General features: G+C 39.0%; 1 protein-coding gene and 1 long non-coding RNA gene across 5 annotated transcripts; both read right to left on the bottom strand.

Moving 5' to 3' along the window:
- Positions 1–12,373: 12,373 nt before the first annotated feature.
- On the bottom strand, positions 12,374–26,853 carry LOC126779000 (uncharacterized). Of its 2 annotated transcripts, none has more exons than XR_007670266.1 (3): positions 26,801–26,853; positions 26,232–26,359; positions 12,374–12,433 (listed from the first exon to the last, which is right to left on the bottom strand). It is a non-coding gene; the product is annotated as an uncharacterized LOC126779000 (long non-coding RNA). The 2 variants fall into 2 exon arrangements; XR_007670265.1 differs by lacking the exon at positions 12,374–12,433 and adding an exon at positions 25,560–25,714.
- Positions 26,854–27,627: 774 nt separating this feature from the next.
- LOC126778981 (GTP-binding protein 2-like) lies at positions 27,628–56,945 on the bottom strand. Of its 3 annotated transcripts, none has more exons than XM_050502726.1 (8): positions 44,973–45,451; positions 44,159–44,262; positions 36,832–36,951; positions 29,830–29,994; positions 29,190–29,351; positions 28,761–28,870; positions 28,114–28,414; positions 27,628–28,049 (listed from the first exon to the last, which is right to left on the bottom strand). In XM_050502726.1, the coding sequence occupies exons 3-7, from the start codon at positions 36,871–36,873 to the stop codon at positions 28,255–28,257; spliced, it is 639 nt and encodes a 212-aa protein (XP_050358683.1). In that variant the 5' UTR covers positions 36,874–36,951; positions 44,159–44,262; positions 44,973–45,451; the 3' UTR covers positions 27,628–28,049; positions 28,114–28,254. The 3 variants fall into 3 exon arrangements, with proteins under 3 accessions (XP_050358683.1, XP_050358682.1, XP_050358681.1); XM_050502725.1 differs by lacking the exon at positions 44,159–44,262 and adding an exon at positions 37,124–37,228; XM_050502724.1 differs by lacking the exons at positions 36,832–36,951; positions 44,159–44,262; positions 44,973–45,451 and adding an exon at positions 56,834–56,945.
- Positions 56,946–72,089: the final 15,144 nt, after the last annotated feature.

Below are 72,089 nucleotides of genomic sequence, written 5' to 3'. Positions count from 1 at the left end.
GAGAGCCATTCCGTATAATCAGCATGGTTTTATGAAAAATCAGTCTACAGTATCTAATCTGTCAATTTTCATTAGTGATATTCACAATAATATGGACTCAGGTGCTCAAACTGACGTGGTCTACACTGACTTCGAAAAAGCGTTCGATCGTGTAGACCATGTCATCCTTCTACATAAATTACACGGATTAGGAATTCGTGGTGATCTCTTTCGTTGGTTTAAATCTTATATATCTAACAGAAGACAAGCTGTAAGAATTGGTGGCTCTTGTTCTGACTACGTTGATATTATTTCTGGTGTCCCTCAGGGGTCACACTTAGGGCCTCTTCTCTATAATACCTATTTGTTTGATATTGGTGCTTGCTTTAAATATTCAAACTTTTTAATGTTCGCCGATGATAAAAAAGTATATAGAAAAATTAACAAAATAGAAGATTGTTTATTACTTCAGAGTGATTTGGATAGATTATGTAATTATTATACAATGAATAGGATCTCCATTAACGTAAATAAATGTTCGCAAATTACTTTTACTCGAAAAATAAATACACATACTTATGGTTACACAATGAATGGCGTTCCTTTAAAGAAAACCAACCTGGTTCGTGATTTAGGCGTTCTCCTAGACTCGAAACTACTATTTAATCATCACATAGATTATATAACTAATAAGGCCTATAAACTACTAGGTTTTATAAATAGAACATGCAAACCTTTTCGCGACATTAATTGTCTAAAAATAGCCTATTTCTCTTATGTGAGAAGCATATTAGAGTATGCTAGTTGTGTTTGGAATCCTCAATATTTTAAATATATCGAAGGAGTTGAGGCCATACAAAAGAAATTTATTAAATATCTGAACTTTAAAACTTACAGTAACACAAACTACAGGGATGCTTGTAATCTTTATCGCATATCCAGCTTGACAGATCGACGTGAAACTTTAGATATGATATTTCTACATGATTTGGTCTCTGGTAAGCTAGACTCGCCTGAGTTGCGCTCGCGCGTTCTTCTTAATGTACCTAACAAGCGAACTCGTTATGCATATTCGAATCTGTTACACGTCCCTTTATCCAATTCGCGTTACGCTGCAAACTCTATATTGCCGCGCGTTTTCACACTATATAATAAAAAATACTCGCACATCGACATCTTTCATCGGTCGATTAAATCATTTAAAAAAGACATTCTCACGGCTCAAAATTCTACTTAACCATTCAAACTCATACAAAATTTACATACACCTAAACACATACATACAAACACTTAAACACATAAATACAACCTTCCCTACTACCTACCTACCGACTTATACACACACAAAACAACAGTGCAGTTAGCACTACGACACCCATCCACAACATAGTCTGTGTCGCCTAATTTATATTCATTCGTTTTTTTTATTTTATTTATTTTGTATTTTTTTATAAATATTTTGTTACTTAAAAATTTTTTTTTTTACCAAAACTGTGTGTTGCTACTTCTGTTTACTGATATTAAGTTTGCATAACTCAATGGAAAACAGTAATTGGCTCTATTTTTTGTATTTTATTTTTTATTTTTAATGCTTGTATTTTGTATAATATGCTGTTGTTTTCCTTAAATAAATAAATAAATAAATAAATAAATAGTCCACTCGTCGCAAGCTTCGGAGAAGAATCGAAAGAGCGCGAGGAGACAGAACAAGAATATCCTCCAGGACATCGCCAACGTGAAGAACAGCCTCACGAAGACATCGGACACGAAGTGCACGAACGTGTACGTGTCGGACGACGGGAGCAAGTACAGCGACGCGCACGTGTCGAGCGACACGCAGGAAAAGTGCGTGTGTGACGACCTGGTGTTCCTCGAAGACCCAAACGACCCTAGACGCTGTATATACTTTCAGGTGAGCAGAAAACTCTACTCGTTTTTAAAAGATTAGCAAACCTTAGATATGCGATTCCACGCGATTCGCTACCAGCTCTGCTGTATTGTACACCACAAACACTTCTCGATCAATATATCTCTATATATAACACGACACTGTTACACTTAACTACTTATATAGACTTTAGTTTTACTTACAAAATTCCGATAACAACTTCACAGATAACCAAAACGCTAAATTTTTCGCGAATCCATAGTCAATACCACAGAATATTAAGATTTCGACCAAATTTCAAGGTCAAAGTTGCTTATATACTCTACTTGCTATTGGAATCGACTATAGACTTGTATATGTTTGCACAGCACATTGTGTGTGTGTGTGTTTTTTTTATCCGTAACAGCACGGTACTGCTGGGCTAAAGGCCTCCTCTCCCTTTTTTGAGGAGAAGGTTTGGAGCTTATTCCACCACGCTGCTCCAGTGCGGTTTGGTAAATACACATGTGGCAGAATTTCAGTGAAATTAGACACATGCAGGTTTCCTCACGATGTTTTCCTTCATCGTAAAGTACGAGATGAATTATAATCACAAATTAAGTACATAAAAATTCAGTGGTGCCTGAACCATCTTGGCTGTTTTTTTTATATGCTAGCAATATTAGCACAGACTGTGCAATATAATATGTAATGTGGTCATGAATTAAATTTGATTGAATGTAACAGGCATCCGTGCATGTCCTGAGACACTCCACGGCCATCTACCCAGGGTTCCAGTGCTCTGTGCATGTCGGGAACGTGCGTCAGTCGGCCATTATCGAGGTAACGAATACATACATCAAACTCACTTTGCGGAATGGAATTAAATAGTTTAATTTTGGTATAATTTGTGGTGTTGCGTAAAATACTTAAGTATGATAATGATATTTATTTTTTTATGTTATATTCCTGTTTAGCGGTAGAATATCTGATGAGTGGGTGGTACCTACCCAGGTGGGTTTGCACAATGCCCTTACCACCAGTTACCACACACACTTATAATATATTCTGCCGCCAAACAGCAATAGCATTGTTGTTGGTGAGTAAAACAGTGTAACTACAGGCACGAGGGACATAACATCTTAGTTCCCAAGGTTGGTGACGCATTGGTGTCGAATATCTGATGAGTGGGTCTCACCGAACGATTAGATTAAAAGAGTCAATTAGTTTCAGTTAGGATTACAGTGTTAATGTACCAGGAGATCATAAACAGTGTGTCGGTCTCACCGAACGATTAGATTAAAAGAGTCAATTAGTTTCAGATAGGATTACAGTGTTAATGTACTAGGAGATCATAAACAGCGAGTCGGTCTTACCGAACGATTAGATTAAAAGAGTTAATTTTGACTAGACGTTTAGCGCGGTTGCCTTTTCACGCCGAAGGTTGTGGTTTCTTCTCACCCAGAACAGATATTTGTGTGCATGAACATGTCTGTTTGTCCTGAGTCTGAGTGTAATTTTCTGTATAAGTATGTATTTACAAAAGAAAAGTAGTATATGTAGTATATCAGTTGTCAGTCTTCCATAGCACGAGTTTTGTACAAGCTTAATTTGGGATCAGATGGCCGTGTGTGAAAAATGTCCCAGGTAATTATTATTATTAGTTTCAAAGATTTAGAATTAGGATTACGTTGTTAACGTACCAGGAGAACATAAACAGTGAGACGGTTTCACCGAACGATTAGATTAAAAGAGTCAATTAGTTCCAGTTAGGATTACAGTGTTAAAGTACCAGGAGATCATAAACAGTGAGACGGTTTCACCGAACGATTAGATTAAAAGAGTCAATTAGTTTCAGTTCTGATTACAGTGTTAATGTACCAGGAGTTTTACAGTTTTAATCTAACCGTTCGGTGAGACCGACACACTGTTTATGATCTCCTGTTACATTAACAAAGTAATCCTAACTGAAACTAATTGACTATTTTAATTTATAATTGAATTATAATAATAATGTCCTCCAGACCAATTTCAGCTACGGCGGCCAATCTCAAGATTGATTAGCCAAATACGCAGGAGATATTATAGTGCACAAGTGTGTGCGCAAACACAGGTGCACTCCCTATTCCCTAACTCTCATAATCCGATGGGACGGCAATCCGATACGACCGGAAAGAGTTCAGGCGCAGGACCATCAGCTTTAAGTGCTTTCCGAGGCACGGGAGTGTACATATTTCCAACTTCCAGACTCCGGGCTGCTACTCAGAATTTTCTGACAGACAAACCCAATAGCTTTTTTTATTTGCCCGACCTGGGAATTGACCCGGAGGGGGTCTGCCTTACATCAAGCCACTAGACCAACGAGGCAGTCATAATTATACGAGGACTTTGAAGAGAATAGATTAGCATCTCAACCACCCCATTTACCATTTCCCTTATAATAAATTATTTTTTATTGGACAGAGAGTGTCTGACCAGAGACAAATATTAACCATCTACTTGATACTCAAATATCAATATTTGCAAAGAAGATGCTCTGAACATAATGAAGATAGTAGAAAGCGGCACCAGCACCAAGTTGTGCTACTATAATAAAAAATCCAAAAACAGTGCAGACTGGCGACATCTAGTGTCTACTACATGTAAAATAATGCTAGACATTATGGTAAGTTCGTTTAATCATTAATTAAATCATATAATCGACTAAATGGGTACAATGATATTTATGATTATATACTAATGTATGGAATTCGATTAACGCTACAAGATTTACTATTGAGTTTCTTTCTTCGGTTCAGTTCTTCTTGGTAGAATCTGCATATATCCACAACTAGTAGCTTTAAACCTTTGTGAAATAATTCTAATGTACTAATAAGTCTACTTGATTAATTATCACCAACTCAGCAAGCGCGCATTGTCGTGAAACTTTCTTATGAACGCGGGTTGACACAATAATTGCCAATTTATTTTTTACAAAGTGTAGCTTAAATTATAAAGATTTTAAATAAAAATCCAACATACTTTAATTATTTTTATTATAGTCTAATGATGTGCTAAAAAATGTTTTAATTTTTTTTTAATATTGAATGACTGATTTAAATTTTTTTTTAAATCTTTGCTAATATATAACATTTTTTCTAAGTCAGTAAAAAACTTTGTTTTATTTTTTAAGTCACAATCACACGTTTTATTCAAAGCATAATTAAATAAAAAGATTAATTTAGTCTATTAACACCCTAAAATTTTCATAAATCGATGACACGAAGCTAACTTTTATTAAAACTGGCCGTTTACTCTGACAAAATAAAAAAATTAAAGAAACACACGTTTCAAATTAATATTCTAAGCGAACTGCCACAGATAATACACAATTAATTATTTAACACCATCATTTCATCGCTTACCATTACTTTATCAAATTAAATTAATTCGGATTAATTGATACTTTGAGGCAAAGAGATCTAATAAAATACGTACTTAAAATTTATGCAATAAGGACTATTATTGTATAAACAATAAGATATGTAAGAAAATTTTAAAGTCGTTAAGAAGAAGATAAAAGTTAAAATGAATCTTAGTGGAATATATATAAAATACAAATTTGATGATAAATATAGAGTAAATGTAAAAAATACACTTATAAATATACATTTTTTTAGTAGGATTACTTTTTAGGTATTTTTAGTTCATACAAATTATAAATTAAAATATTTACTTACAATTGTTTTTACAGATGAAAAACGAAACAGCCAATTATTTAATTAATTTTGTTCCCATAAATATTTCTGAATTTCAAAATGGTGTCACTTAAAAATGTCTTACGTTTGTGTTACATAAATACGTATATTTAACTTAAAATAGCAAGTTATATCAGTTAACAGGAACTAGAAAAATCATTTAGATTTAATGTACAAAATTTAAATACTTCGACAAAAGATATGTATACAACAATACAATAATATGAATCGCGCCAAAATTTAAATTTAAAATGGCGTCATGATTATGTGTAAAAATATATAATATTTTAATAAATTTAAATAACACAATACGAATTTGAAAATGGGGTCTTTTCAAAATAACAGAATATGACATAACAGAGCATTTTTTAATATTCTTGAGGATGGTTATCACTCAAATGCTATTTCTGATGTTAGGTCTGCTATTCTTTTAATAATTATTGTTATTTAGCTTAGCGGTATTTTTTTCCATTCATGTTGCCACAGAGTCTTAAACACAGGCCTCTTGCTTCACGGTGAAGGAAAACATCGTGAGGAAATCTGCATGTGTCTGATTACACTGAAATTCTGCCACATGTGTATTCCACCAACCGGCATCGGAGCAGCGTTGTGGAATAAGCTGCAAACCTTCTCCTCAAAAAGAGGAGAGGAGAACTTTAGCCAAGCAGTGGGACATTCACAGGCTGTTACGGATTCAAAGCATGCTAATTTTATTTTTATCGTGTCAGTGAACTGTATTTAAATTTATTTATAATAAGAAAATTCGCGATTGTCACGTTAAGAGTCTAAATTTAAAGAGGGTGACACTGCGAAGTACATCTATTTATATAATAATAGTTTTCGCCCGCAGCTTGACCCATGTTTAAGGGACTGAGACAGATGTATGTCCTTTGTCCTTTTCTGTTACAATGTCAACATTTTTTCGGTCATGATAATCGGTCGAGAAGTTAAAACGTAAAAGCGTAACAAAGAAACAAACACACTTTCACATTCATAATATTAGTAAGGATTCTTTTGACCCTGTTGGTCTAGAAGCGATACATAAGGCCGCTGATCTCGAGGTCCTCAGTTCAATCCCCGGGTGGGGCTGATAGAAAGTTATTGGGTTATTCTTTTGAAAATTACTTAATATTATAAATGCGAAAGTAACTGTATGTCTGTTACGCTTTCACGGCTTAACCACCCCCCTATAACACGCGTGCGAAACTGCGAGTGTTAACTAGTATTCTAAAAGAAAAACAAAAATAAACTTAATAAACATAACTAAATCTAAAAGTATATGTAAGACATTCTAAAATAATTGTCTAACCATAAATCAATAAAATAACAAATAAAAAGCAAAAATCCACGCGAGTCTTGGTTCCAAAATGTCTTATACCATTCTAATCGCGCGCGGATTATACATATTTCTTCCATTTGTTGAATATTTAAATTTCATTATTGACGGGCCGTATGGCGTGGTTGGTAGACACTTACCTTTCACGCCGAAGGTTGTTGGTTCGATTCCCACCAGGACAGATATTCGTGTGCATGAACATGTCTGTTTGTCCCTAGTCTGGGTGTAATTATCTATATAAGTATGTATTTACAAAAGAAAAGTAGTATATGTAGTATATCAGTTGTCTGATTTCCGTAGTACGAGCTCTGCTTAGTTTGGGATCAGATGGCCGTGTGTGAATAATGTACCAGGATATTATTATTATTCGAACAATAATGGGTAATCTAATTTTTCAGACAAAAATGGACTCGTTCTTCAGCCTCTTCGATCCGTCAGATGGCAATAAGAACAGACAGAATAATAAGAAAAAACATAAAAACGATCAAGAGAACGGCAGGAAGAACCCAGACGCACCCAAGGGTATGTACAAACCTTTGTATATATGTAATAAGTTTATTTATTGAAATAAAAACTAAAGTCGTTGCTCTGTTAAGCGAAATTTATTCTTTTTTATATCATATCACAAATTACTTCTGCAAACAAAGTATGAGTACAAATTATAATTATTTACTAACCTGTAAAAAGAAACAACATTATAAGCTATTGCTTCAAATATTTTTTTACAATCTGAATTGTTTCTTTTTTTTTAAAAACGTCGTTAACTTTTTATTATATTAAGCCAGTGTGAATTTCTCTAATTATAGAATGACACATGACATAATGCAAAGTGTTGCCACAACAGATAATACTTGGACGTATTAAGTCGAAGTTAATGCACGTGCAATTTAAATTTAATGAAGAGCCCAAAGAGCTTCATTTACATACATATAACATACTGGCATATAAACGCACAGCCCAAACTACTGCAACATGAAAATTTGCATACGGGTTCCTTTTACGCAATAGGTTAGCACTTAGGAAGGATTTTTGAAAATTTAACCCTGCAGAAGAAACTCGGGCAGGAAGAACAGAAGGAAGAAGAACAAAGTATCGCCAGCGAAGGACGTCCTAACAACAGCATGGCAGAGTTCATCACAAGAAGTACCGGAACCGTTGAATAATCAATCGTCGATACCAAAGGTCTGTGACGAGAAAATCGGAAAGAACGTCAACGATTTGAAATCGGAAGACGATTTTAAGAAGACGAAGAGGAAACCGACCAATGATGATGAGGATGCAACGAGAAGTGGGACAAAGTTTGCCGATAGAGTGTACAATGTCATCGATAAGTTGGAGAAGGTTAGGATAAAGGACGATATGTATTTAGCTGGTGATTTCAATTCCGAGGACTTGGAGAGTGACTTCTTCTACAGGTCTGATGATATGGAAGACTTCTGCGATGATACGTAAGTGATGTTTTTTGTTAATTAAAAAAAAGTATTATAATTTATGTGTTGTAAAGTAGTAAAGTAAAGTAACAGCCTGTGTATGTCCCACTGCTGGGCTAAGATCTCCTCTCCCTTTTTGAAGAGAAGGTATGGAGCTTGTTCCACCACGCTTCTCCAATGCGTGTTGGTGGAATACACATGTGGCAAAATTTTAGTGAAATTAGACACATGCAGGTTTCCTCACGATGTTTTCCTTCACCGTAAAGCACGAGATGAATTATAATGACAAATTAAGCACATGACAATGCAGTGGTGCTTGCCCGGGCTTGAACCCACGATTATCGTTCAAGATTCACGCGTTCTTACCACTAGACAATCTCATCTCTTATGTGTTGTAATTTTGGGTAATTATACGTTTTTTCTTAAGGCTTTGCTTGCTTTCCACGGTATGGAAGAGCAAGAAACAATAACATATCTATTCGCTTCACCCGGGATTTCAATAAAGGCTTTATATTTAAGCTCATTAACTAACATCTAGATTAAAAGAGTCAATTAGTTTCAGAGATGTAGAATTAGGATTACAGTGTTAATGTACCAGGAGATCATAAACAGTGAGTCGGTCTCACCGAACGATTACATTAAAAGAGTCAATTAGTTTCAGTTAGGATTACAGTGTTAATGTACCAGGAGATCATAAACAGTGAGTCGGTCTCACCGAACGATTAGATTAAAAGAGTCAATTAATTTCAGTTAGGATTACAGTGTTAATGTACCAGGAGATCATAAACAGTGAGTCGGTCTCACCGAACGATTAGATTAAAAGAGTCAATTAGTTTCAGTTAGGATTACAGTGTTAATGTACCAGGAGATCATAAACAGTGAGTCGGTCTCACCGAACGATTAGATTAAAAGAGTCAATTAGTTTCAGTTAGGATTACAGTGTTAATGTACCAGGAGATCATAAACAGTGAGTCGGTCTCACCGAACGATTAGATTAAAAGAGTCAATTAGTTTCAGTTAGGATTACAGTGTTAATGTACCAGGAGATCATAAACAGTGAGTCGGTCTCACCGAACACGGATGGCATTAATCGAAATAAGATCAATGTTAAATATATTCGATTTGGCCCTCAGAACATCCGACGCCGACGATTCCGGCGACGAGTGCTACGGGAGTCTACCCCCGTAGCCTCGTTTCGGGAACGTCGAGTACAAACTGCAGCTGGTCTCGCCGTGCGAGCGACGCTTCCAGCACCTGGTGACGCAAGTGAATAATAAATAATATTAAATATATAACATTATATATAACTTAGGTAGCTAACTGGGTAGGTATCACCCACTCATCAGATATTCTACCGCAAAACAGCAGTACTTGGTATTGTTGTGTTCCGGTTTGAAGGGACTCACCCTTCAAACCGGAACACAACAATACCGAGTACCGCTGGTCTGCGGTAGAATATCTGACGAGGCACCCCCTCGTACCCGGACGGGCTCGCACAAAGCTCTCCCACCAGTAAAAATATATCGTATTGTCACTCCGACACCTCAACACCTCGCCATAGACAGATCGCGACGACATTCCCGCGCACGTTCCCGCTCACAAACAAATAACTACCCATACTGTTGGTACCATTATAGATTCGGCGAGCGCGCACGCAAATGTATTCAACCGTGTAGCTACAAGAAGATGGGAAACGCTCAAGGCAGCCAGTAGTGGCGGTAAACGACTGCCTTACAATTTCGGGCCGCCTGTTCATCACGGATCGCAAGACCAAAGTGCAATATTTAGTTGACACCGGTTCAGACCTCTGTGTCTTTCCAAGATCCGCTGTTCGGGAACCTAGAAACAAAACGGGATACGAATTGTTCGCTGCAAATAAGACTATCATTTACACATATGGCTTCCTCCCCTTAACGCTGGATCTAGGACTTAGGCGCGCTTTCACGTGGCGTTTCGTCGTAGCAGACGTCTCAAAGCCCATCATCGGCGTCGACTTTTTAAGTTACTACAACCTGCTAGTCGACTGTCGCAACCAACGCCTTGTTGACGGTGTTACCACACTTGCTGTTGCACTCCCGAAACAACGTTCTACGGAAACAATTTCCTCAGTCCGTACGACTTTAGAGGATACATCTTATCATCGCCTGCTTAGAGAATTCCCAGAAATCACTCGTCCTGCTGGAAAGCCGCACATCACCAAACACTCTACGGTGCACCATATCCGTACCACCGATGGACCACCGGTATCTAGCCGCCCGCGACGGTTAGACCCGGAAAGACTAAAAATTGCTAAGCAAGAGTTCGAAGAGATGTTACAGAGTGGCACAGCAAGAAGATCTGACAGCCCATGGTCATCACCGTTACATTTAACTAAGAAGAAAAACGACGGGTGGCGACCGTGCGGCGATTACAGAGCCCTAAACGCCCGTACAATTCCTGATAAGTACCCTATCAGGCACTTGCATGATTTTACGTGCCAGTTGACAGGCAGTACGGTCTTTTCAACCATAGACCTGGTTAAAGCTTATCATCAGATACCAGTATACGAAGACGACATTCCGAAAACCGCTATCGCCACTCCTTTCGGGCTGTACGAATTCCCGTTCATGACGTTCGGTCTTCGTAACGCCGCACAGACCTTTCAAAGATTCATGGACGAGGTACTGCGGGGCTTAGATTTTTGTTACGGGTACCTGGATGACATTCTAGTCTTCAGCAGCAGCAGTACCCTTCATCAGGAGCATCTCAAGTTGTTGTTCCAAAGACTAGCAGAATATGGAGTTCTAATAAATACCAACAAATGTACTTTCGGCAAAACGCAAGTCCAGTTCCTGGGCCACAACGTGTCAGCAGCAGGAATACAGCCGTTAGAATCGAAGGTTGAAGCCATTCAGAACTTCCCGGTACCCAAGACGCTAAAAGAATTACGAAGATTTTTAGGTATGATCAATTTTTATCACCGTTTTATACCTAATGCTGCAAAAGTTCAGGCACCGCTCAACCAACTCCTCGTTGGGCCTAAAACGAAGGGATCGCAGCCTATTAACATGACGCCTGCCCTATTAGAGTCTTTCGAACTGTCTAAAAAGCAACTTTCAGAAGCCACGCTTTTGGTCCACCCAGATCCTCAAGCAGAACTGTCCATACAGACGGACGCTTCAGATACCGCAATAGGCGCTGTGCTGCAACAGTTCAAGAACAATGAATGGCAACCCTTAGCATTCTTTTCGAGGAAGCTAAGTCCATCACAGAAAAAGTACAGCCCATATGACCGAGAGTTATTGGCAGTGTATGACGCAATTAGACATTTCAGATTTATGGTGGAAGCTCGGACATTTTGTATCATCACGGACCATAAACCACTTACGTTTGTCTTTGCCAATCACCGAGAGAACAGTTCGCCACGCCAGTTTCGCTACTTGGACTTTATAAGCCAATTCACCACAGACTTCAGATATGTAGCTGGTAAAGACAATATTGTTGCAGATGCCCTTTCGCGTATCGAGGCGGTTTCTATACCCTTAGATTACCACTCCGTGGTCAAAGCACAAGAGGCGGACAGCGAGCTACAGGACCTGCTGAAAAATGGGTCTGCGCTTAGGTTGAAGAAAATACGATTAGAGTCAGAGCCAGCTCTTCTGGTATACTGCGATGTCTCTCAAAGTAATCCTCGACCATTCATCACACCTTCATATCGCAAGCAGGTATTCGATTCGCTCCACAATTTAAGCCATCCAGGAGCCAAGCCTACGGTCAAGTTAGTTACAGAGCGCTACATTTGGCCTGGTATCCGCAAAGACTGTCGACAATGGGTAAAGGAGTGTCAACAACAAGTGTTGGCAACACTGTTTTATGTAACATAAAAATACCATCATCGTTTGTCGTTTTTTGTAATTTTATCCGCAAGGCGAAACGCCTCCCACGCAATCATGAAGTGAACACGACAAGAAAACTGGTTACAGATACAATTAATATATTTAATTTATCTAGAATATACTAGAGAGATCTCGAATTTTACATTGGAGCCGTGTTCTATAGAATTCATGGTATGTACGGGAAGGTTTGCGTGACCCGGCCGATGGCTCTGTAACAAAACAATTTCGTTAATATATAAAAATGGCTGTTTGTGTATCTGTTTGTGATTAATAGAGTTCGGACCGTTTGAATCACCATTATAGTTGAAATTTAGATGTATGTCTCATGGATGATTTTATAATATCCACTTCGTTGTAACGCCACTAGATGGCGCTGTACCACATTAACAGCCACCTTCCGGGTGTTGCTAGTAAAGTACAAAAGTGTCTGTTGGTCGAAGATATCTCTTCTTAAGAACAAAACTTATTCCAACATGATTCAAAACAGTTACAGTATATAAATGTCCGACAGCTGGGCTAAAACCTCTCCTTCTCAGGATAAGGTTTGAGCTTATTCCACAACCTGATTCGATGCATGGATTTCCTTCACCGAACACTTATAAATTAAATGTGTGAAAGTCAGTGGAGCTAGCAATCTCGGATACCAACACTGAGCTGACGATATACTTTATTGGCTCAACAATTCAACTGTAATTAGAAGTTATCGTTGGGTTCGTTGAGCGGTACCTGGTCCCCAGTCCCGCCGTGAACAGCAGCCGGTGGCCTCGCACGAGGTACTCCGGACAGCGGGCGAACCTGAACAGCACGGAGGCCCCCTCGCCCGCCCTCAGCACGTTGTTCGGAGACATTATACCCTAAAGCGAAAAATATACCCGTGGTCAGCGATGAGATGAGCAACCCGATGGTAAGTGGTCACCACCGCCCATAGAAATTGACACCGCAATAAATATTAACCATCGCTTACATCACCAATGCGTCACCAACCTTGGGAACTAAGATGTTATGTCCCTCGTGCCTGCAGTTACACTGTTTTAGTCACCAACAACAATGCTATTGCTGTTTGGCGGCAGAATATATTATAAGTGTGTGTGGTAACTGGTGGTAAGGGCAATTAAATAGTAATTCCATTCCGCAAAGTGAGTTTGATGTATGTATTCGTTACCTCGATAATGGCCGTCTGACGCACGTTCCCGACATGCACAGAGAACTGGAACCCTGGGTAGATGGCCGTGGAGTGTCTCAGGACATGCACGGGATGCCTGTTACATTCAATCAAATTTAATTCATGACCGCATTACATATTATATTGCACAGTCTGTGCTAATATTGCTAGCATATAAAAAAAACAGCCAAGATGGTTCAGGCGCCACTGAATTTTCATGTACTTAATTTGTGATTATAATTCATCTCGTACTTTACGATGAAGGAAAACATCGTGAGGAAACCTGCATGTGTCTAATTTCACTGAAATTCTGCCACATGTGTATTTACCAAACCGCACTGGAGCAGCGTGGTGGAATAAGCTCCAAACCTTCTCCTCAAAAAAGGGAGAGGAGGTCTTTAGCCCAGCAGTAGGACATTCACGTGCTGTTACGGATAAAAAAACACACACACACACACAATGTGCTGTGCAAACATATATAAGTCTATAGTCGATTCCAATAGGAAGTAGAGTATATAAGCAACTTTGACCATGAAATTTGGTCGAAATCTTAATATTCTGTGGTATTGACTATGGATTTTAGCGTTTTGGTTATCTGTGAAGTTGTTATCGGAACTTTGTAAGTAAAACTTAAGTGTAACAGTGTCGTGTTGTATATAGAGATATATTGATCGAGAAGTGTTTGTAGTGTACAATACAGCAGAGCTGGTAGCGAATCGCATGGAATCGCATATCTAAGGTTTGCTAATCTTTTAAAAACGAGTAGAGTTTTCTGCTCACCTGAAAGTATATACAGCCTCTAGGGTCGTTTGGGTCTTCGAGGAACACCAGGTCGTCACACACACACTTGTCCTGCGTGTCGCTCGACACGTGCGCGTCGCTGTACTTGCTCCCGTCGTCCGACACGTACACGTTCGTGCACTTCGTGTCCGATGTCTTCGTGAGGCTGTTCTTCACGTTGGCGATGTCCTGGAGGATATTCTTGTTCTGTCTCCTCGCGTTCTTTCGATTCTTCTCCGAAGCTTGCGACGATTGGACTAGTTCTGATATCTGTAACGATGAATTTTGAAAATAAAAAAATATATCACTTTTTTAATTTCGTATAGGTACGCTGGCAAATGACCACCTTATGGTAAGTGGTCGTCACTACCCATAGACTTTGTCACAGTCTTTTAATCACCCCTAACATCGTAATGCGTCATCAAACTTGGGGATTAAGATATTACGTCTCTTGTGCCTATAGTTACACTGTCTAACTCATCTTTCAAACTAGCACACAATAATATTAAGTAATGCCATTTGGCGGTAGACACGTTATTTAAAAAAGCATTTTTAAATCGTTTCAGTACAGTAACAGCCTGTAAATGTCCCACTGCTGGGCTAAGGCCTCCTCTCCCTTTTTGAGGAGAAGATTTGGAGCTTATTCCACCACGCTGCTCCAATGCGGGTCCTGGGGGGGGGTGTTAAATATACGTCGCTCTATTCATCTCACAACTAACAGAACGCAACGCACCTATGATAATTTCGTCGCCCTCGTAGAGTCGCCCTCGCACGAGCAGTCCCCCCACGACGGGCCCCGTCGAGTACCCTACGTGGAAAATTTCGTCTATTTGAAACTCGCACGCCTCCTGTAAAGTGACATAAATTATAACATTTATAATTTAATAAAAAGGATACTAGTCAACTGGGCAAAATATGGTTCACTCACGTCCTCGGGGCGTTGCAGGTCGCGGCGCGGAGCCAGCGCCAGCAGGCACGCGTGCAGCGCGTTGAGGCCGGCGCCGCGCACGCAGCTTACCGGGAACACGGCCACCCTGCCGGCCGACACTACTGTGATTTGCGTTCAACTATATATATATATATATCTGATCCGAAACTAAGCAGAGCTTGTACTATGGCAACCAGAAAACTGATATACTATTGTATAGACAATTACACACAGACTCAGGAAAAACAGACATGTTAATGCACACAATTGTCTGTCCTGAGTGGGAACCGAACCCACAACCTTTGGCGTGAAAGGCAAGTATCTAGCAAGGGTGGTTGGCGTAGCTATAGACAATACTATTACCATTACCAATAGTATGGAACTCGTTTTAAGGTCATACATAAGAGTTCACCCAGAAACACTTCGGGTTAAATAAAGGCCTGTGAAGCTACTCACTCCTCATCCTTTTTGATTTCCTCGTCTAGATTGTCTATGGTGTCCAGTATCGACTTTTGCGGCGCAACGCAGTTCCTTGCCATATTCTCGTTAGTTATTAACAGCGGTTTCTGTAATAATACTAATATATACCATTACTTTAAATTTAAATAAATCTATAAATTATACAGCATCCCTGATTTATCATCTCGTGCTCCTTGAAGAACATCGCGAGCAAACCTGCATGTTTCCAATTACAATATATACTAATATTATAAATGGGAAAGTAAATATATCTGTTTGTCTTTTAAACTTTCCCCCCCCCCCTGGCTTCTCTTTATGTTATATGTGTGCAATTGGGCCACCTGATGGTAAGTGGTCACCATCACCCATAAGCATTGATGTAAGAAATAATAACCTAGTTTATAAGCTAGTCTTTATAGATGCTATTTAAAATAAAATCACTGACCTTATTAGCGGGTTCCAACAATTGAGCCAGCCTCGCTACAACAGCGTTGATGTTGCTAACCAGTTCACACTTGTTGATGACTGCGAAGAACGGCATGTCCAAAGCCAGCAGAAGACCGATGTGTTCTTCTGTGATGCGAGTTATACCGGCTGTTGCCGAAATCTAGAAATAAAAAAAAAACTTTATAGTACAAGTTGATAATATGACTACGGTGCCATCTATAATATTATCTTGTAGCTGAATTAAAAAACTTACAGCCACTGGGTCGCTGTGACCCTGGCCCCTCGGGCCAAAAATTAAAGACACGACAGGTTAGGGGGCAACCCCGCAGCCCGTACCCAGACTGGCCTAGTCCAGTTAGGAGGAACCAACTTTCTCTCTTAAAAAACTTTCATTGTGTTTAAACTCTTACATAGTTTAATTGTAGCAAAAGAGTTTAGTTTTTTGCCGATTATTTTTAGTAGGATCTACAGTTTGAGCCAGTGTTAGGTTTATATATTATTACCTGAATAAATTATGTTGATTTTGAGCTGTTTGTAAAAATGTATTAATAAGATAAGATATTTATTCAATAAAATGAAAATTAACTTTTGGTTTGATATGGGACTCCAAAAAAATCCTTACCTAATAATAATTTGAAAACACGTTATCAGGGCTATAGAAAAAGACATAGGATACCTAAAATCTGAGCCACCCCCACACTTATGGGGTTTAGTAATAAATAAACATACTTACAACGAGCATGGCGTAGTGAGGGGAGTAACCCGTGAGCCCGTGGAGCGTGGTGCGTTGTAACTTGCTGTGGCCCGCCAGGTCCAGGAAAGACACCAGCTTGGCGCTCCTCTCTCCGATGCGCTCCGCTGTCATCAGCTCGGAACAACCGTAGTTGACGACATTACCCTGATTATATGAATGTAATACATTATATGACTTTCATTTTAGGTATAAGTAATACCGGGTAGTGTTGCATGTCGATAGTCCATTATCGATAAAATCGATAGTTTTGGACTATCGATAATCAATGATTTTTCGATAGTATTGACGTATTGATTTTTTGACGAGCCGGTTGGCGTGGTTGGTAGTTACTTGCCTTTCATGCCAAAGGTCGTGGGTTCGATTCCCACCCAGGACAGACATTTGTGTGCATGAACATGTCTGTTTGTCCTGAGTCTGGGTGTAATTATCTATATAAGTATGTATTTACAAAAGAAAAGTAGTATATGTAGTATATCAGTTGTCTGGTTTCCATAACACAAGCTCTGCTTAATTTGGGATCAGATGACCGTGTGTGAATAATGTCCAATATTATTATTATTTCTATTTAACTTTTAAAGTTTCTCTTCTTTCGAAGAGTTTAAACCGAAAACGCGGGCTGCAGCCAAGCGTTAAGGAGTGTTGATTATATTAAAAACGTTGATGATAAAGTGGATGATGATATAAACTTTTGGGTGATACGGCAGGTGTTAAGGATTATGACTTTTTGAAGTATATGGAGGATATACGCTGGCATTTGTAAGGTGTTCAGACTTTGTGTCAAGGATTTTGGCACGATACCTGTGGATGATAGGACTATTGGGACTATGTGTACTGTTTGTGCTTTCCATTGCGTTTTAATTTCTATGGCGATATCTTGATATTTACTTAACTTTTCAGATATTGTGGTTTGTATGTTATGTGAATAAGAACGGCTATATCGATAAGATAAACGATTCTATTGATTTTATCATGAACGGTAATATCTGGTCTATTATAACAGATAGTTTTGTCAGTTATTATTGTTCTATCCCAGTAGATTTTGTGGTTTCTAGTGTCTAATACACTTTCCGGTTTATATTTGTAATATAGATTCATTTCTGTTATAAGTTTATATTTGTATGCTAAATGTTGGTGTATGATTGCAGCCACTTGATCATGTCGATGCTTATAATCGGTCTATGCGAGAGATTTGCAAGCCCCCGTTATGTGCTGAATAGTTTCAGAGGCTGCGTTACATTGTCTACATAAGTCAGTAGGTTGATTATTATCCTTCATTATGTACTTCCTATAGTTACGAGTTTCTATTATTTGGTCTTGAATGGCGAGCATAAAACCTTCGGTGTCAGGGAACAGTTCACCTCGTTTGAGCCATTCGTTCGACTTCTCTTTGTCGACGTGGGGTTGGTTCAAATAGGCTCGGTGCCTCCCATGCAGTGTTTTTTCAGCCCATGCCAACATTTGTTGTTGTTTACTTATGATATGTTCGTTTACTTGAGTGTTTTTGTCATGTAGGTTTAATGGTGTAAGCTTTTTGTCTATTTCTGTTGCGTGTCTATGTAGAGGTGAGTGTTCGGATTTATCATGGAAGTATGGTCTGAGTGAGAGTATCTGCTTATTGTGTAAATTGTGTATGTCTATTAATCCCCTTCCTCCTTCTTTGCGTGGTAGTGTGAGCCTTTGAATACAAGATTTTGGATGATGTTTCCTATATTTAGTGAAGTGAGTGCTTATAGTTCGCTGCAATTTTTTTATGTCACTTTTTGACCATTGTATTATTCCGAAAGAGTACGTAAGTAAGGGTATGGCAAATGTGTTAATAGCTTTTATTATGTTTTTAGAGTTAAGGTATGTCTTTAATACGAGATTTAATCTTCTTTGCCAGCTAGGTTTTCTGTATGATTTGTTTTGATGGTTGTTTTGTGTTAAGAATGTCATTCTTGCCCCATTACATTTAGCTGCTGTCCATGCTGCACAGTAAATTATTGTCTGTAGAGTGATAAAATCAGTATCAGTGTTTACAAATTTTGTCAGTATCATCGTATCTATGTATTTCATTATTAATGAAAACTTTTTAGAAGTTCTTTGTTTTGGAATGTATGGTCTGCTAGTTGGTTCAGTATCACAAAAATGTTCTAGAGCATGAACGAATGTGTTCTCTATTTCAGTGTTTACTTCTAAGGTCACATCATGATCGTGGGTGATACTTTCTATGTTTTGTTCATCGATAAGGGTTGATGTAACGGAATCAGTGCATGTAACTGTAGTGTTTTGCATTTTCCTAGCTTGTGAGTTTGGTTTAATGCATTGCTGAATTAGATTTGAATGCATCGTAGTGTGTAATATTACTTTGTTCTGTTGTTTGTAAATGTTCATTATCTGTGTCTTCGGTTAGTGTGTGTGTATAATGTAAATCATCTGCTACTTGTTGTTTAATCAGTGTTAATCTATCTTGTTTAATATATTTATTATTTATTATTGCCCTTCGTCGATCCGCTAATCTTTGCTCTGTAATGTGTGTAAACTCTGGGTATAAGATTATAAACTCTTCATACAAATGTTTTCTATAAGCGGTCCTATTAGTCTCTAATTGTGTTATTTTGAAATAAATCCTAATAATTGCTTCATTGCATTCATTTGTCCATTTCATACGTTTTCGTGTTAGTGTGTTAAGGGATGTTTTAAGATTTGTGGCGTTTTGTTGTATCTGAGTTTGGATTACTTGCAATTCTGTTCTAACTTCATCGTAAATCTGATCAATGGTTTCTTGTGATAATAATTTCTTTTGTATAATAGCTCTTGGTAACGTTGGTCACCAATTCTCTGTCTGCTTACTTCCATATGTGGATATTTATCTATAAATTTTATACGTAATGAAGAAAGATATGAATTTGTGTCTGATTCTAAATTTGTAAGATATAGGTAGGTACGTAGGATGAACTTATTCATTTCCATACTCCATTTTTTACGCCACTGGTGGTGGGCACAGGTTCACTGACAAAATTTGTCTCCTGTGCAACATCCGCCAGTTGAGCACCGGTTGATGATGAATTTGGTGAAGATGCATACAAAATTGGTGATGAAGAGGGTATTGATGGGAATAAAGATTTGGAGGATGAATTAGAAGTCTGCGTGGACTCTTCTTCTAACGATGGCTCGTTTGCCTGTATATATTTTTTAGTTTTAGACCTAGTTATCATATTATTCCCACGAGTAGCTAGGGACATAAAAGTCAATCACAGCAGAGCCCTGCATTCACTGTGATAAGGGTAAATTAAATTAGAGGTCCCCTTGTCTCTAAAGTTCGCATACTAACGACTAAGCACCCCCTTAGCCATGGAGCCCTCGGCGTACGCTGTTCCACCTTGGCTTGGGTTGTATCTCTCTTGGTCTGTCTTCTCATCTTAGGCCAATCCAACATGAGTAGCTCTATTGGCATAGCCCTAAGAATCATTGAAGCGCACAGTTGTGCGCTTCCCGGACATATAAAAAAAAACAAGCCCCACCACGTCGGCAACGTAAAGATACGTCGGTGGGGTATTATCATTATTATTATTATTATATTATTATTGCTTTCTCAAGATAAGTAATGTAGTAGGCCCAGTAACAACACTATTATTAATGAAGTTTTATTAAATCGTTACTATCGAATGAATACCTATGGATTGCTGTTATCAATATTATTAATAATAATAATAATGTCCTCCAGACCGATTTCGGCCACGGTGGCCATTCTCAAGAGAGATTAGCCAACTACGCAGGAGATATTATAGTGCACAAGTGTGTGCGCAAACACAGGTGCACTCCCTATTCCTTAACTCTCATAATCCGATGGGACGGCGACCCGACACGACCGGAAAGAGTTCAAGCGCAGGACCAACGGCTTTACGTGCTTTCCGAGGCACGGGAGTGTACACACTTCCAACTTCCGGACTCCGGGCTGCTACTGAGAATTTTCTAACAGAAAAACCCAATAACTTTTTATTGGCCCGATCTGGGAATTGAACCCAGGACCTCCGGGGTCTGCGGTCTTATATCAAGCCACTAGACCAACGAGGCAGGCAAACGAGTTATCAATAGTATTGTGAACAGAGAGCTATAGTAACTATCGATAATATCGACAATATTGACACAAGACGATACTTTCGGAAGTACCGTAACCGTAACAGCCTGTGAATGTCCCACTGCTGGGCTAAAGGCCTCCTCTCCTCTTTTTGATGAGAAGGTTTGGAGCTTATTCCACCACGCTGCTCCAATGCGGGTTGGTAGAATTCACATGTGGCAGAATTTCAGTGAAATTAGACACATGCAGGTTTCCTCACGATGTTTTCCTTCACCGTAAAGCACGAGATGAATTATAATCACAAATTAAGCACATGAAAATTCAGTGGTGCTTGCCCGGGTTTGAACCCACGATCATCGGTTAAGATTCACGCGTTCTTACCAGTGGGCCATTAAAGGAGTCAATTAATTTCAGTTAGGCTTACAGTGTTAATGTACCAGGAGAACATAAACAGTGTGTCAGTCTCACCGAACGATTAGATTAAAAGAGTCAATTAGTTTCAGTTAGGATTACAGTGTTAATGTAGCAGGAGATCATAAACAGTGCGTCGGTCTCACCGAACGATTAGATTAAAAGAGTCAATTACTTTCAGTTAGGATTACAGTGTTAATGTACCAGGAGATCGATCATAAACAGTGAGTCAGTCTCACCGAACGATTACATTAAAAGAGTCAATTAGTTTCAGTTAGGATTACAGTGTTAATGTACCAGGAGATCATAAACAGTGAGACGGTCTCACCGAACGATTAGATTAAAAGAGTCAATTAGTTTCAGTTAGGATTACAGTGTTAATGTACCAGGAGATCATAAACAGTGTGTCGGTCTCACCGAACGATTAGATTAAAAGAGTCAATTAGTTTCAGATAGGATTACAGTATTAATGTACTAGGAGATCATAAACAATGAGTCTGTCTTACCGAACGATTAGATTAAAAGAGTTAATTTTGACTAGACGTTTGGCGCGGTTAGTAGATACTTGCCTTTTCACGCCGATGGTTGTGGTTTCGATTCCCACCCAGGACAGACATTTCTGTGCATGAACATGTCTGTTTGTCCTGAGTCTAAGTGTAATTTTCTGTATAAGTATGTATTTACAAAAGAAAAGTAGTATATGTAGTATATCAGTTATCAGGTTTCCATAGCACGAGTTTTGTACTAGCTTAATTTGGGATCAGATGGCCGTGTGTGAAAAATGTCCCAGGACATTATTATTATTAGTTTCAAAGATTTAGAATTAGGATTACGTTGTTAATGTACCAGGATAACATAAACAGTGAGACGGTCTCACCGAACGATTAGATTAAAAGAGTCAATTAGTTTCAGTTAGGATTACAGTGTTAATGTAGCAGGAGATCATAAACAGTGAGTCGGTCTCACCGAACGATTAGATTAAAAGAGTCAATTAGTTCCAGTTAGGATTACAGTGTTAATGTACCAGGAGATCATAAACAGTGAGTCGGTCTCACCGAACGATTAGATTAAAAGAGTTAATTTTGACGAGACGTTTGGCGCGGTTGGTAGATACTTGCCTTTTCACGCCGAAGGTTGTGGGTTCGATTCCCACCCAGGACAGACATTTGTGTGCATGAACATGTCTGTTTGTCCTGAGTCTAAGTGTAATTTTCTGTATAAGTATGTATTTACAAAAGAAAAGTAGTATATGTAGTATATCAGTTGTCAGGTTTCCATAGCACGAGTTTTGTACTAGCTTAATTTGGGATCAGATGGCCGTGTGTGAAAAATGTCCCAGGACATTATTATTATTAGTTTCAAAGATTTAGAATTAGGATTACGTTGTTAATGTACCAGGAGAACATAAACAGTGAGACGGTCTCACCGAACGATTAGATTAAAAGAGTCAATTAGTTTCAGTTAGGATTACAGTGTTAATGTAGCAGGAGATCATAAACAGTGAGTCGGTCTCACCGAACGATTAGATTAAAAGAGTCAATTAGTTCCAGTTAGGATTACAGTGTTAATGTACCAGGAGATCATAAACAGTGAGTCGGTCTCACCGAACGATTAGATTAAAAGAGTTAATTTTGACGAGACGTTTGGCGCGGTTGGTAGATACTTGCCTTTTCACGCCGAAGGTTGTGGGTTCGATTCCCACCCAGGACAGACATTTGTGTGCATGAACATGTCTGTTTGTCCTGAGTCTAAGTGTAATTTTCTGTATAAGTATGTATTTACAAAAGAAAAGTAGTATATGTAGTATATCAGTTGTCTGGTTTCCATAGCACGAGTTTTGTACGAGCTTAATCTGGGATCAGATGGCCGTGTGTGAAAAATGTCCCAGGATATTATTATTATTAGTTTCAAAGATTTAGAATTAGGATTACGTTGTTAATGTACCAGGAGAACATAAACAGTGAGACGGTTTCACCGAACGATTAGATTAAAAGAGTCAATTAGTTTCAGTTAGGATTACAGTGTTAATGTACCAGGAGATCATAAACAGTGAGTCGGTCTCACCGAACGATTAGATTAAAAGAGTCAATTAGTTTCAGTAAGGATTACAGTGTTAATGTACCAGGAGATCATAAACAGTGAGACGGTTTCACCGAACGATTAGATTAAAAGAGTCAATTAGTTTCAGTTATGATTACAGTGTTAATGTACCAGGAGTTTTACAGTTTTAATCTAACCGTTCGGTAAGACCGACACACTGTTTATGATCTCCTGGTACATTAACACTGTAATCCTAACTGAAACTAATTGACTCTTTTAATCTATAATTGAATTATAATAATAATGTCCTCCAGACCGATTTCGGCTACGGCGGCCAATCTCAAGATTGATTAGCCAAATACGCAGGAGATATTATAGTGCACAAGTGTGTGCGCAAACACAGGTGCACTCCCTATTCCCTAACTCTCATAATCCGATGGGACGGCAATCCGATACCACCGGAAAGAGTTTAGGCGCAGGACCATCAGCTTTATGTGCTTTCCGAAGCACGGGAGTGTACTTATTTCCAACTTCCAGACTCCGGGCTGCTACTCAGAATTTTCTGACACACAAATTATGTTTAATATTATTGTAGTTTAATTAATATCGATACCACAGATAGCTATAAAAATTTTTTAATTAATACAAATCATAAAAATTCAATGTCATATCGTCTAAAGTAAAATCGGCATTAAATAATCCGATCATTGATAGTTAGATATCGTAATGTTATATAAATATGTATCATTAACTTAAAATTGCAATTTATAAACAGGAACTGGATATATCATTTAATGTACAAAGTTTAAATACAAAAATATGAAAGCTAATTTTGGTTTACCTCTTGAGGTAGTGATTATATTAATGGCGCCAAAATTGTAATTCAAAATGGCGTCATGACGTTTGTGTTTTTAAAATGCTAAGCATGTTTTTTTTTTTTTTTTTAATAAATACAAAAATTATTTTACCGTACAACATTATTGTTTTAAATTTTTAATCAATTGTTATTGGAGTCTTACATATCAGCGCGGCTTAATGCAAAAGTAACATCGGCATTGTAAGAGCTACCATTAACAAAAAAAAAAATATACAAACCTAAAGATTTGTTCCTTGGGGCGTGATTATCATTTTAAAAACAGGTACGTTATATATGTATGCATATAAATATGTTATTTCATTTAAATAGAAAATAACTAGTGTATTAAAGCCACAAGAGTAGACAAAGGCAAATTAACAACCGACATTGAATTGGCGCGATATCATTGGTCGAGATTTTGAGTTATCTGTGATATTCATTATGGATTTGCGAAAAAATTGCGTTTTATTCGAGAAAGTAGTTAAACTGAGCTGTTAGCGACTATCACGGGATATGGAAATATAAAGTTAGTTTATATTTACTCCTACGATTGGAATATACTATATTAAAATAAATACTATATTTTCAATTATAAAGATTTATAACCTTTTACTGTTGCGATTTCTGTTTCTCTTTTTTAATTTCGAATAGGAAGGCTAATGTAATTTTGGTGGTAATTCTCCACCGCGTCATTGGCGTTTTAAGAAATATTAACCATCATTTATATTGTCAATGTGCCACCAACATTGGGAACCAAGATGTAATATCCATTGTGTATGTACGTTATTTCATAAACCTAGTTATATAATTGTTTAATATTAACTAGAAATTGGATGTATTATATTGTCATATATATATAAGCCTTTATATATTGCAATATTATTTATACATAAGCATAGACGTTTTGCATGTATGTTATATACGTAATAAAAACTCTGACACTGATTAATTAACTGACTGAATAAAAATGAGTTATGAGTGAAAATTTGCTCGATCACGTATGATGCTTTATTAAAAATTTGTCCGCTAGTGTTAAATATATGAAAGTTTATATGGATGGTCCACATTTTTTTTATACAGTGTTGCCAACTTGGGGGTTTTACCCCTAAATAAGGCTATGTCAGATGAAATCAAATAGGATATTTTCAGGTTAGACATTTTTTAGGAGGAACATTTTTTAAAGAAATTTTCTCCGGGGATTAACTCTTCAGCTTCATTTAATTGAGTATATTTCAAGTTTACTAATGCTACTTGCAGTACTTGATTTGCTTTTTTTTAACATCATATTATAAATGTATTTTGTATTTATTTCAATTCATCCGTCAGGAGGATGCTTCTAAGAGGTTGGCAACACTGTTTTTATGTAACATAAAAATACTATCATCGTTTGTCGTTTTTTGTAATTTAATCCGCAAGGCGAAACGCCCCCCACGCAATCATGAAGTGAACACGACAAGAAAACTGGTTACAGATACAATTAATATATTTAATTTATCTAGAATATTCTAGAGAGATCTCGAATTTTACATTGGAGCCGTGTTCTATAGAATTCATGGTATGTACGGGAAGGTTTGCGTGACCCGGCCGATGGCTCTGTAACAAAACAATTTCGTTAATATATAAAAATGGCTGTTTGTGTATCTGTTTGTGATTAATAGAGTTCGGACCGTTTGAATCACCATTATAGTTGAAATTTAGATGAATGTCTCATGGATGATTTTATAATATCCACTTCGTTGTAACGCCGCTAGATGGCGCTGTACCACATTAACAGCCACCTTCCGGGTTTTGCTAGTAAAGTACAAAAGTGTCTGTTGGTCGAAGATATCTCTTCTTAAGAACAAAACTTATTCCAACATGATTCAAAACAGTTACAGTATATAAATGTCCCACAGCTGGGCTAAAACCTCTCCTTCTCAGGAGAAGGTTTGAGCTTATTCCACAACCTGCTTCGATGCATGGATTTCCTTCACCGAACACTTATAAATTAAATGTGTGAAAGTCAGTGGAGCTAGCAATCTCGGATACCAACACTGAGCTGACGATATACTTTATTGGCTCAACAATTCAACTGTAATTAGAAGTTATCGTTGGGTTCGTTGAGAGGTACCTGGTCCCCAGCCCCGCCGTGAACAGCAGCCGGCGGCCCCGCACGAGGTACTCCGGACAGCGGGCGAACCTGAACAGCACGGAGGCCCCCTCGCCCGCCCTCAGCACGTTGTTCGGAGACATTATACCCTAAAGCGAAAAATATATCCGTGGTCAGCGATGAGATGAGCAACCCGATGGTAAGTGGTCACCACCGCCCATAGACATTGACACCGCAATAAATATTAACCATCGCTTACATCACCAATGCGTCACCAACCTTGGGAACTAAGATGTTATGTCCCTCGTGCCTGTAGTTACACTGTTTTACTCACCAACAACAATGCTATTGCTGTTTGGTGGCAGAATATATTATAAGTGTGTGTGGTAACTGGTGGTAAGGGCATTGTGCAAACCCGCCTGGGTAGGTACCACCCACTTATCAGATATTTTACCGCTAAACAGGAATATAACATAAAAAAATAAATATCATTATCATACTTAAGTATTTTACGCAACACCACAAATTATACCAAAATTAAACTATTTAATTCCATTCCGCCAAGTGAGTTTGATGTATGTATTCGTTACCTCGATAATGGCCGTCTGACGCACGTTCCCGACATGCACAGAGGACTGGAACCCTGGGTAGATGGCCGTGGAGTGTCTCAGGACATGCCCGGATGCCTGTTACATTCAATCAAATTTAATTCATGACCGCATTACATATTATATTGCACAGTCTGTGCTAATATTGCTAGCATATAAAAAAACAGCCGAGATGATCCAGGCACCACTGAATTTTCATGTACTTAATTTGTGATTATAAGTCATCTCGTACTTTACGATGAAGGAAAACATCGTGAGGAAACCTGCATGTGTCTAATTTCACTGAAATTCTGCCACATGTGTATTTACCAAACCGCACTGGAGCAGCGTGGTGGAATAAGCTCCAAACCTTCTCCTCAAAAAAGGGAGAGGAGGCCTTTAGCCCAGCAGTAGGACATTCACGTGCTGTTACGGATAAAAAACACACACACACACAATGTGCTGTGCAAACATATACAAGTCTATAGTCGATTCCAATAGCAAGTAGAGTATATAAGCCACTTTGACCTTGAAATTTGGTCGAAATCTTAATATTCTGTGGTATTGACTATGGATTCGCGAAAAATTTAGCGTTTTGGTTATCTGTGAAGTTGTTATCGGAACTTTGTAAGTAAAACTAAAGTGTATATAAGTAGTTAAGTGTGACAGTGTCGTGTTATATATAGAGATATATTGATCGAGAAGTGTTTGTGGTGTACAATACAGCAGAGCTGGTAGCGAATCGCGTGGAATCGCATATCTAAGGTTTGCTAATCTTTTAAAAACGAGTAGAGTTTTCTGCTCACCTGAAAGTATATACAGCGTCTAGGGTCGTTTGGGTCTTCGAGGAACACCAGGTCGTCACACACGCACTTGTCCTGCGTGTCGCTCGACACGTGCGCGTCGCTGTACTTGCTCCCGTCGTCCGACACGTACACGTTCGTGCACTTCGTGTCCGAAGTCTTCGTGAGGCTGTTCTTCACGTTGGCGATGTCCTGGAGGATATTCTTGTTCTGTCTCCTCGCGTTCTTTTGATTCTTCTCCGAAGCTTGCGACGAGTGGACTAGTTCTGATAGTCCCGCGGCGTAGCCCCCCGGCCGCGCTAGCAGCAACATGCCCTGCCGCAGTCCCGGCGGAAAGCGCCCCAGGCCCAGCGACGCCGACTGTCCCGCGCGCACGCTGCCGCACGGGACGCGGTTGCGGTATATCGTGCGCACGGATATCTCCGCGAACTCGCCGGACTCCAGAGGTCCTGGGGGAGGGGTGTTAAATATACGTCGCTCTATTCATCTCAAAACTAACAGAACGCAACGCACCTATGATAATTTCGTCGCCCTCGTAGAGTCGCCCTCGCGCGAGCAGTCCCCCCACGACGGGCCCCGTCGAGTACCCTACGTGGAAAATTTCGTCTATTTGAAACTCGCACGCCTCCTGTAAAGTGACATAAATTATAACATTTATAATTTAATAAAAAGGATACTAGTCAACTGCGCAACATATGGTTCACTCAAGTCCTCGGGGCGGTGCAGGTCGCGGCGCGGAGCCAGCGCCAGCAGGCACGCGTGCAGCGCGTTGAGGCCGGCGCCGCGCACGCAGCTTACCGGGAACACGGCCACCCTGCCGGCCGACACTACTGTGATTTGCGTTCAACTATACATATATATCTGATCCGAAACTAAGCAGAGCTTGTACTATGGCAACCAGACAACTGATATACTATTGTATAGACAATTACACACAGACTCAGGAAAAACAGACATGTTAATGCACACAATTGTCTGTCCTGAGTGGGAACCGAACTCACAACCTTTGGCGTGAAAGGCAAGTATCTAGCAAGGGTGGTTGGCGTAGCTATAGACAATACTATTACCATTACCAATAGTATGGAACTCGTCTTAAGGTCATACATAAGAGTTCACCCAGAAACACTTCGGGTTAAATAAAGGCCTGTGAAGCTACTCACTCCTCATCCTTTTTGATTTCCTCGTCTAGATTGTCTATGTTGTCCAGTATCGACTTTTGCGGCGCAACGCAGTTCCTTGCCATATTCTCGTCAGTTATTAACAGCGGTTTCTGTAATAATACCAATATATACCATTACTTTAAATTTAAATAAATCTATAAATTATACAGCATCCCTGATTTATCATCTCGTGCTCCTTGAAGAACATCGCGAGGAAACCTGCATATTTCCAATTACAATATATACAAATATTATAAATGGGAAAGTAAATTCCCCCCCCCACCCCCCGACTTCTCTTTATGTTAAATGTGTGCAATTGGGCCACCTGATGGTAAGTGGTCACCATCACCCAAAAGCATTGATGTAAGAAATAATAACCTAGTTTATAAGCTAGTCTTTATAGATGCTTTTTAAAATAAAATCACTGACCTTATTAGCGGGTTCCAACAATTGAGTCAGCCTCGCTACAACAGCATTGATGTTGCTAACCAGTTCACATTTGTTGATGACTGCGAAGAACGGCATGTCCAAAGCCAGCAGAAGACCGATGTGTTCTTCTGTGATGCGAGTTATACCGGCTGTTGCCGAAATCTAGAAATAAAAAAAAAACTTTATAGTACAAGTTGATAATATGACTACAGTGCCATCTATAATATTATCTTGTAGCTGAATTAAAAAACTTACAGCCACTGGGTCGCTGTGACCCTGGCCCCTCGGGCCAAAAATTAAAGACACGACAGGTTAGGGGGCAACCCCGCGGCCCGTACCCAGACTGGCCTAGGCCAGTTAGGAGGAACCAACTCTCTCTCTCTTAAAAAAAACTTTCATTAATAAGACGTATTGCTCGATAAGGGTTTATAAATATGATAAAAAATTGTGTTTAAACTCTTACATAGTTTAATTGTAGCAAAAGAGTTTAGTTTTTTGCCGATTATTTTTAGTAGGATCTACAGTTTGAGCCGGTGTTAGGTTTATATATTATTACCTGAATAAATTATTTTGATTTTGAGCTGTTTGTAAAAATGTATGGGAACACGTATGGGAACTAGTAATAAATAAACATACTTACAACGAGCATGGCGTAGTGCGGGGAGTAACCCGTGAGCCCGTGGAGCGTGGTGCGTTGGTACTTGCTGTGGCCCGCCAGGTTCAGGAAAGACACCAGCTTGGCGCTCCTCTCTCCGATGCGCTCCGCTGTCATCAGCTCGGAACAACCGTAGTTGACGACATTACCCTGATTATATGAATGTAATACATTATATGACTTTCATTTTAGGTATAAGTAATACCGGGTAGTGTTGCATGTCGATAGTCCATTATCGATAAAATCGATAGTTTTGGACTATCGATAATCAATGATTTTTCGATAGTATTGACGTATTGATTTTTTGGCGAGCCGGTTGGCGTGGTTGGTAGTTACTTGCCTTTCATGCCAAAGGTCGTGGGTTCGATTCCCACCCAGGACAGACATTTGTGTGCATGAACATGTCTGTTTGTCCTGAGTCTGGGTGTAATTATCTATATAAGTATGTATTTACAAAAGAAAAGTAGTATATGTAGTATATCAGTTGTCTGGTTTCCATAACACAAGCTCTGCTTAATTTGAGATCAGATGACCGTGTGTGAATAATGTCCAATATTATTATTATTATTATTTCTATTTAACTTTTAAAGTTTCTCTTCTTTCGAAGAGCTTAAACCGAAAACGCGGGCTGCAGCCAAGCGTTAAGGAGTGTTGCTTATATTAAAAACGTTGATGATAAAGTGGATGATGATATAAACTTTCGGGTGATACGGCAGGTGTTAAGGATTATGGCTTTTTGAAGTATATGGAGGATCAGTGACGTCACGAACGGCGGTGTCAGCTGATTCGACTCCTAGTTTTTTTGTTGATAATAAAATATTTTAGTAGTTTCCGATATAATCAATCCGTATTACTAGATTACTTCAGTATCAGTTTATAGTATTCTTTTTTTTTTTTTTTTATATTCGCCGGGAGGGCAAATGACTCTACTCCACCTGATGGTAAGTGGTAGTAGAGTCCAAACGCGACGACGGCCAGTACAGACGGGAAAAACGTTCTGCACTAGCCGCCTTCGCCTTGCCGGCCCGCAAGATGCCTCTTCACGCCTCGTTTGAAGGAACCCGGGTTGTAAGAGGAGGGGAACACGTGAGCTGGTAAGGAAGTCCATTTTTTGGAAGTGCGACAAAGAAAGGAGTTGCCAAATTTCTTTGTACGCGATGGAATTGATGTCACAGTTAGGCGGTGACATCGAGAACCAGCTCGCGTGGACTTAAGAAGGAAGGGGGAAGCAGGGATTAGAGAGAATAATTCCTCAGAGCACTCGCCGTGATACAGTCGATAGAAAGCGCTCAGTGCTGCTATCTCACGACGCAATTGTAAAGGTTCAAGGGTGTTTGTGACCTTTACGTCGCCAATAATGCGTGCGGCACGTCGCTGCAACCGGTCCAAGGCCTCAAGTAGGTACTTAGCGGAGCCATCCCAAAGGTGCAAGCAATATTCCACGCAAGACCGTACCTGTGTTTTCTACAGCAGGCACAGTTGTTGTGGCGTGAAAAAGCGCCGCATCTTGTTCAGAACTCCGAGTTTCCGTGAAGCTGTTTTTATAATAGCCTCGATGTAATCCCTTGGACTAAGGTCGCAGCGAACGTCAATCCCCAGCATGGCGATTTTGCTTTGCATCACCAGCGGAGTACCACAGAGGGAGGGAAGAGGGGAAAATGTTGACTTTTTCGCCGTGAGAGCGCATACCTGTGTTTTCTTGGCATTAAACTCAACAAGATTATCAGAGCCCCATTTGGCGATGAGCTCTAACGTCCTATCGAGTTCAATGACAAGATTCTCCCGCCTCTCCTCAGTTTCCGCCCGCCCAGCCACTGCGCGTCCGTGGTATCCACCATGCACTGTACTATCATCTGCATAGCAATGTATGTTCCCAAGGGAGAGCATATCATTGATATGCAAAAGAAAGAGTGTGGGAGATAGCACAGATCCCTGGGGGACCCCAGCATTCACTACATAGAATTGTGAAGCGCTACCATCTACTAAAACACGAAGGCTACGCTTGTGTAGGAAGCTGGCAATCCAGGTGCATAGCTGAGCAGGCAGACCATATGCCGGTAGCTTGGAGAGAAGACTTCTGTGCCAGACCCTGTCGAAAGCCTTGGAGATATCGAGGCTGACAGCCAACGATTCTCCATGCTTGTCGATAGCTTCACCCCAGAGGTGTGTTACGTACGCTAGAAGATCACCTGTGGACCGTTTTGGTCGAAACCCGTACTGACGATCATTAATTAGACAGTGATCTTCTAGGTAATGGATCAGTTGGTTGTTTAAAATCCGTTCCATCACCTTACAAAGTACTGAGGTGATAGCTATTGGCCGATAATTTGCCGGGTCAGACCGATCCCCTTTTTTGGGAACCGCTTGCACATTAGCTCTTCTCCAAGCCTCCGGCACACTTCCCGAAGAGAGAGAAAGTTGGAACAGTTGGTTTTTCACGAACGGCGGTGTCAGCTGATTCGACTCCTAGTTTTTTTGTTGATAATAAAATATTTTAGTAGTTTCCGGTATAATCAATCCGTATTACTAGATTACTTCAGTATCAGTTTATAGTATTCAAATAAATTTAAAGTGATAAATTACAGTGAAGTAGTGTTTTGAAGCAAAAACTCTGTATCACAATCAGCTGTTCGTTTGTGTTTACCCTCCTAATAAAGTAATAACTAAATATAAGTAATTGAACTATAAAAATAGTGAAACAGTGTGTGTGTTATAATCTGGATACACAACTTTTATATACAGGTTTCATTTTTATTAATATTCATATTTAGTGAAAATAAACAAATTACACAATAGTTGTACAAAATATAATTATTAAGACACAAGAGACTTAATCTATAGTGCCACCTAGTAGTCATCTCGAGAACTATTATATGTAATCAATACGACATTATGGCAAATAAATGTCATCATTGTGGTAAATTCCTGTCTGCGTCAGATGGCGCTAAGTGTACGAAATGTCCATCAATGTTCCATAGGGCTTGCGTAAATCTCACCCCGGAATCTCGTATCCCCCAAAAATGGATGTGTCGTAGTTGCAAAAACAATGGTTCCATTAAATGTTTGTCGGCTTCTTCCTCCCTTGCTAACGCTGAAAGAAATGATGAGGAACTTAACGCAAATTCGTCCGATGAATCCTCTCTGGTCCGAGAAATAAAATTGTTAAGAGCCGAATTAGCCATGGTCTCTGGAGAGATGACATCTTTTAGACTCGAGCTAGCCAAATTAAATTCCTGTATCACAGAATTTAATAATCGCGTGGACATTATTGAGGAGCGTTTATCTTCATTGGAGCAGCAGAAAGCAGGTAGCAGCCTGAACCGGGACGGTATCTCTCATGAAGTAGTTGCTCAACTTCGTTCTGAGCTTAATGACCGGGAGCAAGAATGCTTCTCTAATGATCTGGAGATATCAGGCTTGGCAGAAAAGTCCGGAGAAAATGTGATTCAAATTGTCACATTGTGAGCGCGCAGCGATCGGGTCCGCGTCGCGATACTTTGAGTAGCGGCGAGTAGCCGCGCCCGCGTCCTATCACTGTACGGTTGACGCGGCGCGCATTGCGCGATGATATGTTACGAGCGGCGCGTGTACGACGAGGCGCCGACTCCTCGAGCGTTATAGACGGAGAGCCGCGCCGTTTCTACCGTTTCAATGAGCGCCTTACGAAATTAAATAAATTCATATTTTTCAAAGCCAAAGAAGAAGGCCGGAATAAAGGTTGGAAATACATTTGGACGAAGGGCGGGCGCATTTATGTTAGACGTACCTTTGATGCCCCAGTGCACCGAGTACGAGGAGAGGGTGACATCAAAAAAATTTTTGGAGACAGCTAAATTTGAATTTTAAGAGTTTCTTTATTCTAAGTTATTTTTATTATAGATACTATGTTGTTTGTTTCAAAGCTCTGTATCGATACTCTAATGAAAAGTTTTTATTACTGTATTATTGTAAATTATTATATTTAATTATTTTTAAATCTAGTAATGATATGATGAAAAACATTTTACCTTTTGTAATTTTAAATATTTATGGCAATTTGCATTATTATAGTTTTATTACAAAAAGTGGTGTGACATTCAAAAGCTCCCATGTGATATACATTGAAATAAATTATTTTAACATATCTTTAAAGCCATCCAATTACGTTTTTCTAATAATTTTAAAATCTTTAATATTAGGAACTTTATATATAAGTATATGTGCATATACGAGAACAATCACGTATACATCATGTTTATATATGTGTAAGCCTAATTTTATAAGCATATATGGGTGTTTTCAATGGTACTTATCTTCCAATGCATTTACTGTTATAGTACACTATAAATGGGGGGCGTAAAAAATATTAAATTTGGATTTTTAAACCCTGGTTCACTTAGTACACACCACGAAGAATTATTAGTTGCCTTAGAACGACACAACGTTGACATTTTGGCTCTTAACGAGACATGGCTTCGGGGTGGAGAGGAGGGGCGCGCACCGAAGGTCGCGGGTTACCGTCTGTGTCATATACCCAGACCGGAAACAATGCGTTCGCGTGGCGGCGGTGTAGGATTTTATATCAGACGAGGGCTGTCTACACAGATTCTCAAATATCCAATTGAATCTAGGGTTGAACAGATGTGGCTTAGGACTCGGCATAGTAATAAAACTATTATAATTGGTACAGCTTATAGACCACCATGGTTAAACGTGCAAGAATTCCTAGATGCTTTAATCGAATCGATTGCGTCTTTGCCCCTTTATGATTATATTATTTTATTGGGTGATTTCAACATTAATCTCCTGAATAAACAAGACAATCACTCAATCCTTTTTAACAACTTTTTGGATTATTTTAGCTTAATACAACACGTTTCCGAGCCGACACATTTTACTAGCCATAGCGAAACGTTGATTGACCTTGTCTGTTCAAATATAAACCATATTAAGGTTAATGTCGATTATGTAAATAGTCTGAGTAGTCATTCTTTCCTTTCATTTGAGCTTAATATTGTGAAAGTAAAAATTCGCCCGAGAAAAAAGCTATTAAGACCTATTAGAGATATAAACATAGACCAGCTTAAGGTCCTGTTGGAATGCATTGACTGGCATACATATTCTAATCCCGATTATTGTATAGATTTTCTCGTTTCTCATTTTACAACTAACATAATGCATATTTTTGACACCTTAGCTCCCCTTAAAACCATATATATAAGACATAATCATTACCCTTGGATTACTTTTGCTATTAAACGTATGATGAAATGTCGCGATGAAGCTCATTGCAAATTGCGTATAGATGAGAGTGAGGCCAATAGAGAAAATTATAAAAAAATGAAAAAATTTGTAGATGATGCAATTGCAAATGAAAGAAATGCCTACTTTAACTCATACATTAATTGTAATTTAAAAAACTCTAAAGTCATGTGGAAACATTTTAAAAACCACCTTGAGGTAAAACCTAAGTCGGATCTAATCTTACCTAGTCATCTTAACGATCCTCAGGTTATAAACAATCATTTTCTAAATATTCCTGGTAATGATTATGTCTCCCCGCAAATTATTCAAAAGTATTCTTCATCAAAATTCTGTACAGAAACCTTCCACCTAAAAACCGTTAATGAAGATACTGTGTCAAAAATTATCCATAAGCTCAAATCGAACGCCATCGGTAAGGACGGAATCTCTTTGGACATGATTTTGATGACACTTTCTTCCTCCCTCCCTGCTATAACAAAAATTATCAATAAATCTATTCAGTCTAGCAACTTTCCTGTCCTATGGAGGGAGGCTCTTATTAAACCTATACCAAAATTGAATAATCCAGTTTCGTTGTCTGATTTGCGTCCTATCAGCATACTCCCATGTTTATCTAAAGTACTGGAAAAAGTAGTCTACATCCAACTATCTGAATTTCTAGAAAACAATAATATCCTACCTGATGTTCAATCTGGCTTTAGAAAGCATCGTAGTACTACTACCGCACTCACCACGGTTGTAGATGACATACTTAGTGCCCAGGACTCCGGTAAAGTTACCCTGCTGGTTTTGTTAGATTACTCTCGAGCGTTTGAAACTATAAATATCTCTTTACTTGTTGCAAAACTGGCGTACTATGGTTTTGATAAAACCGCTATAGATTGGTTTGCAAGTTATTTAACTTATAGAAGACAATCAGTGGAATTAATAGGTGAAGATGGCACTATAGCGTGTCCTCCGTGTCGTCCAGTAACACGAGGCTTGCCCCAAGGCTCAATCTTGGGGCCTTTATTATTTATATTATATACGGCGGACGTAACGAGTTGTATTATAAATAGTGATTGTCATGTTTATGCGGACGATTTACAAGTTTATACATCATTTCACTTGTCGAACCTAGAGGCTGCCGTTAAAAACTTAAATGATGATTTAAATAGAATATTTGCATGGTCACAATCCCACACCCTAGTTTTAAATGCGAGGAAGACTAAATATATGATATTTGGCACAAAAAAACAAATTAAACAATTATCTAGTTATAGCCCTATTATATCTATAAACGATGAAATTATTGAAAGAGTCACCGAAGCTAAAAATCTAGGCGTCATTATGGACGAAAACTTGCGTTTTGAAAAACAAGTAAATAATACCGTTCGTAACTGTTTTTACCGTTTAAAATTACTGTACCGTGTACGAGAGTCTCTATCAAACGAATTACGTCTTACACTGTGTGAGTCGCTGGTGCTGTCAAAATTAAATTATGCCGATACAGTGATTGGGCCACGAATGCTTGCTCGCTCAAAAACGGCCATTCAAAAAGTACAGAATGCCTGCGCTCGTTATTGTTTTAACATTCCGCCACGTGCTCATGTAACGCCTTACATTAATGAAGCCAAATCTTTAAGGACTGACTACCGCGGACAATTGCATTTCGCTTTACTTCTATTCGGAGTCATAAAATCCAAATCACCAGGATATCTCTATGATAAGCTTTTGTGGTCATCGGCCGTAAATTCAACTCACTCTACCAGGGCGAATTCCTATTTGCTGCTTGTGCACCCACATCGTACTGCAGCCTTTCGTGGAAGCTTCAAATACGCCGCGACCAAATGTTGGAACAATCTGCCGCCCCCACTTCGTAACCTAAAATCATTGCATACGTTTAGACTAAGATATAAGTTATATTTATTTAACCTACAGACTGAACTTTAACTTTCTTATTCACATATTCGTGTATATTGATAATAAATAATTCATAGTATACAAAATTGAAAGAAACATGTTTGACGATATAATTATTTAATTAAAAATGTACCTATAATTGCATGGCCAATTTGTTTCATGCAGATTGTTCATGTCATATTGGTTGCGGAGTGTCTTCCTCCACTGTAGGTTTTTAGGAATACCATTATCGCCGTCTCTAAACAACAGAAATTTGGGCATAAATATATTTTATTACTAGCTGTACCCGCGACTTCGTCCGCGTAGAATTTAACAAAAAAGTTAATCATTTTTATTATAATTTTTTTTCTAAAATAAAAGCAGCCTTAGTTATTCCTTATTACATCAGCTACCTGCCAATAAAAGTCCCGTCAAAATCGGTCCAGCCATTAGGCCAGCCAATAGCCAACAAACAGACAGACAGACAGACAAACAGACAGACAAAAATTGTAAAAAAAAAATATTTCGGTGTATGTACCGTATATATATTCATATGCATGTAGTAAAAAGCGGCTATTTCGATAATAAAAACAGACACTCCAATTTTATTTATATGTATAGATTATCATTTTTTTTTTTCTAAAATAAAAGTAGCCTAAGTTACTCCTTATTAGATCAGCTACCTGCCAATAAAAGTCCCATCAAAATAGGTCCAGCCATTTCAGAGATTAGACGGAACAAACAGACAGACAGACAGACAGACAGACAGACAGACAGACAGACAAAAATTGTAAAAAATGTTATTTCGGTGTATGTACCGTATATATATTCATATGCATGTAGTAAAAAGCGGTTATTTCGATATTAAAAACAGACACTCCAATTTTATTTATATGTATAGATTGATATCATCTATGTAAATTACATGGTTAATCTGTAAACACAAATAACGTAATATATTTATGTAAAGCAAAAACAAAGATTAGGTCTTAAGTACTTACCTATTCTCGCTTCTCAGAATGCTCATTTTGCCGTGTTGTTTCTTAATAGCATTGGCCGCCATTACTTCCCATGGCGTTGATCGCCGAGTTTGAGTCGGAGTCATATTAATTTTCAAAAATACCGCCTAAATGTCAACTTTTTTTAATTTGTATATCGGATTTAATCTCCTATTTTTTTATAATCGTATATGTATTTCAGATAACGACTTTAGTTTTAAGTTTTATTAACTTGTAATTTAATAACTTGTTTATACGTAACATTCTACCACTTTAATATTTGATATTACTCTTTGTCACGTTTACATGGCCGTCCGTCACTGTCACATGGAGGCCTCTGAAAATCAGTGCTGGGTTAATATTATGCCAGCTTCAACTGAGAGGTTGTCCATTTTGGATGCCACACCACTTTACAGTTAATTTTTGTTAATTTTTATTTACTTATTTTTTCTCTTTTCTTTGTGTTTAAAATAATTTTTCTCTTTTCTTTGTGTTTAAAAAATATTTTTGTAAATATTTTTGTAAAAATTTTTGCAAGTTAGTTAATTTTTTATTTATTTTTTTCTACGTGTGGTGTGATCCAAATAAAGGCTATCTATCTATCTATCTATCTATCTATCTAACAGGCGCGTTAACACAGGAGACAGCTCCGCTGCGCACTTCTTCAGCACTATGGCTGGTATTCCATCGGGACCGCTAGCTTTCCGTACATCAAGTGATTGCAGCTCCGCACGCACATCACGTTCCTGATTTTAATGTCAGGCATCGTATGGCCACATGCAGGTATTGTAGGTGGCAGTGCACTACAATCGTCGATGACGGAATTGTCGGCAAAGAGTTTAGCCAGGAGATCAGCTTGCTCTTGCGGACTGTGAGCTAGCGATCCGTCCGGATTTCTGAGAGGTGGCAGCGAAGGTTGGCAGAAATTGTTTTGCACAGACTTGATCAGACGCCAGAAGCTACGGGAGCCATGACCAATCTGTACAATGCGCTGTGCATCCGCTCTCGTGTATGCCTTTCTACAGGACTTGGAATTTTTATTATAGTTTGCTTTCAGTGAGTCAATGTTAGATGCCCCGCTAATACAGCCGTTGATCCACTTGCGATATGCCGCCTGCTTAGATGATACAGCATCGGCACATTCACGAGTGAACCAACGGTTACGCGTACTCCTACTGACGAGATCTGAGCTAGGAATGTAGTATTCCATTCCCAGCATGATCTCGCCAGCAACAGCGGCGTCACTAGCTGTCGGGTCATTCCCACTGAAGCAACGTTCCTTCCAAGGGACCGACGCATAGTAATCGCGCATACCGTCCCAATCCGCCGACTTATAGTGCCAAACGCGACGTTTGCATACCGCTAGTGGCGGCAGCTTGGCCTGTGGCACTCTGGTAGAAATAAGGCTGTGATCCGAAGAGCCAAGAGGAGCCTGAACCACAACCTGATATTCCACCGGGTGAGATATTCAAATAAATTTAAAGTGATAAATTACAGTGAAGTAGTGTTTTAAAGCAAAAACTCTGTATCACAATCAGCTGTTCGTTTGTGTTTACCCTCCTAATAAAGCAATAACTAAATATAAATAATTGAACTATAAAAATAGTGAAACAGTGTGTGTGTTATAATCTGGATACACAACTTTTATATACAGGTTTCATTTTTATTAATATTCATATTTATTGAAAATAAATAAATTACACAATAGTTGTACAAAATATAATTATTAAGACACAAGAGACTTAATTTATAGTGCCACCTAGTAGTCATATCGAGAACTATTATATGTAATCAATACGACATTATGGCAAATAAATGTCATCATTGTGGTAAATTCCTGTCTGCGTCAGATGGCGCTAAGTGTACGAAATGTCCATCAATGTTCCATAGGGCTTGCGTAAATCTCAGCCCGGAATCTCGTATCCCCCAAAAATGGATGTGTCGTAGTTGCAAAAACAATGGTTCCATTAAATGTTTGTCGGCTTCTTCCTCCCTTGCTAACGCTGAAAGAAATGATGAGGAACTTAACGCAAATTCGTCCGATGAATCCTCTCTGGTCCGAAAAATAAAATTGTTAAGAGCCGAATTAGCCATGGTCTCTGGAGAGATGACATCTTTTAGACTCGAGCTAGCCAAATTAAATTCCTGTATCACAGAATTTAATAATCGCGTGGACATTATTGAGGAGCGTTTATCTTCATTGGAGCAGCAGAAAGCAGGTAGCAGCCTGAACCGGGACGGTATCTCTCATGAAGTAGTTGCTCAACTTCGTTCTGAGCTTAATGACCGGGAGCAAGAATGCTTCTCTAATGATCTGGAGATATCAGGCTTGGCAGAAAAGTCCGGAGAAAATGTGATTCAAATTGTCACATTGTGAGCGCGCAGCGATCGGGTCCGCGTCGCGATACTTTGAGTAGCGGCGAGTAGCCGCGCCCGCGTCCTATCACTGTACGGTTGACGCGGCGCGCATTGCGCGATGATATGTTACGAGCGGCGCGTGTACGACGAGGCGCCGACTCCTCGAGCGTTATAGACGGAGAGCCGCGCCGTTTCTACCGTTTCAATGAGCGCCTTACGAAATTAAATAAATTCATATTTTTCAAAGCCAAAGAAGAAGGCCGGAATAAAGGTTGGAAATACATTTGGACGAAGGGCGGGCGCATTTATGTTAGACGTACCTTTGATGCCCCAGTGCACCGAGTACGAGGAGAGGGTGACATCAAAAAAATTTTTGGAGACAGCTAAATTTGAATTTTAAGAGTTTCTTTATTCTAAGTTACTTTTATTATAGATACTATGTTGTTTGCTTCAAAGCTCTGTATCGATACTCTAATGAAAAGTTTTTATTACTGTATTATTGTAAATTATTATATTTAATTATTTTTAAATCTAGTAATGATATGATGAAAAACATTTTACCTTTTGTAATTTTAAATATTTATGGCAATTTGCATTATTATAGTTTTATTACAAAAAGTGGTGTGACATTCAAAAGCTCCCATGTGATATACGTTGAAATAAATTATTTTAACATATCTTTAAAGCCATCCAATTACGTTTTTCTAATAATTTTAAAATCTTTAATATTAGGAACTTTATATATAAGTATATGTGCATATACGAGAACAATCACGTATACATCATGTTTATATATGTGTAAGCCTAATTTTATAAGCATATATGGGTGTTTTCAATGGTACTTATCTCCCAATGCATTTACTGTTATAGTACACTATAAATGGGGGGCGTAAAAAATATTAAAATTGGATTTTTAAACCCTGGTTCACTTAGTACACACCACGAAGAATTATTAGTTGCCTTAGAACGACACAACGTTGACATTTTGGCTCTTAACGAGACATGGCTTCGGGGTGGAGAGGAGGGGCGCGCACCGAAGGTCGCGGGTTACCGTCTGTGTCATATACCCAGACCGGAAACAATGCGTTCGCGTGGCGGCGGTGCAGGATTTTATATCAGACGAGGGCTGTCTACACAGATTCTCAAATATCCAATTGAATCTAGGGTTGAACAGATGTGGCTTAGGACTCGGCATAGTAATAAAACTATTATAATTGGTACAGCTTATAGACCACCATGGTTAAACGTGCAAGAATTCCTAGATGCTTTAATCGAATCGATTGCGTCTTTGCCCCTTTATGATTATATTATTTTATTGGGTGATTTCAACATTAATCTCCTGAATAAACAAGACAATCACTCAATCCTTTTTAACAACTTTTTGGATTATTTTAGCTTAATACAACACGTTTCCGAGCCGACACATTTTACTAGCCATAGCGAAACGTTGATTGACCTTGTCTGTTCAAATATAAACCATATTAAGGTTAATGTCGATTATGTAAATAGTCTGAGTAGTCATTCTTTCCTTTCATTTGAGCTTAATATTGTGAAAGTAAAAATTCGCCCGAGAAAAAAGCTATTAAGACCTATTAGAGATATAAACATAGACCAGCTTAAGGTCCTGTTGGAATGCATTGACTGGCATACATATTCTAATCCCGATTATTGTATAGATTTTCTCGTTTCTCATTTTACAACTAACATAATGCATATTTTTGACACCTTAGCTCCCCTTAAAACCATATATATAAGACATAATCATTACCCTTGGATTACTTTTGCTATTAAACGTATGATGAAATGTCGCGATGAAGCTCATTGCAAATTGCGTATAGATGAGAGTGAGGCCAATAGAGAAAATTATAAAAAAATGAAAAAATTTGTAGATGATGCAATTGCAAATGAAAGAAATGCCTACTTTAACTCATACATTAATTGTAATTTAAAAAACTCTAAAGTCATGTGGAAACATTTTAAAAACCACCTTGAGGTAAAACCTAAGTCGGATCTAATCTTACCTAGTCATCTTAACGATCCTCAGGTTATAAACAATCATTTTCTAAATATTCCTGGTAATGATTATGTCTCCCCGCAAATTATTCAAAAGTATTCTTCATCAAAATTCTGTACAGAAACCTTCCACCTAAAAACCGTTAATGAAGATACTGTGTCAAAAATTATCCATAAGCTCAAATCGAACGCCATCGGTAAGGACGGAATCTCTTTGGATATGATTTTGATGACACTTTCTTCCTCCCTCCCTGCTATAACAAAAATTATCAATAAATCTATTCAGTCTAGCAACATTCCTGACCTATGGAGGGAGGCTCTTATTAAACCTATACCAAAATTGAATAATCCAGTTTCATTGTCTGATTTGCGTCCTATCAGCATACTCCCATGTTTATCTAAAGTACTGGAAAAAGTAGTCTACATCCAACTATCTGAATTTCTAGAAAACAATAATATCCTACCTGATGTTCAATCTGGCTTTAGAAAGCATCGTAGTACTACTACCGCACTCACCACGGTTGTAGATGACATACTTAGTGCCCAGGACTCCGGTAAAGTTACCCTGCTGGTTTTGTTAGATTACTCTCGAGCGTTTGAAACTATAAATATCTCTTTACTTGTTGCAAAACTGGCGTACTATGGTTTTGATAAAACCGCTATAGATTGGTTTGCAAGTTATTTAACTTATAGAAGACAATCAGTGGAATTAATAGGTGAAGATGGCACTATAGCATGTTCTCCGTGTCGTCCAGTAACACGAGGCTTGCCCCAAGGCTCAATCTTAGGGCCTTTATTGTTTATATTATATACAGCGGACGTAACGAGTTGTATTATAAATAGTGATTGTCATGTTTATGCGGACGATTTACAAGTTTATACATCATTTCACTTGTCGAACCTAGAGGCTGCCGTTAAAAACTTAAATGATGATTTAAATAGAATATTTGCATGGTCACAATCCCACACCCTAGTTTTAAATGCGAAGAAGACTAAATATATGATATTTGGCACAAAAAAACAAATTAAACAATTATCTAGTTATAGCCGTATTATATCTATAAACGATGAAATTATTGAAAGAGTCACCGAAGCTAAAAATCTAGGCGTCATTATGGACGAAAACTTGCGTTTTGAAAAACAAGTAAATAATACCGTTCGTAACTGTTTTTACCGTTTAAAATTACTGTACCGTGTACGAGAGTCTCTATCAAACGAATTACGTCTTACACTGTGTGAGTCGCTGGTGCTGTCAAAATTAAATTATGCCGATACAGTGATAGGGACACGAATGCTTGCTCGCTCAAAAACGGCCATTCAAAAAGTACAGAATACCTGCGCTCGTTATTGTTTTAACATTCCGCCACGTGCTCATGTAACGCCTTACATTAATGAAGCCAAATCTTTAAGGACTGACTACCGCGGACAATTGCATTTCGCTTTACTTCTATTCGGAGTCATAAAATCCAAATCACCAGGATATCTCTATGATAAGCTTTTGTGGTCATCGGCCGTAAATACAACTCACTCCACCAGGGCGAATTCCTATTTGCTGCTTGTGCACCCACATCGTACTGCAGCCTTTCGTGGAAGCTTCAAATACGCCGCGACCAAATGTTGAAACAATCTGCCGCCCCCACTTCGTAACCTAAAATCATTGCATACGTTTAGACTAAGATATAAGTTATATTTATTTAACCTACAGACTGAACTTTAATTTTCTCATTCGCATATTCGTGTATATTGATAATAAATAATTCATAGTATACAAAATTGAAAGAAACATGTTTGACGATATAATTATTTAATTAAAAATGAACCTATAATTGCATGGCCAATTTGTTTCATGCAGATTGTTCATGTCATATTGGTTGCGGAGTGTCTGCCTCCACTGTAGGTTTTAGGAATACCATTATCGCCGTCTCTAAAACAACAGAAATTTGGGCATAAATATATTTTATTACTAGCTGTACCCGCGACTTCGTCCGCGTAGAATTTAACAAAAAAGTTAATCATTTTTATTATCATTTTTTTCTAAAATAAAAGCAGCCTTAGTTATTCCTTATTACATCAGCTACCTGCCAATAAAAGTCCCGTCAAAATCGGTCCAGCCATTAGGCCAGCCAATAGCCAACAAACAGACAAACAGACAGACAAAAATTGTAAAAAAAAATATTTCGGATTATGTACCGTATATATATTCATATGCATGTAGTAAAAAGCGGTTATTTCGATATTAAAAACAGACACTCCAATTTTATTTATATGTATAGATTATCATTTTTTTTCTAAAATAAAAGTAGCCTAAGTTACTCCTTATTAGATCAGCTACCTGCCAATAAAAGTCCCATCAAAATAGGTCCAGCCATTTCAGAGATTAGCCGGAACAAACAGACAAACAGACAGACAGACAGACAAAAATTGTAAAAAATGTTATTTCGGTGTATGTACCGTATATATATTCATATGCATGTAGTAAAAAGCGGTTATTTCGATATTAAAAACAGACACTCCAATTTTATTTATATGTATAGATTGATATTATCTATGTAAATTACATGGTTAATCTGTAAACACAAATAACGTAATATATTTATGTAAAGCAAAAACAAAGATTAGGTCTTAAGTACTTACCTATTCTCGCTTCTCAGAATGCTCATTCGCCGTGTTGTTTCTTAATAGCATTGGCCGCCATTACTTCCCATGGCGTTGATCGCTGAGTTTGAGTCGGAGTCATATTAATTTTCAAAAATACCGCCTAAATGTCAACTTTTTTAATCTGTATATCGGATTTAATCTCCTATTTTTTTATAATCGTATATGTATTTCAGATAACGACTTTAGTTTTAAGTTTTATTAACTTGTAATTTAATAACTTGTTTATACGTAACAATCTACCACTTTAATATTTGATATTACTCTTTGTCACGTTTACATGGCCGTCCGTCACTGTCACATGGAGGCCTCTGAAAATCAGTGCTGGGTTAATATTATGCCAGCTTCAACTGAGAGGTTGTCCATTTTGGATGCCACACCACTTTACAGTTAATTTTTGTTAATTTTTATTTATTTTTTTTTTCTCTTTTCTTTGTGTTTCCATAATAATGCAATTCCCATTTTACATCCAATTATATTTAATAGATATAGATTAAATAAAATTGGATGCAAAATATTTTTGTAAATATTTTTGTAAGTTAGTTAATTTTTTTTTTTTTTTTTCTACGACATAAACTAACTTAAACTCTGTGTTACTTTTGTCATTTCGTTTTTATCTTCTTATTTACTCATGTGGTGTGATCCAAATAAAGACTTTATCTATCTATCTATCTATCTATCTATATACGCTGGCATTTGTAAGGTGTTCAGACTTTGTGTCAAGGATTTTGGCACGATACCTGTGGATGATAGGACTATTGGGACTTTGTGTACTGTTTGTGCTTTCCATTGCGTTTTAATTTCTATGGCGAGATCTTGATATTTACTTAACTTTTCAGATATTGTGGTTTGTATGTTATGTGAATTAGGAACGGCTATATCGATAAGATAAACGATTCTATTGATTTTATCATGAACGGTAATATCTGGTCTATTATAACAGATAGTTTTGTCAGTTATTATTGTTCTATCCCAGTAGATTTTGTGGTTTCTAGTGTCTAATACACTTTCCGGTTTATATTTGTAATATGGATTCATTTCTGTTATAAGTTTATATTTGTATGCTAAATGTTGGTGTATGATTGCAGCCACTTGATCATATCGATGCTGATAATCGGTCTGTGCGAGAGATTTGCAAGCCCCCGTTATGTGCTGAATAGTTTCAGAGGCTGCATTACATTGTCTAGATAAGTCAGTAGGTTGATTATTATCCTTCATTATGTACTTCCTATAGTTACGAGTTGCTATTATTTGGTCTTGAATGGCGAGCATAAAACCTTCGGTCTCAGGGAACAGTTCACCTCGTTTGAGCCATTCGTTCGACTTCTCTTTGTCGACGTGGGGTTGTTTCAAATAGGCTCGGTGCCTCCCATGCAGTGTTTTTTCAGCCCATGCCAACATTTGTTGTTGTTTACTTATGATATGTTCGTTTACTTGAGTGTTTTTGTCATGTAGGTTTAATGGTGTAAGCTTTTTGTCTATTTCTGTTGCGTGTCTATGTAGAGGTGAGTGTTTGGATTTATCATGGAAGTATGGTCTGAGTGAGAGTATCTGCTTATTGTGTAAATTGTGTATGTCTGTTAATCCCCTTCCTCCTTCTTTGCGTGGTAGTGTGAGCTTTTGAATACAAGATTTTGTCATCCAAAATTTTCTAGTTTTCTAGTTTCCTATATTTAGTGAAGTGCGTGTTTATAGTACGCTGCAATTTTTTTATGTCACTTTTTGACCATTGTATTATTCCGAAAGAGTACGTAAGTAAGGGTATGGCAAATGTGTTAATAGCTTTTATTGTGTTTTTAGAGTTAAGGTGTGTCTTTAATACGAGATTTAATAGGTGTGTCTTTAATACGAGAATTTTGTAAGCAGTTCTTGTTTTGTCGTAGTTTGTAGTATTTGCCTAGATTGTTTAAAACCAAGGTATTTATATGTGCTTAGTTCATCCATTGGTTCAATTTGTTCACCAGTTTCGAGTGTGTAGCTATTATTAAGGATTTTTCCTTTCGAGATTGACAGAATTTTGCACTTGTCAACTCCGAATTTCATATGAATATCTTTTGAGAACTGTTCCGTAATGCTTGCTAACTCAAGCAGCGTGTTTTTGTCAGTGGAGTAAAGTTTTATATCGTCCATGTACATGAGGTGTGATAAGTTATATTGGGTGTTATTACCGTAAAGTGTGAATCCTGTATTGGTTTTATTTAACAAGAGTGAAAGAGGATTTAAGGCCAAGCAAAACCAGAGGGGGCTCAGAGCGTCTCCTTGAAAAACTCCTCGTTGGATACAAATTGGTTCAGTAGTTTCATTCAGATTTCATGGACGATTGTTTTATTTTTAATACAGTTTGCCAGTTTTGCATAGAATTTTGAAGAAATGATATGAGGGTTGGGTTTATTTTATACAATTTTAAGACATACAATAACCAGCTATGCGGGACTAAATCAAAGGCTTTTTGATAATCAATAAACATAGTATGGATATCTGATTTTGATTTTACCGCACTACTTAAAATGATTGCATCAAAAGTAAGCTGCTCCTTACAACCTTGGCTATTTTTTCTACACCCCTTTTGCTGTTCGGCTAATATATTATGTTTAGTTAAATGTTTGTATATTTCTTTACTTATGCAAGCTGATAAAATTTTATATATGGTTTGTAAGCAAGTTATTGGTCGGTATTTATCTGGATTTGTGGTATCGTGTTTATCTTTAGGTACTAAGTATGTGATTCCATGTGTTATATATTTCGGTAGTAAATGTGGTGATTGAATGAATGTATTTAAGTACTTATGTATGTATGAGTGGAGTATGCCGTGGAGTACCGGCTTAGAATAGTACTCAATCTTATCCCGTGGGTATCGTAAGAGGCGACTGAGGGACGGGGAAAAGGGGGGATGGGCAGCAGCGTCCCCCCTCCCATAAACATCTTACCCCCCTACTGCGCTCGCCAACACGCCTGCCCAGCGCGGCGAGTATGGGCAAACCCCTCCATTAATGGCAGATGCGCCCAAAAAAAGGCCCCCAGTTACCGGCAAGCCCGCTAGGCCCGACCAAGGTAGCGGTCGCGGTATCGGCAGGGCAGGGGGTGCTAAGAATCACCGGTTCACGGCAGGCTACCGTATAAAACGACTGAACATGGCAACGTATAATGGACGCTCGATGAGGCTGGACCATCACCTCGCCGAATTAGAAGTAGAGTTAAGTCATATAAACTGGCATATACTGGGGTTATCTGAAGTCCGAAGACAGGGGGAGGACACGATAACTCTAGAGTCCGGTAACTTACTCTACTTCCGCGAAGGTGATAACCTCTCCCAGGGTGGTGTCGGTTTTCTAGTCAAAAAGGATCTCATTAGCAGCATTGTGGAAATCAGTAGTGTGTCGAACCGGGTAGCGTACCTTGTCCTAAAACTTTCCGACAGGTACTCCCTGAAGGTCGTACAGGTATATGCGCCAACTTCGACATACTCTGATGATGTGGTCGAAGCGATGTACGAGGACATCGCAAAGGCCCTCAACGACACCTCGAAGGCCCACTACAATGTTGTTATGGGGGACTTTAATGCTAAAGTGGGAGTACAAGATAGCGGTGAATCGAAAGTCGGACCTTACGGCTTGGGCTGCAGAAATCACAGGGGGCAACCCTCTTATGCGCCATTACTCCGAGGAGCTCCCGGTCGTTGACCAAGGAGAGATTAGGGCGACTCTAGAACAGCTTAAAAACAACAAAGCTCCGGGAGATGACGGAATCACAACAGAGTTGCTTAAGGCAGGCGGGACTCCGGTCCTGAAAGAGCTAGCAAGCCTCTTTAATTCCGTCATCCAACATGGCAAGACCCCGGAAACGTGGAGCGGGAGTGAGGTGGTACTGTTTTTCAAGAAAGGTGATAAAACCCTCTTGAAAAACTACAGACCAATCTCCCTCCTGAGTCACGTGTATAAGCTGTTCTCAAGAGTCGTCACGAACCGTCTCGCCAGACGACTTGACGAGTTCCAGCCCCCAGAGCAAGCCGGCTTTCGATCAGGCTACAGCACCGTGGACCACATCCATACTGTTCGGCAGATTGTGCAGAAGACCGAAGAGTACAATCAGCCGCTGTGTATGGCATTTGTGGACTACGAGAAAGCCTTCGACTCCATCGAAACCTGGGCAGTGCTCGACTCATTGCAGAGATGTCATATCGATTGGAGATATATCGAGGTACTGAGATGTCTGTACAACGCCGCTACAATGACTATCCACATCCAGGACTGTAAGACGAAGGCGATCCAACTGCGCAGAGGGGTGAGACAGGGGGACGTAATATCCCCGAAACTGTTCACCAACGCGCTGGAAGACGTTTTCAAAACGCTGGATTGGACTAGGTATGGAGTCAATGTAAACGGCGAGTACATCTCACACCTTCGATTTGCCGACGATATCGTCATCATAGCAGAGTCGCTGGAACAACTCACCGAAATGCTGCGTAGCCTAGGCGAGTCTTCCCGGCGTGTCGGTCTCGGTATGAACTTGGACAAGACCAAGGTCATGTTCAATAGGCATGTCGTGCCGGGACCGATATACGTCGAGGGGAAACCTCTCGAAGTTGTTAGTGAATATACCTACCTAGGACAGATAATACAAGTCGGTAGGAACAACTTTGAGAAGGAAGCCGATCGAAGAATTCGCTTGGGATGGGCAGCATTTGGCAACCTTCGTCAAGTCCTCAAGTCGTCTATACCGCAATGTTTGAAGACGAAAGTCTTCAACCAATGCGTCTTACCTGCCGTGACATACGGTGCCGAAACGTGGACACTAACTGCGGGACTAGTCCACAAATTCAAAGTCGCTCAGCGTGCTATGGAGCGAGCTATGCTCGGAGTATCTTTGAAGGATAAGATCAGAAATGAGATTATCCGGAAAAGAACCGGAGTCACCGACATAGCTTGCAAAATTAGCAGGCTGAAGTGGCAGTGGGCTGGTCACGTATTTTTTTTTTTTTTTTTTTATATGCCCCGGGAAGGCAAATGACTCTACTCCACCTGATGGTAAGTGGTAGTAGAGTCCAAACGCGACCACGGCCAGTACAGTCGGGAAGAATGTTCTGTACTAGCCGTCCCCGCCTTGCCGGCCCGCAAGATGCCTCTTCACGCCTCGTTTGAAGGAACCCGGGTTGTAAGAGGAGGGGAACACGTGAGCTGGTAAGGAATTCCATTCTTTGGTAGTGCGACAAAGAAAGGAGTTGCCAAATTTCTTTGTGCGCGATGGAATTGATGTCACAGTTAGGCGGTGACATCGAGAACCAGCTCGCGTGGACTTAAGAAGGAAGGGGGAAGCAGGAATTAGAGAGAATAATTCCTCAGAGCACTCGCCGTGATACAGACGATAGAAAGCGCTCAGTGCTGCTATCTCACGACGCAATTGTAAAGGTTCAAGGGTGTTTGTGACCTTTACGTCGCCAATAATGCGTACTGCACGTCGCTGCAACCGGTCCAAGGCCTCCATAAGGTACTTAGCGGAGCCATCCCAAAGGTGCGAGCAATATTCAACGCAAGACCGTACCTGTGTTTTGTATAACAGGCACAGTTGTTGTGGCGTGAAAAAACGCCGCACCTTGTTCAGAACTCCGAGTTTTCGTGAAGCTGTTTTTATAATAGCCTCGATGTAATCCCTTGGACTAAGGTCGCAGCGAACGTCCATCCCCAGCATGGCGATTTTGCTTTGTATCATCAGCGGTGTGCCACAGAGGGAGGGATGAGGGTAAAATGGTGACTTTTTCGCTGTGAGAGCGCACACCTGTGTTTTCTTGGCATTAAACTCAACAAGATTATCAGAACCCCATTTGGCGATGAGCTCTAATGTCCTATCAAGTTCAATAACAAGATTCTCCCGCCTCTCCTCAGTTTCCGCCCGCCCAGCCACTGCGCGTCCGTGGTATCCACCATGCACTGTACTATCATCTGCATAGCAATGTATGTTCCCAAGAGAGAGCATATCATTGATATGCAAAAGAAAGAGTGTGGGAGATAGCACAGATCCCTGGGGGACGCCAGCATTCACTACATAGAATTGTGAAGCGCAACCATCTACTAAAACACGAAGGCTACGCTTGTGTAGGAAACTGGCAATCCAGGTGCATAGCTGAGCAGGCAGACCATATGCCGGTAGCTTGGAGAGAAGACTTCTGTGCCAGACCCTGTCGAAAGCCTTGGAGATATCGAGGCTGACAGCCAACGATTCTCCACGCTTGTCGATAGCTTCACCCCAGAGGTGCGTTACGTACGCTAGAAGATCACCTGTGGACCGTTTTGGTCGAAATCCGTACTGACGATCATTAATTAGACAGTGATCTTCTAGGTAATGGATCAGTTGGTTGTTTAAAATCCGTTCCATCACCTTACAAAGTACTGAGGTGATAGCTATTGGCCGATAATTTGCCGGGTCAGACCGATCCCCTTTTTTGGGAACCGCTTGCACATTAGCTCTTCTCCAAGCCTCCGGCACACATCCCGAAGAGAGAGAAAGTTGAAACAGGCGCGTTAACACAGGAGACAGCTCCGCCGCGCACTTCTTCAGCACAATGGCTGGTATTCCATCGGGACCGCCAGCTTTCCGTATATCGAGTGATTGCAGCTCCGCACGCACATCACGTTGCCTGATTTTGATTTCAGGCATCGTGTGGCCACATGAAGGTATTGTTGGCGGCTGCGCACTACAATCATCGATCACAGAGTTGTCGGCAAAGAGTTTAGCCAGGAGGTCGGCTTTCTCCTGCGGACTGTGAGCTAGCGATCCGTCCGGATTTCTGAGAGGTGGCAGCGAAGGTTGGTCAGGGCAGACTTGGTCAGACGCCAGAAGCTACGGGAGCCCCTAGGATGCGAAATAAGGTCATGACCAATCTGTACAATGCGCTGTGCATCCGCTCTCGTGTATGCCTTCCTACAGGACTTGGAATTTTTATTGTAGTTTGCTTTCAGTGAGTCAATGTTAGATGCCCCGCTAATGCAGCCGTTGATCCACGCGCGATATGCCGCCTGCTTAGATGATACAGCGTCGGCACATTCACGCGTGAACCAACGGTTACGCGTACCCCTATTGATGAGATCTGAGCTAGGAATGTAGTATTCCATTCCTAACATGATCTCATCAGCAACAGCAGCGGCACTAGCTGTCGGGTCATTCCCACTGAAGCAACGTTCCTTCCAAGGGACTGACGCATAGTAATCGCGCATACCGTCCCAATCTGCCGACTTATAGTGCCAAACGCGACGCTTGCATACTGCTGATGGCGGCAGCTTGGCCTGTGGCACTTTGGTAGATATAAGGCCGTGATCCGAAGAACCAAGTGGAGCTTGAACCACAACCTGATATTCCACCGGGTGAGAAGTCAGCAGAAGATCCAGTAGAGAAGGCGCTTGCCCATCAATGTCTGGGATCCTGGTGGGCTGATCAACCAGTTGGGTCAAGTCGTGTGTGAGAGCAAAAGCATGAGCAGTTCTTCCAGCATGGTCAGTTTTGAGGGATTTCAACCATGATTCATGGTGAGCATTAAAATCCCCCAAAAACACCAATTCCGCGTTAGGAAACTGCTCTTGCGCAGCATCTGCCACCCGACTAAGATGGTCGAATAATCGGCTTGTCTCCAAGTCACCATTGTGGGATCTGTAGAGGCACACGTAGACTCGACTCTGACGAACCAGGTCCACACGTACCACCAACATGGAGAAGGAGGGGTCCTCCAAGCAGCGCAATCGGTGACAACAAACATCCGCCCTGACGAACAAGCATGCTCCGGCTTTCGCTTTAAAAGATTCTTCAAGCATGTAGCCGGGATAGTTAAGGTAGCTGGTGTCGGCAGGGCGGAGTATTTGCGTCTCCGTGAGAAACAACATTGCTGGCCGTGCTGTCTCGAGATGGTGGTGGACAGCGTTGAGGTTAGCGTGGAGTCCTCGGATGTTAGAGAACTCGACCTCAAACAGCGTGGGTATGGTGGGGGTGTGCACCGCTGAACGACCGTTATTCCTTATTTGCGCTACCATTTGGAAATTAGGAAAAGAGACGTGAGGCGAGCGACGTATTGCCACGATAGGGATGGGCAAAGTATGGAGGCGTGTTTTCCCAAATGTTTGCCAAAAAGGAAAATATACTGATCCGCCGGACGGAAGGGCCCCCGAACCCCCCCGGAAGTGGCCGCCGGGACCCCACCTTCCGGTCACCAACCGGCACGACGGTCCACCCCGAGATTATGCGTGGCCTGGTGGGGCAGCCTCGAGAGCTGGTTAGGCACGCTCGGGCCCCTGTACTATGCCACGGGCGGCCAGCGGAACAGCCGTTTCTTCGGGTCTCCCTGTCCGGCAGGTCAATACAGTTTCCCCCGGCATTGGTTCAACAGCCGTCTCCACTGGACCAACACCCATCGCAGCAATACTCGCTCGGGCACTGGCTGTACGCTGGCTGACCTCGAAACGCGGCTGCAAGCCACTTCACGAGTTTTTCACCATGCGTACGGTGGTAACAAGCCAGGCGGATGTTAGCATCCTACCACCAGATGAGCAGATGGTCGCTCAGATATCCCTTAGTCGCCTCTTACGACACCCATGGGAAAGAGAGGGGCAGTGAAATGTATTCTTTCTCCGTCACTGCACGGATAAAATGTAAACGTATGTCGTAGGACCGATGGCCGTTGGAGCAGACGAGTCCTAGAGTGGAGACCGCGAATCGGCAAGCGCAGCGTAGGGCGCCCTCCAGCCAGGTGGACCGACGACCTTAAGAAGGTGGCGGGCACCAACTGGATGCGGAAGGCGGAGGACAAGGAGCTTTGGCGCACCTTGGGAGAGGCCTATGTTCAGCAGTGGACAACGATTGGCTGTTGATTGATTGATTGATTGATTGATTGATTGATTGATTGTATGTATGAGTGTATGCTACTAAATTTCTTGTACCAATAGTTGTGAATATTGTCTGAGCCTGGGGATTTCCAATTGTGCATTCGTTTGATGACATCTATACATGTTTCTATTGGTATGAAGTTGAACTCCATCTCTGGAATATGTGTAGTTATTTCGTTAACCCAGTCTGCATGTTCATTATGTTCTATGGGGTTTTCCCATGTCTTAGCCCAGAATTGTCGAAATATTTCAGGGGGAGGTATTTCTAGATTTTGCTCATTATCTTTGCAGTTAGATAATAAATTCTATAGAAGAATTTTTCATTGTTAGCAAATGTTTTGTTTTCTATTTTACGGGCAGTACACGTCAAATATATCTTAAGTCTACTAGCTGCTGCATTGAGTTTCTGTCTTAAGGTATCTAAGAAGTGTTCTATATGCGTGTTTGTATTTTCATATTGTGCGTGTGATTGATATTGTGTCTTTATGAGTTCTACTGCAGCTACTACTTTTCGGTTTCTATTTCCTTTAATAAATTGTGTTAACCTGCCTATATTGACTCGCAACTTCATTATTATATTTTCTAATCTTCTTTGCCAGCTAGGTTTTCTGTATGATTTGTTTTGATGGTTGTTTTGTGTTAAGAATGTCATTCTTGCCCCATTACATTTAGCTGCTGTCCATGCTGCACAGTAAATTATTGTCTGTAGAGTGATAAAATCAGTATCAGTGTTTACAAATTTTGTCAGTATCATTGTATCTATGTATTTCATTATTAATGAAAACTTTTTAGAAGTTCTTTGTTTAGGAATGTATGGTCTGCTAGTTGGTTCAGTATCACAAAAATGTTCTAGAGCATGAACGAATGTGTTCTCTATTTCAGTGTTTACTTCTAAGGTCACATCATGATCGTGGGTGATACTTTCTACGTTTTGTTCATCGATAGGGGTTGATGTAACGGAATCAGTGCATGTAACTGTAGTGTTTTGCATTTTCCTAGCTTGTGAGTTTGTTTCTGAATTAGATTTGAATGCATCGTAGTGTGTAATATTACTTTGTTCTGTTGTTTGTAAATGTTCATTATCTGTGTCTTCCGTTAGTGTGTGTGTATAATGTAATTCATCTGCTACTTGTTGTTTAATCAGTGTTAATCTATCTTGTTTAATATATTTATTATTTATTATTGCCCTTCGTCGATCCGCTAATCTTTGCTCTGTAATGTGTGTAAACTCTGGGTATAAGATTATAAACTCTTCATACAAATGTTTTCTATAAGCGGTCCTATTAGTCTCTAATTGTGTTATTTTGAAATAAATCCTAATAATTGCTTCATTGCATTCATTTGTCCATTTCATACGTTTAGTCCTGTTAGTGTGTTAAGGGATGTTTTAAGATTTGTGGCGTGTTGTTGTATCTGAGTTTGGATTACTTGCAATTCTGTTTTAACTTCATCGTAAATCTGATCAATGGTTTCTTGTGATAATAATTTCTTTTGTATAATAGCTCTACGTTGGTCACCAATTCTCTGTCTGCTTACTTCCATATGTGGATATTTATCTATAAATTTTATATGTAATGAAGAAAGATATGAATTTGTGTCTGATTCTAAATTTGTAAGATATAGGTAGGTACGTAGGATGAACTTATTCATTTCCATACTCCATTTTTTACGTTTTTTTACGCCACTGGTGGTGGGCACAGGTTCACTGACAAAATTTATCTCCTAATATATCAATAGTATTGTGAACAGAGAGCTATAGTAACTATCGATAATATCGACAATATTGACACAAGACGATACTTTCGGAAGTACTGTCGATAATAGTTTTCGAGGTCAAACTATCGATAGTTCTGCAACACTGTTACCTGGGATTAGGTAAATGAAACTACAATTTATTCGATTACAAGAACAATCACTTCTACACTATATATACTCCGTAGCGAATATCTAGACAGCGCGATTCAGGAATGTGACATTTCGAATGAGCGCCATCTATCGTTAACGGGGTGTAACATACGCCATCATACAACTGGATAATAGAATAACGGAAGCTTTTACAAAGATTAATATAATTGAAAAATGAGTATGAAAACTAGATAAAGATGTTTAGACAACTTGTAGCCGAGATGGCCCAGTGGTAAGAACGCCTGAATCTTAACCAATGATCGTGAGTTCAAACCCGGACAAGCACCACGGAAATTTTCATGTGCTTAATTTGTGATTATAATTCATCTCTGCTTGACGGTGAAGGAAAACATCGTGAGGAAACCTGCATGTGTCTAATTTCACTGAAATTCTGCCACATGTGTATTCCACCAACCCGCCTTTAGCCCAGCAGTGGGACATTCACAGGCTGTTACGGATACGAACGGTTTAGACAACTGCACGGGACTAATAATGGTACTTGTGTGTGCGTGCAAGCACTGACAGTCTCTATTCTCACACACTCTTAATCCTATTGAGAACCGAGATGGTAGTGAATAGAATGTGTAAATCGTTACCAATGATAGCGTGTAAAAACCCAAATTAGCACCACTAAATTGGAACAGCGTATTGGAATAAGCTCCTCATCAAAGGGAGAAGGGGGATTAGCCCAGCAGTGGGACACAGACATTTACATAATCCCAGGGTGAAAATTAGAGAGTTCAGGCGCAAACAATGTCTTTACACGCTTCCAAATCTCACTTCTAGTGTACAACTTACTTTTACTTTTTTTTTCTATTTACTTATTATAAAAAAAATACCACCTCTGCTGGGCTAAGGCCTCCCCTCCACTTGTGATTTGGAGCTCTAACTTGCAGCTTCAATGCGGGTTGATGGATATAAATAGCAGTACTTCATCCCATAAAAGCAGATCTCCTGACAATGTGCCCATTAATTAAGCACATCAAAGTGCAGTGGTGTTTGCCCGGGCTTTGCAAGTGGGTGGGGCATTGTTCTTAATTTAAATAAACGTCAAAATAATCATTAGCGCACCTGAGCATCGAAGCCGAGTATCTCGTGGCTGAGCGAGGACGTCCTACCACTTTTCACTTCGTGCAAATGCCTGAACATGTTCAGGCGAGCGCTCCCTCTACCGTTATCGAGTTCACCTGTAGAAAAGAGAAACTATTGTATTGCGCACTACAAACAGCTAACATACCATCAACCAATGACGTCATTACAATTTCAAGATCAAATTTTATACTGCCATTGTAATTACAACTAAGTTTTTTGACCATAAAATATTTATCTGAGGATAAAATAAATGATATTACAATATAATATTAACAAAGTCGGTTTTTGTCCCGACTGAGTAGGTATCGTTTAACTTGTTTAAAAATGTAACAGCATTTTTACCCACAGCTGGGATAAGGCGTCATCTCCTTATTACGAGTACACACGTATAGGATCTCTACATGATAATCGAATCAAAAACTTCTGGATACGAAGCCTTATAAATATATTTTTTTATAGAATAGGAAACATTGGCATTGCAAGAAATGTTAACCATCGCTTACATCGCCAATGCGCCACCAACCTTGATTTTATCAGCGTTAAAAGTCAAAATTAGCATATTTTTAAAACCTTCGTGATTTAATAAAATATTTCGAACAAGGAAAATGTTTTCCTAATAAAGTGTTTCTTTTGTATCAATTAATAACCGTTGTTGAATACGAAGGCGGACGAGCATATGGGCCACCTGATGGTAAATGGTCACCAACGCCCATAGACATTGGCATTGTAAGAAATGTTAACCATCGCTTACATCACCAATAAATTTATTTAATATAAAAGTATTAATTTGGGAATGCGGTCAGTCTTTGGGACTATTACTATATATACTACCTATATTTTAAGTAGGATTTCATTACTCCAAGTGCGTCAATACTATCAACAAGCGCCACTACCGCCGCCTTCATTGTCAACAGCGCCACGGCCTCCGCCTCATTATCTTCCACTTCTGAGCTACCTTCAGGTACCTTTGACTTTCCCCTAGGTTCATCAGAACCCATGACCAATACAAAAAAAACAATCTTCAACCGCCCCCTACTGAACAGACAGGGCTCTTAATGATGAACTCCGATTATTTTTTTTGTGAAGGTGAAATTCAGCCAGATCTTGCTAAACGCCTACAACATATAGCTACGACAGGTTTACCTAAAGATATCCGTAAGGAGCTCGTAGACAAACATTTACATCTAGTAAACTGTATCTTAATTGAAGCACCCACCCTCAACCCGGAGGTGGTAGCTGCCATTCCAGAAGCTGTTCATAAAAGAGGTAAAGGCATTGAGTTCAGACGAAAACAGCGATTTTCCGCAGTGTCATACGTAGCCGAAGCTCTTACATCCCTTATGACATCAGAAACAAAAAATACTGACGTTATTCAAACATTGATAGACGCTATTAAGCTTATGTGTGATAGACAGTACACTGATTCAACAATAAGAAGAAGCTTCATTCTTAATACCTTGAGAAAGGAGCCTAAAAATTAATTGCAAGCGACAAAAATCGACATATTGTTTTTAGCGAAAACCTAGCTGAAACTCTAAAAGCAACTAAGGCTACCTCAAGATCCGGAGCAGACATGAAACTATCTCCTTCTAAGCAACATACTGTAAAAACTAAACAGTATAAACATTTAAACTAGCGTGTTCCTCCCCAGAACGACAGGCTGAGAGGCATTCAGAGGACGAAGGAGCCTGCCAACAAGGATCGCCCCGACAAATCAACGAAGCAGTCGTCGCGTCCAGCACAGCATCGCAACCGCCATTAGATACGGTAAAAAATGCGGGTAGGCTTTCTTACTTTCGCAGACATTGGTGACTTGACGTGATTGATGACACGTGTGATAGAACTATTCTGTCATGGGTAGAAGAATATCAAATACCCTTTTCTCGTCTAGTAAAACAGACAAACCTTCCCATTACAAGAATATTTAGGAGGTGGACGTTGTAGCGGTAAAATAAAACTTCTTATTGTAGAACAGTAGAAACGGTGAATATGGTGGAATGCTTTATTAAAAAATGGTACGAGTAATACAAAAAGTGAAGTAAAAATTAACCAATGAGAATACAAGAAAAATATAAATTGTAAAAATGAAAAATTAATATCAAATGTGCGCGTCTACATTACTTACTTCCGCGATTAATTCCCCACTATCGACGATGCGCGGCTGATTCTACAAATACTCGTTTTACCGCGGCGTCGCGTTCAGTCAGTTCGAGCGGCGCGTGGAGTGGAGACGTGTTTCGAGAAGTCAGCTTTATAGGAAGATAATAAATATAAAAACAGCTCTTTTAAGAGCTTGACATTACATCATACTACGTCATTGCATGCTGCTTCTTGTTTCAAATAAACAATTCTTTTCAGAGCTATTCGTTGTTTTAAAAGATGACGTCATATTATGAGGCATGCGTGGCGTGTGTATTCTTGTTGCTATGCGTACTGCTACAGGAGTCCCCCTCAAGTGAAATGTACCGGCAGTTTAACGATGTGGCCTGATTGCGTCTGTGTAGGATTGCGATACGGCTGTGACGTCATGTTGTTTGGTGAATGAGTTTTATTCATTGTAGTCCAGTCAAAATAGACAAAAATAAGTCATAACTTAGCCAAAGTCCGCATAGAGCTGAAAATTGGCAGAGACGTTAAATACATCATTATAAATAAAATGTCAGAAATCCTCGTGAATTCTACATCTGCAAAAAAAAATTATTCAAGGTCAAACGTACAAAATTAAGGTTTTTTCGATTTTTCTTGAAAACGGTTAGTTTTATCGTGAAAATAAGTAAGACAAAAGTTGTACATCATACAATTCTCTACAAAAATAGTTCAGTCACTTTTTTTCTTACGACTCACCATTCGGTGAGATATCGGGGTTTTAATTATTAGAAAATTCATATTTTACATAATATGCACTAAAATGCAGCCTGTACACGTCATCGGACGTTCAATATAAATGAAAATAAGAAACTATTGGTTTTTGGTACACACACAATAAAACTTGTATAAATTGAATGAGTATTTTAAAATAAGACTGTACTGACAGTCCCTAATTCCTTTCGTCAGTAACCTTGAGTAACATGTAATAACTACGTCATTGTTCAAGTGTCGCATACCTGCCTATTTTTGAAGGAAGAAAATGAAATAACTCAGTATATACTGTTAGTTTGAAAATTCCTTTGCAGTGATCAGACGTGCTTATTGGTAATATTTTCAATTTTAATTTGTGCTGTTAAATAATTTTAACAAAATGTCAGAAGTTTGTTTCATTTGTGATAAGCCTTTGAGAGAAAGTAAAGTTGTTGTTGTCGATCGTGGAATGAAGACTTTGATTGATGCAAGTGTTGAAAGAAATGATAAGTTTTTTGAATACTTGAAACACGAGCAATCTGTGAAAGTCCACGTGCAGTGTCGTAAAATGTACACTCGAAAGAGTAGTATTATTGCAACTAAAAGACAGTGCGAGACCGAATAACGTAGTACATCCATGATAAGTCCACCTCATACTAGAGCACGAGGAAGTGAACCGATTTTAACTTTAGAAGATATTGTTTATTTTGCGGCGATAAAGCAAGTAAAGAAGCTGAAAAGAAGAAAGCGCAGGAATGTTCGTCGTAAAATATATAATGTATCTACACTTGAATTTAAATATTCCATTTTAACGGTAGCTCGGACTCGTTCTGATGATGTAGCAAAAGCTGTTATTGCCCTCATTGGGTATGAATTTGACTTAGTTGCTGCTGAAGCTAAGTACTACAATAACTGTTTTAATATCTTTCTGAGGCCTACTACGGGATATAAAGTCGGTCGTCCTGAAGATTATTCAGTGAACTTGGCGATGGAGGAAATATTTCAATACATTGAAAATAATGATGATTGTCAATTTTCATTGCAAGAATTAAGACATTGGCAAAAATCCAACTATAGATAATAAAACAATGAAAAGAAGATTAAAGTATGGTGATAAAATTATTATAACTGAGAAAAAAGGGAGCTTAACAATTATCTGTGTTGACGCCCGTTAATATAAAAAGTTGTGGGTAGATTGGGTTTTTACGCGGGTCACCGTATCGTAGTGACGATGTATTTTTTGTTTTTTTTTGTCTGCAATAAACCGTTGTACGAAACACATGAGTTTTATTCATGGTCCTTCGAGCCGGATAAATAACAAATTAGTTGAAAATAAATTAATCAAATAATGAAAAAATGAAGAGAATATAAAGGAAATAACATACAGATATAAGCAAAACGGCTATTAATACGTGAGTAGTTCCTGTGTGACCAACCAAAAGTTGTTCAGGAGCCAAGACCTGACAAAGTTGAAATAGAAACAAAGTCAAGACTGCTGAGGCCGGGTCGTTGGTGCTGCTTGCTGTATGCCAGGTGCTGGGTGTCCGAAGCTGGGTGCCGGGTTTCGGGAGCCGGGTGCCGTTAGTCGTCATTGAAAACCAAGCTTTGCTAGTTCAAGAAGCTACTGCTGGCTGCGAGCATTTCCAGATGAGGAAAGTTTATAAACCGAGGTACTGAGTTTATTTATATAAAAGTGAACGTGAAGTAACGTGGAAAATAAATGATAATTTGAACTTTATAAAAAATCGTAACGGTTTTATAAAAACATTCAGTGAACTAAGTTATAAGTTAATCAACAATTATTTAGTATAATAATTTATTTGAATAGTACAATTTAATAATTAATTGGAAAATTTAATTATTATACACAATAAATATGGAAAAATTTATTAAGTACCAAGAAGATCATCGGGGTCAAATACAAAGAAATTTGGCAAACTTTAAAAAGTCACCAAAGTCTAGAATTACGCAATCCTATATAGAAACTAGACTTGAAATATTAAATGATATTTGGAGTGAGGTTAAGGTCACTCATAAGCAAATAATTGACATAGCTACCCAGGAATCTAAGTTTAATTGTGATTATTTTAGTATGAATATGTATGAGTTAATTGAAGAAGAGTATACTGCATATAAATGTGAACTTAAAGATTATTTATTAAAAGTTAAAAGTGTTAACTTATCAGAAAAATCGGAATCATCGACTATAGCTAAAAATGGCAGTTATCCTATTCCTATAAAATTACCGGATATTAAACTACCCGTTTTTTCTGGTAAGTACACGGAATGGCCGACGTTTAGGGATTTATTTGTATCAGTTATTCATAATAATAAGCAATTAGATAATGTTCAAAAATTGCATTATTTAAAAACTAATTTATCGGGAGAAGCCGAACAGCTGTTACGACATATTTCTATTACTGATACTAATTATATTACGTGTTGGTCACAATTACAAGAGCGATATAATAATAAAAGATTCTTAGCTAATTGTATTTTTAAACGTTTATTTTCGCAAAATAATTTAACCATGCAATCGGCCAATGGTATAAAGAACCTTTTAGACACAACGAAAGATAGTTTAAATGCATTGTCTAATATTGGTATCTGTACCGATTCATGGGATGTGTTACTTATTTATTTAGTTTGTCAAAAGTTAGATTGTGATACCCGCAAACAATGGGAAATAATATCAAATGAGTTAACCGATGATTTACCTACCTTTTCTCAATTCGAAGAATTTTAAATAAGTCGTTTTAGAGCATTGGAATTCTTGGAACCTACTACAAGTAGATTTAAATCAAATAATTATAATCAACCTAAGGCACATCACGTCTCTTCTGCTTCATCTACCGTATGTCCGTTTTGCTCGGAAAATCATAAAATGTTTCAATGTAAAAAATTTCATCATGCTGATTATAAGACTCGTATAGATTTTGTGCAAAAGCAAAAGCTTTGTTTTAATTGTTTTGGGTCTAACCATAGTGTAAAATCTTGTTTCTTACGTACCTCATGTCGGATCTGTAACCGCCATACACTACTTCATCCTCAAAAACCAAATCGATCGATCGCGTCTGCGGTACCTGTTAACCATGCTGTTGAGTCAATTCATTTTAGTGATGATCAACCGCAGACTGATCAACCATTGAATATGGTTACTAATTGTTATTCTAGCAAGGATAAATATACTCAGGTATTATTAGCTACTGCATTAGTCAGGGTCCAAACTAAAAATGGAAGCTACCAACTGCTGAGAGCTTTGCTCGACCAGGGGTCACAGGCCTCATTTATAACAGAATCAGCAGTACAGTTACTTGGAGTCAAGAAAACTTTTGTAAAGAGTTCGGTGTGTGGATTGGGTGGTAATGTTAGTGTGTTGACCTCAAAGGCTGTAGTCAATATAGCTATATCATCAATCCATGACACTGAAACTGTAATTGAATTGGGTGCTCATGTTTTGAGCAGATTAACATCGTTTTTACAAATCAAACCAACAGTCATGAATAACTGGCCTGAACTTAAAAAGTTGAAGTTTGCAGATCCAAATTACCACACTCCTGGTAAAATCGATATTTTATTGGGGAGTGATGTCTATGGAAAAATAATAGAGGAAGGTCTCCTTCGTAGCCCTTATGGCACCACCATAGCACAGAAGACTAATTTGGGTTGGGTACTGTCAGGTCAAGTTATTTCACCTACCACTCACAGTATATTTGTGAATTTACATACACAAATGAGCGATGATGAACTTCTCAAGAAGTTTTGGGAACTAGAAGCAGAACCTACCGATAAAATAAATCAACGCTTAACACCAGAGGAACAAAAATGTGAAGATTTGTTTGCGACCACAACAAAAAGAGACTGTAAAGGACGATATATAGTAAGATTGCCTTTTACAAAAGAAACCCCAGCATCAAAATATGGAAATTTAAGAGAAATAGCTGTGCGCAGGTTTTATGGACAAGAAAAAGGATTAATCAGAAATAGAGATTTGAAAAAACAATATGATGACACTATTGAAGAATACTTGCAATTAGGTCATATGGAACAAATCAAATTTAATAAAAATACAGAAGCTGTTTACTTGCCACATCATGCAGTGATTCGTGAAGATAAGGCTACAACAAAAGTGAGAGTAGTCTTTGATGCATCATGTAAGGGTAAGAATGGCATTTCTCTTAATGACGATCTCATGATAGGACCACGTCTACAACCAGATCTACGACATTTAATTATGAAATTTCGCCTAGGTCCAATTTGCCTTGTCGCGGATATTGTGAAGATGTACAGAATGGTTAAAGTAGCTCAACAGGATGTGGACTATCAAAGACTCGTTTGGCACAGAAATCCAGAGGATGACTTAAAAGATTACAGACTTCTTCGCGTTACCTTTGGCACATCCGCAGCTCCCTATCTAGCAGTCAAAACATTACAGCAATTGGCTTTGGATGAAGGTACACAATTTCCTTTTGCTGCTAAAAGAGTTTTGGAGGATTTTTACGTCGATGACCTTATGACCACTTGTGACACGTCTAATGAAGCAATATTTCTGTACAAGGAATTAAATAATTTGATGATGAGAGGCGGCTTTAAGCTACAAAAATGGTTAAGTAATAGCAAATTAGTTATGAAAATTTTGAGCAAAAATGAAAAAAGGAAAGAATCTATGGAAATGATAACCGACCATATAACAAAGGTTTTAGGGCTGACTTGGAATAGATCAACAGATAAATTCGTATATTCAGTACATCTAGAAGAACAAATTATTCCAGTTACTAAACGACGTGTGATTTCGGATATATCTAAGCTTTATGATCTACTTGGATGGATTTCGCCGTGTATTATACCAGCAAAAATTTTAATCCAAAAATTGTGGATGTCAGGTATCTCGTGGGACGAGGAGTTACCATCTTCGTTGAAATAGGAATGGGAAGAGTATCGCAAGAGTTTAAAAAAATTGTCTGAAGTCGAAATAAAGCGTTGGATTGGACTCCAATCAACTAATTCAAAATTAGAATTGCATGGATTTAGTGACGCATCAAATGCAGCCTATGCTGCTGTTGTTTATGCAAGAGTGCTCCATAAAGACGGACGAATTCATGTAAACTTGTTCACGTCCAAAACAAAAGTAGCACCAATAAAGCAAATATCAATACCTCGATTAGAGCTGTGTGGTGCAACGTTACTTACAAAATTATTAAAAGAAGTCGCAACAATGCTACACGTAGAACCATCCAATATACATGCGTGGACCGATTCGACAATAGTGCTGGCATGGCTGCGTGGCCACTCTAGTCGATGGAAAACTTTTGTAGCGAATAGAGTATCAGATATATTGACAACACTTGAAAGTAATCAATGGTCACATGTTAAGTCTGGTGAAAACCCAGCAGACATCGCGTCACGTGGGATGACTCCTAGTGACTTACAAAACAATATTTTATGGATGAACGGACCCAGTTGGCTTTGTAATGATATTGTACATTATGACAAACCAGATGTCGGTACTAATTTAGAAGAAAGGAAAATTAAAGCTTATTGTATTAATATAAATGAAACGTTTCGATCACTTTGTGAAAGATTTTCGCGATTAAAAAGAATGATTCGAGTAATTGCGTATTGTAGGCGCTTCTTACATTTCAAGAAATCTAAGGAACCTCGACCTCAGTTTACTTATTTGCTAACGTGTGAAGAATTAAAAGTTGCATTAATAACATGTATAAAACAATGTCAACGACAGGAATTTGCCGAAGATATTTTATATTTTAATAAAATGAAAGTAATGCCTAAAAAGAGTAAACTATATTCACTTACCCCATTTGTAGATGAAGATGGATTATTGAGAGTCCGGGGTCGAATAGACAATTCGAATGTCAGTGATGAGGTCAAACATCCAATTATCATACCAAGAAGTGGTCATTTTACGAAGTTAATGGTTGCAGATGCACATGAAAAAACATTACACGGAGGACCACAAATGATGACCAGCTTCCTCAGAGGAAAATATTGGATTATTGGTATAAAAAATTTAGTCAAGGAACAGTACAGGAAATGTGTCATTTGCGCACGTTTTAGAGCTTCTACTCATGAACAATTTATGGGTCAATTACCTACAACACGCATCTCTATTAATCGTCCATTTTTTGTTAGTGGAGTGGATTATGCAGGACCCATACAAATAAGAACAACCAAGGGCCGTGGCCACCATTCCCACAAAGGATATGTTTGTGTGTTTGTACGTATGGCTACGCGTGCAGTGCATCTTGAGGTCGTTAGTGATTTTACATCTCAAGGTTTTTTAGCAGCATTTAAACGATTCGTAGCTAGAAGAGGTCACTGTGGTCAAGTTTGGAGTGATAATGGAACCAATTTTGTAGGTGCTTCTAAGGAATTGAAAACTTTATTCTCCAAAGAAAATTCCAATTTGATGCCCGATATATCAGAGAGTTTATCTAACAATGGAACATCTTGGCAATTTATTCCTCCACATGCACCTCATTTCGGTGGATTATGGGAGGCGGGCATCAAGTCAACCAAATACCACTTAAAAAGAGTCGTCGGTAATTCCACGCTCACCTTTGAAGAGTTGACTACGGTTCTATGTCAAATTGAAGCATGCCTTAACTCAAGACCTATTGCACGTCAAAGTGTAGATGACCCAGAATCGGAAATGCCACTAACACCAGGACATTTTTTAGTGGGTGGTCCATTGGTTATACCTCCAGATTACAACTTTGAAATGTCAACTATTAGTACATTAAAACGTTGGCAATTGACTCAACGCATGGTGCAGGATTTCTGGAGACGATGGTCATCAGGATACCTTACGCAACTTAATCAGCGATACAAATGGGCAAAAGTATCACCAGAACCAAATATTGGTGACATTGTACTTGTTAAAGAAGACAATCTTCCTCCAGCAAAATGTTTATATGGTAGAATAGAAGCAAAGCATCCCGGCCCTGATAACATAACTAGAGTGGTAACGATTCGGTGTAAAAGTAATTTGATTAAACGAGCAATTTCTAAATTATTAATTTTACCGATTGCAGACTAATTTCACTAAAACTTCTTTACATATATTTCACGATACAGTCCATTTTGTCAATTAAAACAATTATTTTTTTGTTAAGTTTTAAATTGCATAATTATGATCAAATGTAAACAATAATGTTGTAAAAGGGAAAAATTGTTAATATTGTAAAAATAAAATGCGTAAATTTTGTTTAATGTATATGCTCCTTAAGAACTGCGTTCTTGGGAGGCGGCATGTTGACGCCCGTTAATATAAAAAGTTGTGGGTAGATTGGGTTTTACACGGGTCACCGTATCGTAGTGACGATGTATTTTTTGATTTTTTTTGTCTGCAATAAACCGTTGTACGAAACACATGAGTTTTATTCATATATATTTCCTCGCGATGTTCTTCAAGGAGCACGAGATGATAAATCAGGGATGCTGTATAATTTATAGATTTATTTAAATTCAAAGTAATGGTATATATTGGTATTATTACAGAAACCGCTGTTAATAACTGACGAGAATATGGCAAGGAACTGCGTTGCGCCGCAAAAGTCGATACTTGACACCATAGACAATCTAGACGAGGAAATCAAAAAGGATGAGGAGTGAGTAGCTTCACAAGCCTTTATTTAAACCGAAGTATTTCTGGGTGAACTCTTATATATGACTTTAAAACGAGTTCCATACTATTGGTAATGGTAATAATATTGTCTATAGCTACGCCAACCACCCTTGCTAGATACTTGCCTTTCACGCCAAAGGTTGTGGGTTCGGTTCCCACTCAGGACAGACAATTGTGTGCATTAACATGTCTGTTTTTCCTGAGTCTGTGTGTAATTGTCTATAAAATAGTATATCAGTTGTCTGGTTGCCATAGTACAAGCTCTGCTTAGTTTCGGATCAGATATATATATATATATATATATATATATATATATATATATATATATATATTTGAACGCAAATCACAGTAGTGTCGGCCGGCAGGGTGGCCGTGTTCCCGGTGAGCTGCGTGCGCGGCGCCAGCCTCAACGCGCTGCACGCGTGCCTGCTGGCGCTGGTGCCGCGCCGCGACCTGCAGCGCCCCGAGGACGTGAGTGAACCATATGTTGTGCAGTTGACTAGTATCCTTTTTATTAAATTATAAATGTTATAATTTATGTCACTTTACAGTAGGCGTGCGAGTTTCAAATAGACGAAATTTTCCAGGTAGGGGACTCGACGGGGCCCGTCGTGGGGGGACTGCTCGCGCGAGGGCGACTCTACGAGGGCGACGAACTTATCATAGGTGCGTTGCGTTCTGTTAGTTTTGAGATGAATAGAGCGACGTATATTTAACACCCCTCCCCCAGGACCTCTGGAGTCCGGCGAGTTCGCGGAGATATCCGTGCGCACGATATACCGCAACCGCGTCACGTACGGCAGCGTGCGCGCGGGACAGTCGGCGTCGCTGGGCCTGGGTCGCTTCCCGCCGGGACTGCGGCAGGGCGTGGTGCTGCTAGCGCGGCCGGGGGGCTACGCCGCGGGACTATCAGAACTAGTCCACTCGTCGCAAGCTTCGGAGAAGAATCGAAAGAACGCGAGGAGACAGAACAAGAATATCCTCCAGGACATCGCCAACGTGAAGAACAGCCTCACGAAGACATCGGACACGAAGTGCACGAACGTGTACGTGTCGGACGACGGGAGCAAGTACAGCGACGCGCACGTGTCGAGCGACACGTAGGACAAGTGCGTGTGTGACGACCTGGTGTTCCTCGAAGACTAAACGACCCTAGAGGCTGTATATACTTTCAGGTGAGCAGAAAACTCTACTCGTTTTTAAAAGATTAGCAAACCTTAGATATGCAATTCCATGCGATTCGCTACCAGCTCTGCTGTATTGTACAGTACAAACACTTCTCGATCAATATATCTCTATATACAACACGACACTGTTACACTTAACCACTTATATACACTTTAGTTTTACTTACAAAGTTCCGATAACAACTTCACAGATAACCAAAACGCTAAATTTTTCGCGAATCCATAGTCAATACCTCAGAATATTAAGATTTCGACCAAATTTCAAGGTCAAAGTTGCTTATATACTCTACTTGCTATTGGAATCGACTATAGACTTGTATATGTTTGCACAGCACATTGTGTGTGTGTGTGTTTTTTATCCGTAACAGCACGTGAATGTCCTACTGCTGGGCTAAAGGCCTCCTCTCCCTTTTTTGAGGAGAAGGTTTGGAGCTTATTCCAACACGCTGCTCCAGTGCGGTTTTGTAGAATACACACGTGGCAGAATTTCAGTGAAATTAGACACATGCAGGTTTCCTCACGATGTTTTCCTTCATCGTAAAGTACGAGATGAATTATAATCACAAATTAAGTACATGAAAATTCAGTGGTGCCTGGATCATCTCGGCTGTTTTTTTATATGCTAGCAATATTAGCACAGACTGTGCAATATAATATGTAATGCGGTCATGAATTAAATTTGATTGAATGTAAGAGGCATCCATGCATGTCCTGAGACACTCCACGGCCATCTACTCAGGGTTCCAGTGCTCTGTGCATGTCGGGAACGTGCGTCAGACGGCCATTATCGAGGTAACGAATACATACATCAAACTCACTTTGCGGAGTGGAATTAAATAGTTTAATTTTGGTATAGTTGGTGGTGTTGCGTAAAATACTTAAGTATGATAATGATATTTATTTTTTTATGTTATATTCCTGTTTAGCGGTAGAATATCTGATGAGTGGGTGGTACCTACCCAGGCAGGTTTGCACAATGCCCTTACCACCAGTTACCACACACTCATAATATATTCTGCCGCCAAACAGCAATAGCATTGTTGTTGGTGAGTAAAACAGTGTAACTATTATTAACTATCTTATTTATCAAAACTCAAAACATCAGCAATGGGCGCGGCAACAGAATATAGAAATTATAGGCGTTCCAGAACTAAAAAATGAGTTCGTGAGAGATATTGTAATTAATATTAGTAGACATGCAGGTGTTCAACTAGAGTGTAATGATATTGAATTTGCAAATAGAGTGCAACCTAAAAGAAGTATCAATGGTCGACCAAAAGTAATAGTCGCTAAACTTAAAAACAGACTTATTAAAGACAGTTTTCTCTCCGGCCTAAAGAAAACGCGTGGTATCACGACGAAAGACATAAACATTGCTGGCAACCCAAATAAAATTTTCGTGAAAGATCATCTTACACTACAAAACAAGATGTTACTTCAGAAATGTAAATCACTTGCTTCCGAAAAAGCGTACAAATTTGTGTGGACAAAAAACTGTCTAATTTTTGTTCGAAAAAACGAAAAATCACAGGCCATCGCAATAAACTCAGAAAAGGACCTTATAAAAATGATTTAATAACTAAAAAATTGTATGTATTATTAGATTTTTTTTTAATTTTTACACTTTTCTGCAATACTTTTTCTTATATTTTTGCTTTTTATTTGTAATAAAAAAAATTTACACTTAAAGGTGACGCACACACACTTTCCATCACTCATACAAACACTTTCACACATACTGCTTTAATATTGGTTATGTTGACTTTTGACCGTCTTAGATCACTTAGCTTTACAATTATTTTGTTCCATTTTAATGAGTGTCTTAGTAATGCTTTAATTTCTACCCAACCATCATGAAGCCATCGATAAACTGTTACTACCAGAACGTCCGCGGTCTTCGCACTAAATTGGATGACTTACATAAGAATATTCTTAGCCATGACTTTGACTTAATCTTTATTACTGAAACCTGGCTTAATGATAGTTTCTTAGCCGATGAAATATGTGATAATAGATATGATGTTTTTAGGTGTGATCGTAATAAGTATACTTCAGTTAAAGGCATTGGTGGCGGTGTATTAATATGCGCTAAAAATGTTTTTCAAGCCGAAGCTAGAAATGAATTTGTTGGGGAGGGAATTGAAATTATTTGGATATCAGTTAAAGCACGAGTTTTCGCTAATACTCAGTGTCACGCAATTCATTTTGGTGTAACGTACATACCTGGTGACTCTCTGCATTCTCATCGCCTCACACTGGCTCTAGATTCATTGTCTAATGTTATACGATCCCACCCTAATGATTATGTATTCTTTTTGGGTGATTTCAATATCCCCAACCTCGATTAGACACATCGAGGACCCTTGTGTTTAAAAAAGGGTACAACACAAAGTCAAGCTGCTGTAGCTAATTTTATGAACACTATTGAGTTCCTTGGACTTAGACAAGTCAATGAGCATTGCAATTGTTCCAATAATATTTTAGACCTTATTATTACCAATACCTCACCAAAAGTGTCAGTTTCGTGCGATCCTTTATTAGTCGAAGATAAGTATCACCCAGCACTAGAAATAGATTGTTCTGATATATTCATATCGCAACATCGCCTTTTAAAAAATATAAAATACAAATTTCATAAAGCGGATTATATTAAAATTAGAGAATACCTGTCTAGTGTTAATTGGAATGCATTGTTCATTGATAAGTCGTGTGAGGAGTCACTTCATAGTTTTTATGAAATACTGTATGAAACAAGGAATTCCTTCGTGCCAAAGTCTCTTTCGGGTGGAAAGTATAGCTATCCAGTCTGGTACTCTAAAGTGTTGATTTCTATAACTAAAGAAAAATATACTGCACATCGCAAATGGAAAATACATAGTAACCCTCTCGATTATGATGAATTTAAATTGCTTCGCGACAGACAAAAGCGTATTCAAGCTGAATGCTACGACTCCTACATTTTTGGAATACAAGCAGGCATTAAAAACTCACCTAAACTTCTTCACGAATATATTTCTTCCAAACGTAATAATCAAAGTTCGTATCCAAGTTCGTTACGCTGTGGTAATCAAATTTACAATAACGAAAAAGAAATATGTCCTGGTTTTAGTGACTTTTTCAAAAATGTCTTTATTAAACATGCGCCTAGCTACGACAACTTATTACACGAAATACCTTCAGTGACGGACGATACTTACCACTCTTTCACTGTTACTGAAGAGGAAGTTTTAAAATTATTAACATCTCTCGATACTCAAAAAGGCTCTGGTAGTGACAACATACCTTCAATTTTTCTTAAATCTTGCGCTATTGAATTATCTTTGCCTTTAACTCTAATATTTAATAAGTCGTTGAGGGAGGGCGTGTTTCCCGCTAAATGGAAGGAGGCACTTATAGTTCCTATTCATAAGAAAGGCCCCAAGACAGAGATAGAAAATTATCGACCTATATCTATTTTGAATATTTCAAGTAAAATATTAGAAAAGCTAGTATATCACAAACTATACCCTTTCCTCGCGAGAGCCATTCCGTATAATCAGCATGGTTTTATGAAAAATCAGTCTAC

This window comes from Nymphalis io, chromosome 28 (assembly GCF_905147045.1).
Source record: "Nymphalis io chromosome 28, ilAglIoxx1.1, whole genome shotgun sequence".
NCBI lineage: Eukaryota > Metazoa > Arthropoda > Insecta > Lepidoptera > Nymphalidae > Nymphalis > Nymphalis io.
The sequence above is the reverse complement of the archived record's forward strand: the minus strand, read 5'-3'. Positions and strand labels throughout refer to the sequence as shown.

Coding starts and splice junctions, on each gene's coding strand:
- LOC126778981 (XM_050502724.1), bottom strand. CDS start 56,911: ATGTTCAGGCATTTGCACGAAGTGAAAAGTGGTAGGACGTCCTCGCTC. Junction 29,352..29,829: donor CGCACTACGCCATGCTCGTT/GTAAGTATGTTT, acceptor TTTTATTTCTAG/ATTTCGGCAACAGCCGGTAT. Junction 28,871..29,189: donor TGTTGGAACCCGCTAATAAG/GTCAGTGATTTT, acceptor GTATTATTACAG/AAACCGCTGTTAATAACTGA.